The sequence below is a fragment of the Lynx canadensis genome, chromosome B1 (genome assembly GCF_007474595.2).
Source record: "Lynx canadensis isolate LIC74 chromosome B1, mLynCan4.pri.v2, whole genome shotgun sequence".
NCBI classification, from domain to species: Eukaryota; Metazoa; Chordata; class Mammalia; order Carnivora; family Felidae; genus Lynx; species Lynx canadensis.
The window spans coordinates 74,926,352-74,998,440 of record NC_044306.2 but is presented as its reverse complement, the minus strand read 5'-3'; the positions used below and the strand labels follow the sequence as shown (position 1 = coordinate 74,998,440).

The 72,089-nt window shown below is 43.7% G+C and overlaps 1 protein-coding gene across 2 annotated transcripts; it reads right to left on the bottom strand.

The window, feature by feature from the left end:
- Positions 1-26,472: 26,472 nt before the first annotated feature.
- Positions 26,473-71,334, bottom strand: TMEM154 (transmembrane protein 154). Of its 2 annotated transcripts, none has more exons than XM_032592889.1 (7): positions 71,171-71,334; positions 48,056-48,316; positions 47,926-47,964; positions 41,590-41,617; positions 40,256-40,341; positions 37,884-37,941; positions 26,473-28,884 (listed from the first exon to the last, which is right to left on the bottom strand). In XM_032592889.1, exons 1-7 carry the CDS (start codon positions 71,256-71,258, stop codon positions 28,869-28,871), a joined length of 576 nt encoding a protein of 191 aa, XP_032448780.1. In that variant the 5' UTR covers positions 71,259-71,334; the 3' UTR covers positions 26,473-28,868. The 2 variants fall into 2 exon arrangements, with proteins under 2 accessions (XP_032448780.1, XP_032448779.1); XM_032592888.1 differs by having other exon boundaries at positions 26,473-28,841.
- Between the last annotated feature and the right edge of the window lie 755 nt (positions 71,335-72,089).

Genomic DNA, 72,089 nt, shown 5'->3' with positions numbered 1-72,089 from the left:
AGGATAGAAGGAGGGGAGAGAAAGAATTATGTTCTTGTCCAATACTGACCAAAAAGATTTCCACCTTCCTCCGTGGGAATCGATGCATAATTAGAGTCAAATGCATCCACACTGTTAAGTTCTGCATCTGCAGACATCTTCAGATATGTCTATCTTCATCCTTTGTACCCTTGGCCAAGTTATTTATGCTCACACTTAATTTCTCTCTAGAAATAATACCACATGAGTCATTAAGAAATACGAATTCCTTCTCGCTCTGGCCTGAAATCAGGAACTCTCAGCCATAACTTGGAAAATTATGGGAAAAATGAGCTGCTCTGTTAGGAAAGACGTTATTAATAGAGGAGGAGAATCCTTCTGCTTTAGGTTAAGATGGCTGTCTCCTTGGATCTTACTAGAATCTTAAGTCAGTAGTCTGAGGCAAGAATAAGCAGTGGGTAAACATCTTCTTGTCTGGATGCAACCAAGCATAAAGGAAAATGATATATTGTCGTTCAGAAAATATTCTACTAACAATAAGGGCTATTAGAATTGCCTCATTTCTTCCAGTAATTCTTCTAATGTGATCTCTCTTAAGTAAAGCATTTTCAGTGTGCATTCTCCACCCAAAACCTAGTAGGTCAGTGTCTCTGGGGATGTGATGCAAGCAGCGTGTTGAAAAGGCTTCACAAGTTTTTTGTTGGGTCTACTCTAATCATTCTTAGCCACAAGAATGACTTCTCTCAATGGTTGATTTTTGTATTCTAATTTTTTAAATTGGAAGCACTCTTGTAATTTTTTGTAATGTTTTATTGATTTCACAGATGGCAAAATTAATTTCCCTAGTTAAAACATCACAACCCCCAGAAGATGATTTGAAGGGTAAAATTCAGGGGCGCCAGGGTGGCTCAGTCAGTTGAGCTTCCAACTTTGGCTCAGGTCATGACCTCATGGTTCATGAGTTCGAGCCCCACATCGGACCCTCTGCTGTCAGTGCAGAGCCCACTTCGGATCCTCTGTCCCCCTCTCTCTCTGCACCTCCCCCATTCGCTCTCTCTCTCTCTCTCTCTCTCTCTCTCTGTGTGTCTCTCTCTCAAAACTAGACAAATATTTTTTTTTAAATGATACTTTGGGGAAGGCAGACAGGATGAAGTTTGGGGACTTCACCAAGATGCAGTCTGAAGAAAGCACAGTCTGTGTGAGTTAAAAACTCTTACCATTTGCTGGCTTGAAGCAATGACTTAGTGTGAAGTCAGAAGCAGATAGGTGCCTTGGTGCCACCAAATACTGATGTGGCATATCACCAATATGGAGTCTGAAGTGTAGAGGCCCAGCACCTGGCAGACCCAGCAGGACCTCTGGCCTGTGTAGGTGTCCCTTTATATATAGGCTAATATACTGTAGTTTCCTATGTCTCTATAGTCATTTTACCCAAGAGCATTTTCTCTTGGGTAAAATGACACCCTTTCAAGATGGCAAAGCATGAAATCAGAAGGAATCACAATAGGTTAAATCTTCTCTGAGCTATGGTTTTCTATGCGCAGATGCCCGTCGTGAGTAGCTTGTAAAATCAACCGCTGTGACCATTCATGCATAGGCTCTGCTGATTTTACAAATACATAGTAACGCAGCCGCCTCTCCAAGGGCAGGCTCCAGCCTGACGTTTGCACAGCCAGCAGAAATAATTTCTTGCAGAAGATAGAATTTCATTGTTTAGCAATATTTCATCAAAGGAAGCTGCACCCTCAGCCCCACACGCTGTCTGTTTGGGAGGAGGTGGCTGCCCTCCCCCCTCTCCCCCCCCCCCACCTGCTTCCCTTCAAATTAATAGGCAGCCAGCAGGTAATCAATGCCTTTTACAGAGGATGGCAGGGAAAACTCCATAGGTCACTGTATTGAGAGTGTTTATCTGCGAGGCAGACACGAGGTTCTAAAAAATAACATGTGTTGCTTTTTCTTATCAAAGTAAATCATGTTCAACAGAGAAATGTGGAAAAATAAGAAAGCTTGAAAAAGAAAAGAAATCATTCTTAATCCAATCATTTGAAGATGACCTCTCTAATGCATTAGTATAGTTTGTAGCCTCTTGCGCAATTGACATTACAGGTATATTCAGCCTGTTGCCTGCCTTCCCACTTAAGATATGGTGCATGCCAGACGTTTCATGTTTCTTTTTTTGTGATTATAAATAACGTTTCAGTGAATCTCTTTGTGTGTAATTTTGAGTCTACTCTCTGATTATTTCCTTAAGGTAGTTTCCTAGAAATGGGATTTCTAGATCAAAAGATGTGAATGACTATTGTGGCATTTAAACAAAGATTTTTCTGGGTTAATCTGAAAACACATCACTGTGTTCACTGGTTGTGTAAGGTTGTTTCTGGGTAAGGGGAAAACACCCGCCACCAGCTTTTCTCATTCCAATGCTTTTTTGATGTTGTTCTGGTGGTAGGATTGATGCTTCCTCTACAGAGTAGATGATTGAATGATGGGAGCCCCATGCTATCCAGCTGCCTTTTGTCTCTTCAGATCTCATCTCCACCCTGTTCTGTCCCCTGCATGGCTGATCTTCATGAACTACATCAATGGGCTCCCTTGCTCTGTGCATTCCAGTTGCGTTCAACTGGTAAGAGACTCTGGCTGAAGACTGGGCAGGAGAAGAACAAAGAAGCTGACCTTCTCCTTGAGGAATTGCTGTGAGTTGGCCGCACCCTGGTTTTTTCTTCTTCTTTTCTACCTGCATTTTAAAAATTGTGGTAAAATACACATAACATTTACCATTTTAACCATTTTTAGGTATACAAATCAGCACACTTAAAATGTTGTACGACCATCCCTACTAATCCATTTCAAGAACTTTCTCATCATCCCAGACAGAAATTCCATACTCATTCAACAGTAACTATTACCCTTTCCCCTTAGCCCTTAGCAACCTCTATTCTACTTTCTGTGTCTATGAATTTGCCTATTCTAGGCACCCCTTAGAAGGGGAATCGTACAATATTTGTCCTCTTGTGTCTGGCTTGTATCACTTAGCAAAATGTGTCCAAGATTCATTCACATTGTAGCATGTGTCAGAATTTTATTTTTTTAAGACTGAATAATATTTCATTGCATAAACCTATTGTGTTTTGTTTATCCATTCATCTGCTGATGGACCTTTGGATTGTTTCCACTTTTTAGCTATTGTAAATAATGCTGCCCTGAACATTGACATACAATGGCTGCATCCTTTTTCAAGACAACAAATCCTGTCAGGTGGTCCTGTCCATATGGCCTCTGTTTGTTCCAATAACCACTCCCTTTCCTTGACTCTTTAGGCTTCGGGTTGTAGTGACTCCATACTGTTGCTAGTCTCCTTGTGGATTTCCCTACACCCTACCCATGTTTTTGTAATTCTCTTCTTTATTAATCTTTCTTCAAATACCCAGTATGAGCGTGCCATCTATTCCCTAGATTGTGACTTGACTCTGATTTGCTCTGAATATTTGCTATATACTGCCTCCACTATTGGTCTGAAACAATGGAGTACCTCTCAAAGAGGACCTGGGCATATGGCCGATGCATCACACCAGTAGATATTGACAAACATCTGGAAATGTAAAATAATACACATACCTAGGCCCCATGCCACTTCAACTGATTCAAAACATCTAGTGCTAGGACCTGGAAAATCTTCATCTTAAAAAAGTTTCCCCATGACTCTAAGGCTGTTGGTCCAAGCCTAACATGAACCCCTGGCACTGGGCTCTTGTTTGTAGTCCTGAACCAAGGTATTGTTCTAGATTTGCTTTAGGAATTTAGGTTGAGGGGCACCTGGGTGGCTCAGTTGGTTGAGCGTCCGACTTCGGCTCAGGTCATGATCTCACGGTTCGTGGGTTCGAGCCCCGAGTTGGGCTCTGTGCTGCTGACACCTTGGAGCCCGGAACCTGCTTCAGATCCTGTGTGTGTGTGTGTGTGTGTGTGTGTGTGTGTGTGTCTCTCTCTCTGCCCCTCCCCTGCTCATGCTCTCTCTCTGTCTCTCAAAAATAAATAAATGTAAAAATTAAAAAAATTAAATTAAATTAAAAAAAGAATTTAGATTGATATTTTGGGGGGCACCTGGCTGGCTCAGTCAGTGGAGCACATGACTCTCAATCTTCAGGTCATGAATTTGAGGCCCGACATTGGACATAGAGATTACTTTAAATTTATTTATTTATTTTTTTTTTTTTTAATTTTTAGTGTTTATTTTTGAGAGAGAGACCGAGGACAAGCAGGGCAGGGGCAGAGACAGAAAGGGAGACACAGAATCTGAAACAGGCTCCAGGCTCTGAGCTGTCAGCACAGAGCCCGACGGGGGGTTCAAACTCAGGAACGGTGAGATCATGACCTGAGTCGAAGTCAGATACTTAACTGACTGAGCCAAGCAGGTGCCCCTATTTATTTATTTATTTGTTTATAGAGGACACAAGCAGGGGGAGGGGCAGAGGGGGAGAGAGACAGTAGGCTCCACACCTGTGTGGAGCCTGATGCCAGGCTCGATCTCACAACCCTGAGATCATGACCTGAGCTGAAATCAAGAGTTGGCTGCTTAACCAACTGAGCTACCCAGGCATCCCTATACAGATTACTTTAAAAAAATAAATAAAGGTATTCCCTATGTAAAAAAAAAAAAGAAAAAGAAAAAGAAAAAGAAAAAGAAAAAAGAAAAGAAAAGAAAAAAAATGAAAAAAAAGAATTCAGGTCAACATTTTTTAGCTAATTAAAATAGGCAAAATATACTGAAATGAAGGTATCAGAAAATTAATCATGTTTTATTCACTCTCTGAGGTAACTTTGTTTCATATTGTGTTGCCTTCTAAATTGTCAAGTTTTTAGGAAGGAAGAACAGAGAATGATGTTCACCCCAGAGATTGTCCTCTAAGCTGCCAACATCTTGTCCGTTTTCCTCCAGGTGCTGTCTCATTGTGCACTCATCTCCTTATGTTCAAGATTCTATAGTAGTAGCAAAAGGCTAACACTGAGAAGCTGCTAGAATGCTACATTCATGTTTCTAAAAGTTGCTTAATTACCAATACTTTTTGTAGTAGTATCTTTTCTGAGGTATACAAGCTATATACAGCTGTCCTTCAGTGTAATATCAAAAGCCGCATTGGACCGGCTATGATTGCATTACCAGTCCCTCTTGGCAAACAGTGGTTCCAGATATTGGTGCTCAGAGATAAGTGGGGAGCTGAAAGGCAAGAAAACAGTCTTTATCTACCTCAATATTTTGCCAAAGACTACTATGAATTTGGAGTATTAAATAAGTTACTCTAATAGCTTTTCCTAATTACCTCATTTTTATTCTCAATCCTGGAAGGTGGTAGTTTGAAGCAATTCATTTAACTTCCCTAATCTTCAATTTCTTCATCGAAAAAAAAGAGAGAAAAAATATTTTCACCATACTAAAAAGCATTGAAAGTCACATCAAATTAAAGATCCTTTGGTTCATAAATTCCACATTACAGATAAGGAAATGAGTTACAGAGGACATTAGGGAACAACTCGAAGTCCAACCTACTACATGATAGTGAGATTAAGCTTCAAAATCCAGGCCTCCTGGTTCCTAGCTCAGTAGATAGGCCAAAACAAAGCCAGTCAGAAGGTTAGGAGAAATTTCACTGCAAAGAAACAAACAAAAACAAAAAAGAGAGAGAGAGACAAAGCACGTGGACAAGAGATGATGCCACTAACACTAGACTTCCCCATCACTAGCAAGACTGAGCAGGAGTGTGGTAACCACAGTCAATGCAACCAGTCAGCCTTGGTGCTTAAAAAAAAATTGCAAAAAATGTGAAATATCTCTAACCTTTAGTGAGCTGGACAGGAGCTAAGCACAAGGGAGGTGTTAAAAATGACGAAGAGGCCCTTGTCCAGTTCACTGTGGCATTCAGTTCAGGTCAGCCACTAGGAACAACCTGCGGCTGTGTGTTTTAACACGGGCCGCTCAGAGGCCAGATGGGGACACTTCACAAGACTAAAAAACATCCCTTCTGGGGCTGAGAAATTTGTTCAAACTTATCTACAAACCTCTTTTTCCCCTCTCGTCTTTAAGATTAGAAGTTGAATCACTAAGTTTTCTTCTTGCTCCTTCACAACAACAAAAATCAATAATCTTTATTTTCTTTTTCTTTCTTTTTTTTTTTAACATTTGTTTATTTTTTTTTTAATTTTTTTTTCAACGTTTATTTATTTTTGGGACAGAGAGAGACAGAGCATGAACGGGAGAGGGGCAGAGAGAGAGGGAGACACAGAATCGGAAACAGGCTCCAGGCTCCGAGCCATCAGCCCAGAGCCCGACGCGGGGCTCGAACTCACGGACCGCGAGATCGTGACCTGGCTGAAGTCGGACGCTTAACCGACTGCGCCACCCAGGCGCCCCTAACATTTGTTTATTTTTGAGAGACACAGAGAGGCAGAGTATGAGCAGGGGAGGGGCAGAGAGAGAGGGAGACACAGAATTCGAAGCAGGCTGCAGGCTCCAAGCTGTCAGCACAGAGCCCAACGCGAGCCCGAGCTCACAAACCGCGAGATCATGACCTGAGCCCAAGTTGGATGCTCAACCGACTGAGCCACCCAGGAGCCCCAATAATCTTTATTTTCTAAGTGTCTTGGTGGATTCTGCTGGAAGCTTTTCTGTAGTTGACTCAATTGCTTTCATAATAGCCCAGACTATGAACTGTTGGTAAGCTGAGCTTTTAATGTTTCATATTTCAACATAATTACATTTGGGATGATCTTATTTCTCTTTTGAAGAACTTGATCCTAAACCACTATCATAATCACTATAGCAAGTTGCTGCTTTGAATCAGAAATGGCTTTAAAAAAAAATAGATAACTTCATTTTCAGCACATAACATACAACTTGCGTTTACTTCAAAATCAGAAATAGGGTTCCGCTGGTGGGGCGGGGTGTGGCGGGTGGTTAGGGGAAGGGGGATTCTCTTTTTCATCAGGCAGTGGTTTAAGAAGGCATCCTGCAGATTGTCTCCAAAGCAAAAACCATCCTTCCATTTCTGCAGTGTATGCGGCCTCTGACCAGCACTGAAATGTCACTAAATTTGAAATCATGTTCTAACACACCACGCCCTAGCTTTGAGCTAACTGCCAGAGTCATTGGCACAGGCAGAATCAGAAGCTGGTGCCTGCAAAACCATAATGTTTTGGGCAGTAGGGACCAGAGAGTATAAAGCATGTAGGCTCGGGACAGCTTCCTGGAAGCCAGGTGTTAGCTTCTACTGCTGTGTCACTGTCAAGTTCATTTTCTAAGTGTTGCGGCTAATTGATTAACCCTGTGAGTCAGCTGTGGTCTCATCACCTTCATTTGCAATGAATGTGTGAAACAAAAAACAAATGTTTCTCATGCTCCTCAGTAAATTCAGTTCCTTTTTTCTTATTCACTGCTTTAATGGAATGTCTTTTTGATTGTAGCAACGAGGAAATAGCCAACAGAGCTAAGAATTCATCTCCGTTGACAAGTTACAGGAGGATGAAATGACTATTGTCATGAGCAGAAACTGCCCTCCTCCATTACAGAGAGGATATAATGGACGGTCCCTCCTTTTGCTCCTCAACCTGCAGACCTCAGGGTGTGTGATATCAGGATGTGGAGGTCCTGTTGAGATTAGAGGATAAGACCACAGCCACATGGGTAAAGAGGCGGGCGGGATTTTCCCCGTGGGAAGTGGGTGTGGTCATTCCCAGAGAAGGAGGCTGGATCTCAGCAGGGAGCCAGAAGTGGGAGGGAGCAAGGCAGGCAGACCAGAAGGGCCACCTCTTCTCCTCATAGCCTCCCCCTGCCCTTGGGCTGGATTTAGACATAATGTTCCAACCTCACCTCTGGGGAAGGGAATAAGATGGGCTCCATGGTAGAGGAAGCCCGGGAGCAAGGCGGGAGGGCACATCCTGAGTACCATTGGTACAGCATGCTGCCATCCACATTGCTGTAGAGGCTCGCTTTAACCATCCCAGCTCAGTCGTGGTATTGCTATGAGGAATTACAGGTGGAGCTGTGAGTCTTTGCCTGGATCAGCGTGTTACACGGGGGGACTTCAGTCTCAAGTGGGATAGCCCCAAATGGCAGGTGAACCTTGGGAAGCAGAAGGTAGCATGTGGCGGCTAGCCCCCCCCGCCCCGCTGTGCCTTTTCCTCGCTTGTTAACCTTAGGGCAGTTTGCACAGCGAATCCACATTGGACTCTCAAGCCAGACTTTGTGGGTTAATGTCTCAGTCCTATCACTTACCGGTTGTTGACTTTAGGCGAGTTAGCCCCTACGGGCCTCAATTTTATTGTCTGCCAAAGAGGGATAGTCACAAGTTGGTTGGAGAATTAAATGGAGTTCTTTTAGTAATACGCAAATGCTACATAAGTGTTCGCTTTCATTTTAAGATTAAGGATGCTGTTAGATTTCCTTATATCAGGATTCTTAGGATCATGGGTGAAATGGATATGTACCTGCACGAGGCAAAGAAGGCCGAGGTAACAGGAGGGATGGGAAGAAGATTAGAGAAAAGGATGATGTGGCCCCCACATGGCAAAGACTGTGACATAGTTACAAAGGATACCCTGAACTGTCACCTCCAGGGGAAATTGTCATGGTATGCTTGTTTCCGCCCTATGGGGAAAAGGTTAGGGGGTGAGCTTTTCAGCCTGGATTTAGGACTCCTTTGATGGTAACAAAAGGAGTGGATTCAAATAAATCAACTCCCGCCCCCACCATGAAACGAAAACTTCCTATGTTTTACAATACAGTGGCCTCAAGCACAAACTCTAAGGATATTTGGTGCAGCAACTCAGAAAGGAGCTGATGAAAACCCTTAGTCATACGGGGAGACTGTGTGGCTCTCGTCTGATGTCTTTTCGTGACATCTAAGGTCTGCTGGTCCCCCGCTGAATTAGTTTCCTAAGGCTGCCATGACAAATTACCACAAATCGAGTGGCACAAAACAAAAAAAATGTATTATCTCACAGTTCTGGAGTCTGGAAGTCCAAAATCAAGGAGTCGTCAGGGTTGATTCCTTCTGAAGGCAACAGTTAAGGTCCAGAATGAGCATGATGACCCCCCCCCCCCCCGTCTCCAGTGTGGATGGGAATTTCCACAGGGTCCAACTGGGAGAGCAGTAGGGTGTGTCCATGGCAGGGTTAGGGTTTGCAAGGAATAGTACGAGGGCTAGCGCTGCATTAAAAGACCATCCACATCTGTTTGTGCTACCCTTTCTACACCAAACTGCTAAGCCTCCATCAGAGAGTCGCCCGATCTCAGGGCACACAGAAAGGACAGAGAGCACAGCATAGGTCTTTTGCCCATGGAAACAGCCAATGCTCCTGAAGGCCGGCCCGAGGTGCCAGCGCCTGACACGGAAGATGGCCTGTCACTAGACAGAAACAAGAATGACATTCCAAGCCACTTTATTTTCAGATGAGCGAAAGCAAATCAACGGCCCTTCCTTTTCATCTGGCATGGTATTTTCTCCATGCAGCGGCACTTAGCAACGGCTTCGTCCCTCCTGATTAGTGCTGCCATTAGAGAAATGATTCCTCAGCACACTGAGTCATCTCGGATCCTGACAACTGTAACCATTCCAGATGGTGAGAACATCAACAACCATAATGGCCCTTGCAGTCAGTGTTTGCTGCGAATTGTTCTCGGAACCACAGGGGACAGACACCAGCTTGTAGCCTGGAGAGATTTACAAGGTGTGGCTGCAAAGGAACAGCATGGATTCCACAAGCCACATGTGGAAATCAGTCACTCTTCTTCAGAGTCACAACCTACGACCAGGGGCCAGATCACACCACCAGCCTTGAGAAGCAAAGAACAAAAAGCCTGGGGCGACCCAGTAAAATGCCGAGCAAGACTCGAGAAACAGGTGCTCGGTGTCTCCAGGACCCTGCTGTCAACACAGGCTCTTTGCTGGCTCCTTTCATACTGTCACCTAGACCGACACGCAGGCCTCGGAGGAAAAGACAGGTATCCAATATGCATGTCTTTCAGTGTGAAGAAAAAGAAGCCATCTGCAATCTCTCATGTAGACGGCAAAAAGTCCAACATCTTGGCATTTCGGGTTTTCAGGGAAAGAAATGCTAAGCTGGAGAAAAATAAAGGCGGTTTTTAGAATTTGTGCAAATGACTTCACAAAGCTGGTTGAGTTGAGCAGTTTCCCTCCTACACCTGAATGTCTGGTTTTGAAGGGCTACGGGAGCGTACTAAGCACAGCTGAATTTATTTTACCAATTTTCTAGCTTACGTTATAAAAAAAATAGTACCGGGCGAAGGCTCATCATCATTACGGCACGGTGAAGTGCTCAGTTCACAATTGGTTGTTTAAAGTTAATAGTAGATCAACTGAGCAACTACTAAAAAGATGATGCATTGGCTTAATTCTGCGTTGTTACAAAGCCCAGCAGCTGAGTTAATATATACATGGAGATGTTGGCAGACGGCTCCTTTTGGTAATAATATTCATTTTTATGAATGGCTCATTTATTTTTTATATGTTCCTCTTTAGCCCTGCCCTCATTTCTCCCCTCTGTTGCTGAGCCTGGCTCCCAGGACTCTGAAGGTAGAGGGGGAGGGATCGCTCTGAATCTTAATGGAGAGAAGGAACAGGCTGCTGCTTAGGACGGCTCCAAAGCAGTAAAAAATGAAGAGGAAAAAAATCAGGAAGCAAATCCGTGGCAGCAATTGGTTTCAGAAGTGCCAGTCGGCTGATTATTTACTGAGTCTACACCCTGCTCTCTTTGTAGGTGTGTTTGTTTCAAATCCAGGTGGTGACTCATCATTACGGTGAATCTCTCCCATCCGCTCACTTCCTGCAGGAGGAAACTGTAGATGTGCAAGGCATTTTATCTTTTTATCTAATCACCTGAAGAACAAGAGGAGCATACTTATTGGGGGGGGGGGGGCGGGGGCGGAGTACAGCCCTCAAAGGAAAATGCACTAGACCTTTGCCTTGGAAGTCATTGGAGCGTGGCAGAGAGGGGCTTACAAGCTACTCCAGCTTCTCTCTTGCAATTGCAGGTATGTTTACAGCAGGGCCCCAAAGGGTCTGATCATCACTGCCGAGCAGCTCCAGTATTTTCTCTGCCTACGAAGCTATCTGCTTTCCCCAGATTTCTGAATGTTTACTGGGAAGGAAGTCCTCCAGGCTGTCCTCCATTATCCCCAAGAGCAGTATCCCTCTTTGCTTGGCCCTCTCTCCACACAGCCCTTCCAAACGGGAAACGTGGGAAAGGAATGGCTAAGGAGACCTTTGGGGTCACAGCTGAGGGAGAGCTGAGACTCCCCAAAACATAAGAGAGGCAGTAGAGCCAAGTGGTCTGGAACTTCCACTGCAGAGTCAGACTGCCCTGGTCTGGGATCCTGGGTCTCCTGCTTACGAGATGGTGACCCTCAGCAAGTTACTTAACCTCTTTGGGCTTCCATTTCTGGAAACTGAATGCAATCATAATACCTCTCTCGTAGGTGTGTCGAGAGGTCTACATGAGATAGTACGAGTAAAGTACTTACAATGTTGCCCAGCACAAAGGAAGTTTTAGCCACTGTTGTAGGTATTTCAACTTCCTGTACTAAGCAGTCCCTAATTTAAACGCCAAAGGGTGCCCAATTGTACCCATCACCCTAAACAAGCAAAAGGAAGAGCTCATCAGGGGAAATTAAGCCTCTCCCTCTCAGATCTATAATGAAGGGAGCTGGCCTGTGAAAGTATTGTACATGGGTGCTGACGGAGCCACACGTGAGGTTTCCCACAGGTGGAAAACTGAGAAGACCTCCTCTTACAGGACTCAGAGTTACTCATGCCTCACTTGTATCGGTATCTGAGCGAGTCTTGCGGGTCTCATGTGGCACTGTGCAGAGGCTGCTAAAAATGCCCAGGAAGTCAAAGCAGACCTCACTGCCAGAGGTCTTATACTTTGAAACAGATAAGACATTCATTCATAGGGAACAGTAAGCTAATGGAAAAGGCAGCCTCCGATCAAGCTTCCCCAGTGTGTGTCGAGATGCAAGTGCTCAGCAACTCAGGGCAGAGAGAGGTCAGTGCCAACAGTCAGCCCTGGGAACCACGGTGCCTGTCCTTCAAACTTCTGCTCTTAGGGGGAATAGGGTTCTTGCTTATTCTTTTTCTTTCTCTTCCTCCTTCTCCATCTCCTTCTTCTTTGAGAGTTTATATTTGCAATATGTTTCAGAGGAAGATGCAGCCCACTGAGGCTGAATAAGAGCTCTTGGCAGATTTCTGTGTGGTCTACAGATCCCCTGCTTCGGAATGATCTGACATGCTCATCAGGACAACTGGTTCTTGGGCCAAACCCCCTTTGGCCTGGTGACTCGAGACTTCGAATTTTTAAGAAGCTGCCCAGAGAGATGCTTTTTGTGCATACTTGGTGTGACAGCTGTTGACTTGGAGATGATTTAATCTAGCTGCTTTGTTTTGCAGATGGGGAAACTGAGGCCCAGGGAAGTGAAGCATCTTTCCCAAAGTCACTCAGCTAGCTAGTGGCAGAAGCAGAACCCTGTAGGAGGGGAAATTCAAGAGCATTCTGACTACAGAGAGGTCTTCAGGCTCTCTGGATGTGAAACCTTCCCAGACAGGCAAATACTGAGTTCTATTTCCTCTCCAGCTGGCATATAGTTCTGGCCACAGCAATATGGGACTTATTACTATATTTTACAACAGACATAAATTCCGCATTTCCAAATAAAACTGGAACCTGGTATTTGCCCAAAGAAAATAAATTAATTTTAATGAGGATCTCACGTAGTGTTTACAGATTTTGAATGTTTCATTTGGTAATTTAATGCTATTTTACCTTGAGCATTGATATGGAATTGATGAAGTTTTTTTTTTAAAGATAGGAAAGAAGAAGCCATAAATATAACTATTTCCCAGCCTTTAAAATTCCACAAGAATTAATGACACAAAACTATGTAAAGTTGCAAAGACTAGGTGATGACAGAGTTGGGGAAATGACAGCAAAGGGGGAACAATATAGCTATAGAACAGATATATGTACCTTACCTCCAAGTCACAGTGCCTAAGAAAATGTCATTACGGCTCACGCATTTGTCACCATATTGAAAATAATTCAAGGCCAGAGTCTATGACTATTGTCTTCTTTGGAGTGTCCCACAACACTAAGCTCAGTCTTACGTAAACACGCAAAATATGCTGCCTGATAAATGGGAGAGGAAGGTGGGGAGAAGGTGAAAGAGTGAGAGGGGTATGTGAGGGTGGGAAAGGGAAACTGAAATCAAGACGTGGAGGAAGTCTGTGTCTGGTTACCCTGTTACAGAATTGGTGTGTTTATCAGGGGCACAGGGGTCACAGAGGAGAATGGCGTGGTCGGCAGGCAGGCCACAAGGAGCCCAAGGAAGCACAGATTCTCAGTAGGGCACGTGCGGAAAGCTCGCGTGATAGAATTTAATGCTAGGGCGTGTAAGATACCACCTATCCAGCTTTAACTCTCAGCAAACAAAGAGTAAAAGCATCTTAGGTGGCTAGCTGTCTGTTGTACTTTCATTCATTCCTGTTTTGTTTGTTCACTGATTGTTATTCTAAAAACATTTCTTTCTAATAATAACGAAAATGACGACTAGCGGTAATAAAGTGCCTGCTCTGGGCCATCACCCCATTACATAGATGAGGAGGTGAGGCTCAGAGAAGCTGGGTAATTTGCCCAAGGTCACACAGCTAGGATTCAAACCCAAGACTGTTCCATGCCAGCCTCGCCTTTGAATCACCGCAGTGTTGCACAAAGCGAGCCTTTCTGCAGGCATGTGTGTTCCTCTGGAGCTGCTCCAAACCCTCCCCACATTCTGTTCCACCACTGCATCCAGGGAATCTGGTTCTCGCCTCAGCTCCGCCCCCCACTTGCGGTGTGCCATCGGCCAAACCTCTTTGTTTCTACGGGTCTCTTCATCAGCAAAATGCAGGGATTGTGTTAAGTGATCACTGAAATTCCTTGCACCTCTAAAATTCCGTGTACCTGTGACTGGACGCTCATTCCTCTCAGGTAGGGGAGCATTTGTGAAACTGCCCATTTCTCTCATGACCTCGAGTATCTCATCTAGGCTGTCGCTTCTTGTGGTGGAATCAGCTGTTGCCCATCCGATAGACGTTATTCTTAATAGACCCCTTGACCTTCTTCAAGGTAGCAATGCACCCATCTAAAGGACTACATTTTCCAGCTTTGCTTAAAGCTGGATGCACCGCATTTCCAGTGTTTTTGGCCAATGAGATGTAAGTGGATCGGGCTTTCAGGGGAGCGCCTCTCACCTTCCGTCTTTTTCCTTCCTGCCAGAAGGATGGGCTTGATGACCAGAGCTCCAGCAGTCATCTGGGGCCAAAGGCAGCTCTGAGGATAGAACCCACATGCTAAGAAGAGTGGCACAGAAAGATAGAGACCATGGTCTCGGATGACCATGGAGCCACCATACCAGCCCTGGGTGTCCTACCTCCAAATTTCTTTTAGGTGAGACAACGATAAATCCTCTTGGATTTTCTGCTACATGCAGGCAACTAATTCTCACTAATATGCCCTCACACTCGTCACTCTTCCTTTCTCTAGCTGTAATATTTCCCGTAAATTGTAGTGTGAAAGTCGCTGCGGCCTGCTGGACAAACTAATGACCTGCTGGCACCTCCAAATCAATTTGCACAACGCTAGATTCCTAATCTGAAAACCGTAACCTAAAAAAAAAAACCGGTTTCTCTTGTGTTCCCTGCTGCAGCAAATGGCCACACCACGCTTCCTGCCACTAGGGCTCAAGGCCCGGTGTTCATTTTCATTTCTCTTATTCAGTCAGTTGCCGAATCCCGTGTCTGCTCCCTTCGTTGATTTCACGTTCTAAGGGCACACTAGCGCAAGAGACGATTGGCGCTGGGGGTACAAGAATAAGGCAAACAGACGGTTATCGGTTCTCACGATGCTTGCTCTCGAGGGCAGGGGATTATCTGTTCTCGTGAAGCTTATAGCCAAGACAGGGATTAGTTGTACCATCACGCAAACAACTGTGAAACTGCAATGGCAGCACGGGCTACGAAGAAAAGGTACTGAGAACACACAATGGGGGGCCAGGGAAGGCTCTGGCTTGGCTGAAGACTGAAGGATGGGTGGGCCTGATTTGAGCAGGGAGGGGCATGAGGTGACAGAGGAAAGAGCGCGTGAGAAAGTCTGAGGAAGGAAGGGGCAGGGTACTCTCCGGGGGTTGAAAGGAGGCTGTTGGCTAAAGCACTAGGAGCCATGAGGGATCCAGGAGGCAAAGGTGGCTTTCAGACAAATATTAAGGACTTTGAGCTTCATTTGAAAAACAAAGGGGAGGCATTTGAAGGCTTTTAAGTGGCTGAGGGAGGGTGGGCAGTGACCTGGCCTCCCTGTGTCCTTCCCGTTTCTTTTCTCCTCTTTCCTGGATTTTCTCTGCTGCTCCACTCATTTCCCGTTGTTTCTCTCCCTGAAACTCACCCTCCACATGTGAGGATCATTCTTCCAAATCCCAGTGCTGAGCGTTTTGCTCTCATTCCTGCTAAATGAAATCCAACTTCCCAAGGCAGAGTTCAAGGCCCCAGCTTCCAGGTGCCTGCTTCCTCGTGTGCAGCTCGCTCTCCCTCACACGCCCTGCGTGCTGCAGCCACACTGTATTGTCATGCGCTCCCCGACTCTGTGCCTTTCCTCGTGCTCTTCTCTAGGAACTGAAATGCCATTTTCTCCAATGACCATTTGTCACAACCCTCTGCCCTTTAAGACTTTGCTCCAGCTCAACTTTCTCCCTCAGGATTTTTGCCTGCTGTCCCCAACCCAGTCATCCTTCCTCCTCTGTGTCTCTGAGCCCTGTATCTGCTCCTCCCCGGGAACTTGTCACTCTGCATCTGGGCACAAGCCTTATCTCCCAAAACAGGTTGATGGGAGGATACTGGCTGCTTCTTTTCTGTACCCAGTAGGTCCCACCGTGCCCCACTTAGAGCAAGGGGCTCAGCAAGTGTCAACTGAAGGAACGAATGAATGATACTCAAATATGTGGGCAAAATGTCATTCAGGGTCACCCCTCACACAATCCCTTTGTAGTCAATGAAAATGGCGCGTCTGCACGGTGAGCCTGGGAACATGCAGACCGCTTTTTTTTTTTTTTTTAATTTTTTTTTTAACGTTTTATTTATTTTTGAGACAGGGAGAGACAGAGCATGAACAGGGGAGGGTCAGAGAGAGGGAGACACAGAATCCGAAACAGGCTCCAGGCTCTGCAGACCGTTTTTAAAAACAGACCAGCTGGGGGCGCCTGGGTGGCTCAGTCGGTTAGGCCTCCGACTTCAGCTCAGGTCATGATCTCGCGGTCTGTGAGTTCGAGCCCGCGTCGGGCTCTGGGCTGACAGCTTCGAGCCTGGAGCCTGCTTCCGATTCTGTGTCTCCCTCTCTCTCTGCCCCTCCCCCGTTCATGCTCTGTGTCTCTGTCCCAAAAAAATAAACGTTAAAAAAAAATAAAAAATAAAATAAAATAAAAACAGACCAGCTGGGTTCAAATCCCAGTTCTACCACATACTACCTGTGCGCCATGAGCAAGTTACCCCATCTCTGTAAAATGGGGGTAATAGTGTACTTACTTGGGGGCATTAAGTGGGTTCATTCACATGGCGCATGTCTAAAAGTATCTGTCGCAGAGTGAGTACTCACTAAAAGCCTTCGTCATCATGCTGTCATTCCCAGTTGGAATGACTCTCACTAGGTGACAGTGCCTTCTGTGATCCAATGACCTACAAAATGGTGTCTGGGGCCAGACTCCTGGGCAGCGTGATTTCCCACAAGCTGTTCCACAGGAGAGCCTCCCAACAGCTCTGCATCTTAACAAAATGAGCCTGGCAGGCCCTTCATCTCGTTCCACAGACTTTCAGTTTATGCCGTTTCGGCCTCTGGACTGTGATCTCCTTAAGGGCAGAGACGACAATAGTAAGAGCCAGCACTCCACCATCCGTACCACGCACCGGGCACTCTCTGTTCAGAGTGTTCACATGGATCCTCTCATGCGTTTTTTCAAAAAAGTCTTACGAGGCAAGTAGGGCCCAGAGAGGTTCGGTAACCTGTCCAGAAGCGTGGAGCCGGCATTTAAACCCAGCCAGTCCGGCTCCAGAGGCTCTGGGCTTCCCCACGCTATCTCACCTCTCCTCTACATCTTTATTACCGGGCGCAGAGGAGGCTCTCAAGAAATTTTTGCTGAACGAATGGATCCCAGTGGCATCTTCAGGGAAGCCTTCTAGTGTTTTTTCTCTCTCCAGGATTTCTGGCTGGGTCCCTCTCCCATGGACCCCTCTAAACCCACCCACAGCAGCTGCTAAGGAGTCCTGCTCTCCTCAGGAAAGCATGCCCTCTTGGGCTTGAGGCAGTGGCCTTGTGTGACCCCCACCAGGGTTCCCTCTCAGCCTTCTGCTCTCATTCCCTTTCTTAGAAAGAGTTGCTGGAGACTCCACATCACTCCTAAGAATGGAAATTTTCATGCTAGGCTGGGGGAATTAAGAATGATTTTCTGTGTGTGGGGGGGAGTGGATTTTAACTGGACTGTATTCCCACTACTTTTTTTTAACTCTATAAAAAGTGTATGTATTAACTGGAGAAACTGTGGCAACTACAGAGGTAAACAAGGGAGAGAATTTTAAATGGAGGATATTTTTGCTCTTTATTCAAAATATTCTTTAATATTTAAAGATCCTTGGGGCGCCTGGGTGGCGCAGTCGGTTAAGCGTCCGACTTCAGCCAGGTCACGATCTCACGGTCCGTGGGTTCGAGCCCCGCATCAGGCTCTGGGCTGATGGCTCAGAGCCTGGAGCCTGTTTCCGATTCTGTGTCTCCCTCTCTCTCTGCCCCTCCCCCGTTCATGCTCTGTCTCGCTCTGTCCCAAAAATAAATAAAAAACGTTTAAAAAAAAAATATTTAAAGATCCTTACAGTAAAAAAATAAAAATGAAAAGAACCCAAGTGATTAGACATTATGCGTTAGGGAGAGAGAAAACCTTTCTAATTCTGACTTGTTCTCATTCAGCGTCTCAAGACCTTGACAACTGCTTTAATACCTTCTGCTCCTGTCCTAAAATGGTGACGTGATCCATAAGGTAAAGGCAGAGTTTCAAAAACTGCCCTGATTCTCCCATAGTCCCTGAAGAGAAATGGCAAAGTGTGTCCACGTTCAGCCCAGGATACAGGAAGGCACGCAGAAGAAAAACTATACATTCCACCCTGGCAAGGCTTTGAGGGCTTCTTACCAACCCTCCCGCAGAACCCTTTCTTCTTTTCCACAAAAAGTGGTCCTGGTCATATACACCTAAATATACTCATGCAGCTTTGCAACTGAGTTTCAAAAGACATTCCTTTGCTGGAAGAATATTGGATTTTTCTATGAGTTCTTAATATTTCTGCCTCCACTAACGAGAACTTACCCACTCTCATTTTTGTAACATAAATTACAAAGGTGATACAAATTTATGGATCTAAATGTAGAACATTTAGAAAATACCAAAAAATGTGCAAAGAAGGAAAAGAAAAGCATCAGTAGATCCACCTTCCTGAGAACCTGGCCCACTCTGGAGTTGTGGCTCTGAACGTGGATAGGTAAGTGGAACGGGAGAGAAGAACACGTGTAGGGGGATATCTGTGTCCTTGGCTGGTCCCAAATGCCCTGCGTGTGGTCATGGCATTCTGATCCCCTTTAGAAACTGCTTCCTCATAAACTCTCTTCCCCACAACCAACCAACCAACCAACCAACCAATGTGTACCACACACACACACACACACACACACACACACATGAATACTGTGGTAGTACAAGGACATGTCAACCCCAGTCAGTCCCAATACCATTTTCACAGGGTTAGGCATAAAACCCAGCCGGTCTAATCTAATTCCTTCCGGGGGACGTTTCCTAACTGGGGGAGAGAAAGAGATTCCCTTCTGCTCTGGTGGTAAAGACGGAAAGATGAGCTCCCTGGAGCCACTAGCTACAATAGCTGTAGCCCCGTGGAGAAGGTTGTTTCAGACAATGAACGGAAGACAAGAATACTGAAGAACCTTTCATCGCGTTTGAGTCCCTGGTGTGGCTGTTCCTCGCTGTAGCTGAACCTGCGTCAGGTTCTCTCTGAGAGCAGCGACTTCCTGCTTTGCCCAATTTGGTTACCGGAGCCTGTACGTTTCTTTTGGTCTGAGGTATTTTGAGTTGGAAAATTCCTCACGGAATCAAGAGTCTTGTTTAAACAAACACACCTACGTTACACGTAAGGAGAAAAAATTAGGGAGGTGCATTCATTTAGGATAAATTTTAAAAATCCATGCAGAAGAAAGTGTCGGGCCTTGCCCTGCCGCGCCTCGTGTGGCCTGCTCTGGATCTGACCAGAGATGAAGGTGGCATAGCCCTTCTCAGACAATCCAGCTAGCTGTCACCACTCTCAGAGCTCTCATAGGGGTTAGGGGATGTGTCCCAATACTGTGGGAGCATGAATCCTAGCCTAGCCTTCTTATTCACGCCGTTTCTCTGGAACTGGGTTTCTCAACTTAACAGGGAGGTGAGCCGACTCTACCGTAGACAAGGTATTATTGTCTAGTGTCCTTTCTGCCCTTCTACCATTAAGCCAGGCGGGCCACCATTCCCTGTGCATCCAGTGGCCACTGAAGGAAGACTCTGGATAGCTCAGCTCCATTGTCAAAATCACCCAGACCCCACCTCGCCTCACTCCCAACCCTTTCTAGTCTGCTTCTAACTCCTGCTTCAGATTTGTGTCCCAGATGTTGACTCCTATCCTGCCCCTTTGTTTTTCACAACTAGTCTTGGTTTCACCTGTTGAGCCAGAGAACTCCCCAAGAACTTTTCCTCCCATTTTGCCTACCCCCTCCTTCAGCCCACTTTGTTCCCCTTGTTTGTGCTCCAGCCCCACTCAGAACACAAATCTTAACATTAATTCATTTGGCTGCCTCCCCAGATATATCTCTCCCTCCCAGGTCCCTGAAGGCAGAGGGTTGGGGAGTATAAGCAAAGAGGAAGGATGGAGGTCTGTCTGGAACGGAACAGAAAGGTCCTTCTGGGTTACAAACAGGAAGGCACATTCACATGAGGTAAAAAGGCATTAGTCACCACATGTAACAAGATGGAGGAGTTTCTTTACAGATTCATGGAGCTGAGAAATAAATGGGTCCCATAGTTTACTCTCTTGCCCCATTAGGTGACTTGGTTGGCTTTGTCTACACTGAGTGCTGGCTGGGAAACGTTTCAAGGAGGATTTACAGCACCTCTTATTTTGTTCATCTGTCTCCCTATCCAGGGAAGAAACAATCCACATCTTTGTTGTGTCATTACCTAAAATAGATCATTTAACCTTTTTATTAATACAACTTGTGTTTCTTTTCCCCATGGACATTCTAGAGAGCAAAGAAGAAGAGCCCAGCGCTGAGCCAAAAGAGCATCTTGAGAGGGTTTCGGTGACCTGCTGGCCCCTCCTTGTGTTCCTTCCCCTCCAAATGGGGTCCACCTTTTCTCCTCCACCTCCACTTGCTTGTTGGTTCAACTATGATTGTTCTCTGCCACCTTCCAGATTGGATTCAAGATAGCTGGAGATAAAAAGCACATATAATAGGACAATTTCAAATAAAGATAAAAAATGATAACAGAATCTATCAGTTGGAAGGTGAACTTGGGTAGAAACTGGAAACTTGGGTAGAAAATGGTAACGGGCAATAAGCAAACCTCTATTTGGGTCCTGTTTTCACTGGTGATAAATACTGATTTGGTACGAGTAAGGGTAGTGCAGTGACTCTTAGCTCAGTGGCTGATTGGTTTTTCCATGATTATTGAGCATTTACTAGTGCCACGCACTGTTCAGGATACAGAGATGCCTAACATTTTTTAATCCCTATCCTCAAGGTGCTCACAATCTAATCTGGTCCCGTTATAACTGTACGTACTGTAAACACTCATAAGTTTCTCTGTGTCTGATCCACCCACTCTTCTAGGCTCTTCTATGTTATGTGTCATGCCTCATGTCGTTGATGAAACCTGTCCAAAATTATTGGACCAGGGATGTACGTCCAAGCCAAAGATGGCCATCAGGCACTGGACTCAAGGGAAATCAAATATTCCTAGGGACACTTGGTGTGAGATTGACTGTTATGTTTCTTCTGTATTACATGAAGCCATGCAAATTTTGGCAGATCGCGTTTTCCAAAATGCCTGTAACATATCTCCTATCCCACTCGCTCTTGACACTTCTCCCATTGAATGGGGGAGTTTATGTTCTCTCCCCCTTGAACTTTGCGACTGCTTCAAGTGACAGAGTATGGCAGAAGTGATGATATGTGACTTCTAAGTCTAGCTTCTAAAAATGCCACGTACTTCCACTTTGTTCTCTTGGGATATTGCTCTTGAAATCCAGCTACCACGCTGTGTGGCAGCCATGGAGAAGCCCATGTAGTAGGAACCAAGGCCCCTGGCCCACACGCCTGGCTGGGTTCCGAATCAAACAGCTGGGTACCAACTTGCCAGCCATGTGAGTGAGCCGTTTGAAAGCAGATCCCCCAGCCCCAATCCAGTTGCCCAGATGATGCTGGGCAGAGATAGGCTGTTGCCCATGAACCCCACCCAAATTGCAGACTCACGAGCAAAATAAATGATGGTTGCTGGTTTTAAGCCACTAAGTTTCATTCGTTATTTCTTTATTCAGTGACCAAATTCTTACCAGAACCTAGGTCCAGAAACTAAGTTTTTTACCTTATCACCCCTATTCCAAACCCTGACTTTTTTTCTCAGCATGATATACCATTTCTACTGGTCCTGGGGTCCTTCCTTCACTGCCCTCCTGAAGCTTCTGTTACTTCTGGTCTGAATCTGCCCACCTTCAGGCCTCCTTGACAATGACTGACACCTTCTTAAACACCCTCCTATTGCTTATTACTGGGAAGGCAGTTTAGTGTAGACGTTTAGATCATGTGCTTTGGAGTTAGGAAGACATGAGACAAATTCATAAGTTCCCTAATCTTATTGTAAAAGTATATTGTGAAAAGGGCGCCTGGGTGGCTCAGTAGGTTAAGCATCCAACTGTTGATTTCGGCCAGATCATGATCTTACAGTTCGTGAGATGGAACCCCACATTGGGCTCTGTGCTGGCAGTATGGAGCCTGCTTGGGATTCTCTCGTCCTCTCTCTCTGCCCCTCCTCAACTCGCATGCACGTGTGTGTGTGTGCACGTGCACATGGGCGCTCTCTCTCTCCCTCTCAAAATCAGTAAACGTTTTTTTTTAAGTATATGGCGAGGATTAAAACAAGACAATATATGGTAAGTACTTAGCACCTTATGGCCAGTGTTGCTACCTCATCAGATACCCAATATTCTTTCACTGCTTTGAGAAGGAGACCCTCATTGTTGGGAATGATGATGTACCAACCCTGAGACCCTACCTGTACCAACCCTACAGTTTCCTGCTGCCTTGCAGATAGGTTGGCTAATGAGATGTAGGCCGAGTTGTTTCAATGGGCTGGCAGGAAAGCTCTTTAGAGGGGCTTGCCCTGTGCTGGTTCCCTTTCTGTCCTTATTGTGGACACCACGCTGGGGCATGTGTACCGAACGGCACCCCTGAGGATGGGAGCTTTGCACTAATGGAGGGGGGGAGGGTTAGAAGGAATCCAGGGCCCAGATGCCCATGGAGTTACCATACCAGCTTACCTCTGTATTCTTCCATGCGTGACCAAAAAAGATCTTGCTTGAAATAATTTCATTTTGTGTGTCTAGTATTAGAAGCTGAACTTAATTCCCAACTGATACACACAGTAAGTTCCAGTTAGTATTATTGTTCTCTCTTCATATCCCTTCCCTGAGACCGTGGGGCTGTCTGCTCTTTGGGTCCAAGCCATCTCGAGGTTGATCTGCCCCATCACGTCAGTCACGTAGTCACTCTGGTTAACATAGGCAGGACGTATACCCTGCAGCAGACTCTAGGGGTGTATCGATGCCGTAATTGACCAGGTTTTACGTTAGTTGGGGCCTTGAAGGGGAATCTTTCTGCTCATTGTTTGTCAATGTACCGACTGGTTTGTGTGCAGGAATGCATCCTTTTTCACGGATGTCTTCATATTATTTATGTGTTATGAACTTGTCTGTCAGCCTTGTTCCAACTATTATAATGTCAAGGTATAGAAAATGAAATTAGAACTAAAGACATGAACAAAAGCGAGTAATTAGGAAAAAGAGAAGGCTTTAGCTCTAAGATTTTTCTTAATTTCTTAATTATTATTTTATTTTAGAGAGAGAGAGAGTAAGGGAGAGGGACAGAGGGAGAGAGAGAGAGAGAGAGAGAGAGAGAATACCAAGCAGGCCCTGCACTGTCAGTTTAGAGCCTGACCTGGGGCTCGAACTTATGAACAGTGACATCATGACCTAAACTGAAACCAAGAGCTGGATGCTTAACCAACTGAGACACTCAAGCGCCCCTATGATTTTTCTATTTTTACTAGAAATACTTTTAAAAATTACATTCCACAGACAACTGAAATTTCGTTTCTCAATTTAAAAATATTTTGTAAAGAAAAAAGAAAAGAATGTGTTACAACATCTTTTAGGTATGCAGAAAACCCAGTTAATTTTTAGGGTAGACAATTTTGTATAAAGCAGGTTGAATTCTAGAAGAACTTTAAAATTGGTATTGCATCATTTATTTAAAGAGGTGTGTGGATCGGAGCACCTGGGCGACTCAGTTGGTTAAGCCTCCGACTTTGGCTCGGGTCATGGTCTCACAGTTCCTGAGTTCAAGCCCCGCGTCAGGCTCTGTGCTGATAGCTCAGAGCCTAGAACCTGCTTCAGATTCTGCGTCTCCCTCTCTCTCTCTGCCCCTCCCCTGCTAACACTCTGTCTCTCTCTTTCTCTCTCTCAAAAATAAAGAAACATTTAAAAAACTAAAAAAAAAAAAGGTATACGGATCAAAAGAGATAATTATACAAGGTAACAATCCTTCTTTTCCATAGTCACAAGTAAAATTAAAAGAGCTTTCCTTTAAAAAGATGTATAATTCACTCCTTTACTCTTAGTCAACAACATTTTAGTAAACAAACACCTTACTTTCAAATAAGCATTTATCTTAAGTGTTTATATACATTAATCACATAGAAACTAATGTCAAAGATACTCTTTACTCCTCTCTTATAGTGCTTTATTTTTCAGTTAAATTCAAAAATGCTTTTCCATCTAACACTGCTGAATGAGCACTTTAGCTTACCAGTGTGTATGTACTTATTTATTTTTGTAAAAATCATATAGCTGAGCATAATTTATACATATGTAATGGATATCTGACATTTCTAAAGCCATAAGCTATAAAGGAAAAATATTATTACATATATTATTCTCAGCATACAAGGCAGGAGAAAAGAACCTAAAACCTGTAATCAGTCTTAAAACTTTAGTAGTTTTGCAAATCAGTTCTAATCAATAGTGATGGGACCATTTCTTACTTGAGACTTATAAGATAGAAATTATACAATGAAGCCAAGTGATAAATAAACATCTGATGATCTTACTGACCTTCTGAGGAAAGACTTTATATTACTTGAAAAATGAGAGTCTGATACAGCATTTTTTACATTGTTTTCACTTAACTTTAAAAACAAGATGCATACAAGTGAAATTATTAATGATATACCAGATTATTTTTTCACTCATTGGAAAACTATAACCTCTGCTCTTTCTGAAGGCTAGCATTTATTAAACATGCAGAGTTTTCCCATGTTCTTGATGTTAATTATAACGTCAGGGTTTCACCAAAGTCAGAGTAATATAGTGATTACTCTCCACTGATCTTTATACCGGAGAAAGTGTTGCTTACAATTTGTAGTTTCTATGTATCATTCATTTTGTTCTTTCCATGCAGACCAAAGAAGTTAAAATGTGAAGAATATCTTTCATGTAAAAGGCCCAATTACTCATGTATAAAGTACCAAAAGCCAGTGATGATAATGTGATGGGATGTGAGGAATATGACTTCCCGAGCTCTCTACACCTGAAGTCCAACTGGAAAACATCTATTCACCTTTGGTTGTTTTCAATGGTTCAGTGTTGTATTTCTAAACTTGTATGGCACTGAAATGAAAGTCTCAATGTTATTGGATGTACTTTGGCTTAGAAATTTAACTTCTTAAGATATCACTTCAAAAAGAGCATAGAGCATCTACTGAATTGATTTTCAAAGGTTTTATTTTATATAATTGTATGGATTGCTATCTCACGAATATTACATGCCATTTAGAAGAGGTAATGGGACAAAAAAACAAAACAAACCAAGAAACCCCACCGAGTATCTACAAATAGCTACTCCCAAAAGGACTAAGAGGAAAATAAAATTTTGGTGCCAGACAGGACAATACCAAGGCAATGTCAAAGAGCTGCTCAAACGAGCAAAGTAATTTAGGCAATTCATTGTTTGGATTATGCAATTATTAATAAAAAATTTGACTAATTCCATTCCACACTATTATACAGTGACTTTTCTTATTATTGTAAGACTGAAGAAATGTAACCTATGGGTAGAGCTACTCTGGCCTGCCTGCTGTGTATACTGAGTGGAACCCCAGGATTCATCCTGAGTATCTTCTGACGGTGAAAAAGTAGCATGTGTAAATTTAATCCAGCATAAAACTCAATGTTTTCCCCACAATGAGAATTTCAGCAGTGTCTTCCCAGTATGAAACTGTGGCTTAGCACTCTACTACCTTCAGAATTTGTATTAATTCTGACAGAAACTGAAACTAAAGCCTATATTTTATGTTTACTTATCATAGGGGCCTTCTTCCAGAGATGTTGCAAATTGATAGTTTAAACAGTCAAAATTTAAAAATAGACAAAAGCATTTTTTAAAACATTTTACATTGCGAGAGGCATTTGTCACTCCCTGGATATGACTTTTGATCCATGCTGTATGCCTGTTTTTAGATAACAGTGAGCTTCCCAGAAAGAGGAGTCATATCACTGAGTTAAGAGTAACAGACAGAGGGGCGCCTGGGTGGCTCAGTTGGTTGAGTGTCCGACTCTTCGGCTCAAGTCATGATCTCACGGGTTTGTGGGTTCGAGCCCAGCATCGGGCTCTGTGCTGACTGTGCGGAGCCTGCTTGAGATTGTCTCTCTCTTCTCTCTACCATTCACTCACTCACACTGTCTCTTTCTCTCTCAAAATAAAATAAACTTTAAAAAAAAAAAAGAGAGAGAGAGTGTGTAACAGATTGATAGAGGCACCTGAGTGGCTCAGTCAGTTAAGTGTCTATTAAGTGCCTGACTCTTGATCTCAGCTTAGGTCATGATCTCATGGTTCCTGAGATGGAACCCCGCATCAGGTTTCCCACCCAGAATCGGCCTGGGGATCCTCTCTCTCCGTCTCTCTGCTCCTCCCCCATTCGCATGCACACGCTCTCTCTCTTTCTCTCTCTCTCAAAATAAATAAATAAGCTTAAAAAAGAAGAGTAACACCTCAATAATCTTGTATGTTTATTAAAACAAGTTCTCTGAGGAGTTTAACTAGGCAATATTGTTAACCTAGTTTGCTTAAAGTGTACAAAAATATGCAGTGAAAGTTACATATCTTTAAAATATTCTGAAGTCAGATTTTGTTCTGATTGGCTACCCAATTAGGGCAAATTAACGTGATTTTTACCAACAATAGTCTGAAACATAAAAATTAAGTTTGGGTTTAAAAGCAGTTATTGAAATTATCATAAATATATGATATCTATTGATTGAACAGTAATAAAAAGATACAGGATGCTAGGATTGACCCTTCACTGCTTTGGTTCATAGACCTTGCTAGAATAAACTACCTTCTAAAAAAAATTCCTTGTAGACTGTGCAATTATAGAGGTTAGGACATTTTGCAGACATAAATTCAATGACATGTTACTGAAGCTTGCTTCTTCTGAAATTTAAAGTTATTTTAAATGCTGAATGAGAATATTTTAACTGTATTAAAATATTCATAAAACATTGCTTAATCAAAATGAGATTTCAAGACCCCTTATCATTCTCTGAACTTTTAGGTGCACTGGTTGATAGACTTGGATAGAGTTTATAGGCGTAAGTATTCAGCAAAAATCTTAGATACCTAGAGAGAGAAAGAAGCAATCTAAGACTCTTCAAAGAGTCAAAACGTGGAGAAGAAACAAAGTAACAAAATAGGCAGAAATAATAATTCAGAAAATGGCAATTTTGGCATAAATATCTGAGAGTCACTGTCGACCACAAATTGAATATGAATATGCAAAACAGACGTGAAAACAAAAATGCCTTATTAGGATGTGCTAACGAGGATATGACAGATAAATCTGTTGACATTATATACCACAAAGACTGTCTTTTGCCACAGTTCCGTGAAGTCCCAGGATAACACAGTAGCAGTGGTTAAACACAACCAGATATTTCTCTTTCATCGTATGGAAAGATTTCCCTGGCTTAGAGCTCTGCCTTTAAAATGATGGGCATAGTTCAGAAGGTGAGTACCAGTCCCAGGGATTCCGAGAAGGGGGAGAGGGGTAGTTTTGTTATGTATTAAGGCAGCCTTTCGAACCCAAGACCCCAAATTCAGCAGCAAATGTGTGGTGAACCTCATCTCCCCTCAGTTTACATGTGGAAAGTAAAATAAATAAAGTGTTCACTCTTTTATTTCTTTCCTGGAATACAATATCAGGTATTGCGAAAGACCCGAGGACTCCCAGTTTGCTAGATTGCTTTAAAGGTCACAATTAGACAATCAAGGATTCAGTGAGGATTGATTTTCCGTGAATGGGAATGATAAGCAGGCCCTTCTGCATCTGGCGCCGTTGCTTCTTGTACAAGAATGTCAACAAACCCCGTGTAGAATGTCACCTCTGCTGGACTGATAGCGGCCTCCTGGAAAGCTGTGTCCAGGGAGACACGAGGCTTGTGCCAGCCTGACAGGAAGGTACAGTGGGTGATGCCTGCCACGGGCACAGGTATCTGCCTGTTCCTATCCTGCTTGTTGCAAACGACCTTAAAGATCTCAAAAATACAAAGCGTTGGCAGATGACCCCCTGTGCCCATGTTCTCTTCACACAAAGGCAAAGAGGTGTGGTGAGAGCAAGAATGAGCTTTGGAGAAATGTGACCACGCTGGTGATCTTAGCCGAGAGGGAGATCATCTCGCTCCTTCGCTGCAGATTCCTGTTCCTCCGAGAAGTGCCCAAGGGGCCTGTCTGGCCAACTCAGAGTCCGCAGGTCACCAGACAACATCTCCTCAGGACGGTGGACTCTCACTCTGTCTTCCTGGCAGGTAGACGCGCTTCCCAACCCCCGGGGATGATGTATAGAGTGAAGCACGCGCTTTGTTCGCTGTCTTTTCCATGACGTAACTGGCCTTGAGGAAAGTTCCTGCTGAAGGCAGAGGACCTATCAGAGGACTTGACTAATCAGAGGAAATTATCCAAAGCTAATTAGGTAACAAGGTGACCCAGAAGGAGGCCGTATGTAAAACAGCTTCCTGATTTAAACTCCAAGGAATGAAGCAGAAAGGGAACAAGGACCTGGAGAGTGTGGCCGCAGTGAGTACAGGCAGCTAGGAGTTGGTGGAGAGGAGGGAACAGGCGCTGAGGAGAGGTGAACGCGTCCCGTGGCTACTCCACCCTCAGAAGCCACGGTGGATGGCAGCCAAGCCTCTGCCCGGCGCTTCTCAATCGTGCATTCTTCCAAGTACAGGTGATGCCATCGTTAGGGAGAGTGGGCGTTGGGAGGCACAGCAAAAGGTTCTTGTGTCTATGTTGATTTGAAATTAATTAAATTTGCATCCTCTTCATCCTCCGTTGGCAGGCTCAGCAGGCTCCCTCCAGGGCTGCTCCTTGGAAAACATTAGCACCATTCAGTTTCAGGATTCATTGTCACTGTAAAAAAAAAAAGAGAGAGAGAGAGAGAGAGAGAGAACAACAGTGTATTTCCAAGAAGCTACCAAGAGCTGGTCACTCCACTGTGGAGGTGACTCAAGAGAACATGAACAGTCAGGAAGCCAACAGTGTCCAGCTTACAGTTTCTGAAACAAAGGTTGGTTTGGATTTTATACTTGATCCCTGAGGAGGAAATCCATGAAAGCCAAGAAATAATCCCTAGCTCTTGCTCTAATATCCCTCCCTCGTGCTGATGTGGAGAGAACCAGATGGAGTTGGGGGTCCCTCCCCCCACCTTTAATTAAAACGAATCCCATTCTCTATGAATAGATGCCAAATTGCCTTTTTTTTTTCCTTTTTTAAAAAAATTTCCATGCATTGTTTTTTTCAGGAGTTGGTGGTCCTGGCGTGTTTTCAAAAGCCCATTTTGTTCGTATCCACAAAGGATCCGGAGGTGCTTTCTCCGTGTCATTTAGAATTCAACCATTAGGCATCTTGGGGTGTGAATAGACATAAATTACGGACATGGTATTCGGACATGACTGTGCTGGCTGGCTAATTTGTGCTTTTGTCTCTAACTTGGCTATCTCGGCCACATAGCTGGCTCTGCAGCTTTTCCCCAGTGAGACCATACCTCCACCCACGTCTCCTGGAGAGCAGGCCACTCTCCCTCTCCTCCTGCTTCTTTTTTCAGTTTTCTGTCCCATCACTCAAATTCCAGAACATCCCTACTTGAAGTGACCTTTGTGTCCAAGGAAGTGCCCGAATGATAATAATCAACAGAACATCGTATCTCCTTAGCTCACAGACATGGGTAGTCTGCAACAGACTGTATTCTTCTTACTCCTACTTCAGGGCTCTCCCGCTCAGGGAAACAGCATGTGTTTCCAAAAAGACTTTGAAGCAGTTTGGTAGACGGACAGGTAGCCAGATAAATAGATCTATCCACAAAAGGGGAGGGGAAACGTAGTGTGTATGGTTATATGTTTGTATTTGTGTTCAGAAGACCGGGGGAAGATGCTGTGATAAGGGCGGACAACCGGTACGAAAGGAGGAGGAGGGCAATTGTGAACAAAAGGACAACTTCTGTAGCAAAATTTACTTACAATGGGAAGCTGATGGAAAATTAAGAAAGTTTTTAGCTGAAGAGCAGATTTAACATCGCCTTCATTTAAGTTACCCTGTACCACTCTTAAACTGGGCAAGGAGGTTCCGTTTCTTGGAAACTGGGTGGTAGCAGAATATTATTTCTAAGATCCAGAAGTTCATCTCTATAGAACATAGGTCTCTGAATTGCGGGTTTTCCTTCTGTGGCCTTATCTGGAAACTTCAGCTCCCCTAAGCACAGTATAACACAAAGCCTCACTCGTAGTGGGCACGAGCCCTCTTTTGTCCACAACGCTGATCTGCGTCCAGCTGTTACAACTGATGTGATTTTTTAAAATTTTTATAAAACCATTCCGTAGCCTCTGTTGGAAAACTAAATACAAATAAGCAAAGCAAAAATACTAACAATCTTACTACAGTCAACATTTTGGTGTTCATTCTTCCAAACTTTCTTCCCTTGATAATGACATACATTCTTTTTGTACAAAAGTAGGATCCTATTACGTATATTGTGCTATCGACTGCTTTGCTCACTCTCATTCACCTGGAGACCTCAGTCCTTGCTAATAAATACACAATATCTTTTTAGTGGCTATAGAGGATCTCATTGCCTCATGAGATGAAAAAGCATTTTTAAACTACACACCCTTATTGTTAAACATGTAGACCCTTTCCAATAGTCTTTATTTAGCCTAAAAAATGCTACATCTTTGCACACTTCCATTTGTTACCTTCGGGTAAATGGCTAGAAGGGGAATTACCAGGTTAAAATGTGTCCTCTTTTAAAGCTTGAAGAGCCCATTTTCAAATTACCCCCTTCCCTAGATATTTTGTACAATTCACCTTCTCCCCACACTTTCTTTAGGGAAATATCTTTTCCCCCACATCCTTCCCCATACTGGATATTATTATTTTCATTTTTTATTGATCCAATAGGTGAAAATAGTATATTTACTTTTTTATAATTTCTGAGAAAAACAAACATTTTTTAAAGCTCTCTTGGTAATTTCCATTCCTTCTTTTGCAAAATTGCTTATTGATAATTTTTACTCATATTTAAAATGGGACTATTATCTTTTTATTGGTTTGTGTTTTAAGAATCATAATTTTTATTTATTATACGTGTATTGGAAATACCTTACCCCAGTTCTTATTTTCCTTCTCATTCTATTTATTGTGTTTTTCGAAGTACAGAAATTTAGAGTTTTTAATGTTTTAGAGTTTTTAATGTTTTAATTTAGAGTTAAAACTATGCTTTTCTGATATGGTTTCTGACTTGTGTGTCATGCTTTCAAACTAGTTCCCAACTCAGAGTTATAATAAAATTCCTCTATATTTTCCCTGGACTTTTTTCTTTTTTTAACATTTAAACTTATTTGGAGTCTATTTTAATCTAAAGTGTAAGGCAGAGTTCTAAATTTTAATTAAAAAAATTTTTTTTGATGTTTATTTTTGAGAGAAAGAGAGAGAGAGAGAGAGAGAGAGCATGAGTGGGAGAGGGGCAGAGAGAGAGGGAGACACAGAATCCCAAGCAGGCTCCAGGCTCTAAGCTGTCAGCACAGAGCCCAACGCGGGGCTCGAACCCACAAACTGGGAGATCATGACCTGGGCCGAAGTCAGATGCTTAACCAGTTGAGCCACCCAGGCACCCGTAAATTTAAATTTTTACATTATTGAGTCTTTCATTCAGGAACACAGTACATCTCTATTTTTAAAAATCTTTTATGTCCCTCAAAACATTTTTGAACAATTTCTTTTCATATTACGCCATTCATTTTTTGGTTACGTTTATGCCTTGGTATTTCACACCTCGTGTTGCTCTTTTATGGTAGTACTAATGCTCATGTGCACTAACAGTGGCTCTTTTAGCACAGTAGATAAGAACACAGGGTCAGATGGCCAGAGCTTGAACCAGGGCTCAGCCACTTCCTTGCTATGTGACCTTGGATAAGTTGACCTTTCTCAGCCGAAGTTTCCTATTCTCATCCGCAAAACATGCATAATAATACCATGTACCTTCTAGGGTTGTTGTAAAGGATAGGTGAGCAAATACAAGGCCCTATGCTGCAGGCCTGACGTGCAAACCCATGAACGTATGTCATCCTTATTTTGCAGATTCTAAGCTAGCGAATGTCCATCAGTGAACTACAAGCTTGAACATTGCTTCCAATATCCAAAGGCTTTCAGAAACCATCTTCCAAAACAAACTTTCCATTTCTGAGAACGCCCTTAAATGCGGTTTGTTTAGAACACTCTACAAGCATTCTGAAGGCTTCACATGTGACGCTGTGCACCTCCTGCTTCAGCTTCAAGCACCAAAGAGCACAGAAGCTCACACGTGGCACTTGGCGCTCAGCTCTGTGGACAGTGAGCAGCGTGACAGGGTCTGCCACACAAGACGGTCCCAACGTGGATACAAGTTGCCTCAGCTATGGGACCTCAGGTCATTCCTAGTGTTGCAAATCCCACGTGCGAGTTTTTACTGGCCGTGATGCGGTGGCCATCAGGCCTGTGGGCAAGTCAGCAGCCTGGGATCTGGCCCGCTACCTGAGCCCAGAGCCATTCTCTCGCTCACGTTCTTCCCTCTATTTAGTTAGACGCGTTCCCTGCTGTCTTTGGGGCTATTTATCATCTCTGTGAAATGATCAAATGAGCCCAGACGTTGTTAACTCTGGCAAATCCTAGAGTTCTGTTAAAAATACCTTGGCAAACTGCCACACGACTGCAACAAATAAAGTAAGTAATCCTGCTTCCAACCTCTGTTGCCTGCCTCAGTGTTAATTCCTACAGTTTTAGTGTCTTGTCTATGACAGTGGCATTAGTGAGGAATTTTTCTCAGAGTGTTATACAGATATTTTCAGAATGTGAGACAGCTTTCCTAAAGGCCTTTATAGTAACAGGCCTACAAACCATAAAAACAAATTGAATTGATGAAAAAGCATCGATTTGTTATTTTTAAGAAAGCATTTAATTGGAATGCTAGCAGTTAAATGAGGACAGATACAGCTCTTAACACCTTGTTTCCTAACTGCCCCCTTGGTTGCAGGTAGGATCAGATAAGCCATCTTTGTTCTCCTGACCGGTTTATCTTCTAACAATCCCTCTTTATGACCACAGCTAATGTTGCTTAGCTCTGAAGATGGTAATAAACCTACGTTAAACCTTTCTCACATGATGATGCTCCCTAACTTGGTTTTGGGGAAGTGCAGAGCTCAGGATAGCACAAAGTCACATAACAATTAGATCGTGCTCCCTTCCTTTTCATCGGTATAACGTCCCTTCTCCTTCTCGAAAGAGGCCTGGCCCTGGGGGGAATTATAGAGGTCACACATCTGGCTAACATCACAGGCAGGCCTAAAATTCATCCAAGACACATAGATCATGCCCACAGTAGACATAATCTGGGCCACTATTCAAGCAGGCTGTGTTTTATTAAATTTAGTACATCTCTCACTCACCACATGAGCATGCACGCGCGCACACACACACACACACACACACCTGCATTTTAACAATGTTATTTGAGATTATCATCCTGCAGGATTATAAATGGTTACTTTGTACCCCTCATATGTTACTTTGTATCCCTCATAATACAGAGCTCAGATTTGAGGGAAACCAGTTGGCACTTAATATACTTCCTAAATACTTGTTGAGTTTTAAAAGACTTTTGAGAGACTAAGAAAGGAAAAGAGGAAAGAAACTCACAAAGAAAATAACTAGAGGTAGCCAGAGATTTACTTGAGCAAAGAGGTCAAAAGAGTTCACTAAAACCACTGTTTTCTTGCAGTTAATGATCTTTTCAATGAATATATGGGACGATGGATGCATCATCTACCAAATACTTTCGTGTATCAGCCTCATGGTGGCTGCCTTTCTTGCTGCTGTGTGTTCCTTCTTTTTTTTTTTTTTAATCTCTAATTTATCTTTTAGTTTGTGGAATATCTCTTATTTTAACTAATTAATAAAAGAGAATTAAAATGTAGTTTTAAAAGAAATATTGCATTTCATAAACTTGCTATGTAAATTGGACAAATCACTTAACATCTCTGAGTTCCAGGCTTACTCGTACAGATTATTTCATTTTTAACTGGTCGAACTGGCATGATATAGACAATGCCAGGCCCTGTCTGGCATTAGGTGTTCATATTAAGCGTTCAGTAAATATATTTTGTAAAATTATATCAGCAATCATACTTTTCTAAGAAAAAAAAAGAGAGAAAGGTGAAGAGAAGAGAGGAAACAGGAAGAAATTCACAAAATTCTTTATTAAACTAAACTGGATTTTCCTGAGAAATATTGAAGTGATCCATTTTTATGTCATTGAGCTCAGACATGAATCATAAGATAAACAATAGAATTATTACAAAACCAGAACAGGGATGCTGTTATTCACCCTCTAACTAGTTAATTTCCTAGGTGATAGTACCTAGGCATCTGGCATATATAAAATGCTATACAAATGTCTTATTGTTTTTGTTATTCATGAGCTTTCAAAATTATAAATCTACTTGAATGAAACCAAATCGATTTTTTCCCTAGTCGTTCCCCACTCAATATAAACTCATCACTGTGGCTAACTGGCATAAAGGAAAGAAGATGGACACTTGGCTGTTATTTGCAGTTCCTTTTCTGTGGTTATTCACCTAAGCTTACAGAGACAGAACACCGTGCTTGCAGGAAATTGTCTAAGTATAAAGGCCTCAGGAAGAAGGGACAGGCTGGCTACACCTTAAGCACTATGATGAAAGGGATTCTCCCCTTCTTGTTCCCACTATCTAGCTCCATTCAGGAAGGTTCTGTGAGGGTGGGGGTAGACAATAAGGGAGTGCGTTCTTTACAGAGAATTTAAACAATAATAAAACCAACTCAATAGATCTGCTTTTTGTTGTCACCATGTGCTGGCAAAGATGAACCGTGTCAGTGATGAAATTCTCTTCAACTCTAGGGCAGACCTCTCCCACAGCTTTGCCACACCCCTTGGACACGACTTCCACTAACACTCTTCCCACTACCTCTTACACTGCCTAGCACAGAACCAATACGAATTAGGAGGAAAATGCTAAGGAAATAACAATAAGGAAATAAGAATATAAAACTCTCTCTCCTCCACAATTCCTTTGTTGTCTTTTCTTATGGGTTTTTTAAAGATACAAAAACCATAGTATAAACTTCCCATAGTGCTCGGTATGTCTCTGGCATTTATTAAAATCTGTGCTAGATTTTAGGTTCCACAGCATAAAAGAAAATGTCCATTCAACGAGGACAGGGCAAAGTAATGAACAATGGCTTGCCAATGGGATACATGGGGAAAGTTCTGAAAGGCCGGAGATTATGGACCCTAACAAGAAAAGTCTTTGTATCCAATGTGGTGCATTAAGTGTAGGATGGTGACCAGATCGACTCCTTTTTCCAGAAGTACATGGACTTTATGCCTAAGAGGTTTTGCATCAGGGTGTCTTTCTAGCATCAACAGGGATTGAGCCCTTTAAATAGAGTCTAGAAGTCTTAGTTTAGCAAGAGGATGGAGAAGTGTGTTTTCTACTAAGTTCAATCTTCAGTGACTGTTACATACTTTCCGAAGCATTGCAGTCACTTGTACACTGCTTAAATGGTAGAGGAAGGATGAGTCACAGAGCTAAAAGCCAATGGGGAACTTTGGGGGTAATGATGTATCAAAGTAGGTTAACTGATTGTGACAAATGTACCATTGTGGTGTGGGATGCCAACAGCCGGGGAGGCTGTGCATGTGTGGGGGTATTAGAACTCTCTGTACTTTCTGCTCAGTTTTGCTGTAAACCTAAAACTGCTCTAAAATATACAGTCTTAAAAAAAAAAAAAATGCCCCAAACAGTACTGTGGGTGGGCCTGGGCCTTTGGACACAAGCTCACTGGCCCAAAAGGCAGTCAATTTATGTATATCAATGTTAAGTTAATAATAAGAATACCAATACTTATTGAGAGCTTATTTTGTGACAGACTTTGTTCTGAGTGCTTTGTACCTTTCTGACTTTTCAGTGACTAAAAATTAGATTTGCTTTACAATATTTTACTACTCTTTGCAGCAGTCAGAAAGTATCTGTGGCACCAAAGCCTTGGGACTTGCCATTGCTGGTTCTTAATGCTGGTGCTGGCTTCACTGAGAGGGAATGACGTAAGCCCGGACGGCTGTCCTGTGAATTAAAGCCGAACAGTTCTGGACCAACAAAGGAATGTAGACATTCCCCTCAAAAACAATAGTTTAGCATAAAGCAGCTCTCCAAATGGGTTAAGGCTTTTTGTCTTACAGGCAGAAATGACCTAGAGCTTATTTCAAAGACCAACCTTTCAATATTTCAAAAATGTGATTTCTAAGATGCTTTCCCAACCATATAGTTCTCAACATTAAGTTTATTCTATGTTGCCAATAATTCCAAAAACCAAGAGGCAGATGTATAAAAACCACCGGTGTTCCATGCCACTTGTGGGTGCCCATCAGAAATACAGTCATAAGATATTTATAGGGTTTTGGTGGTGATCTGAGCCATGTGCTGAACATACACATGACTCATTTTTAGGTAAGATTAAAATGCAGAGAAAATATTCTTTTGTAATTGCCTTTGTGATGCTCCCGCTAGCATTTTTTTCCCTTTCATCTACTTGTTAATATCTGGTACCTCATTTACATGGGATAGAATTTTTTCTGAACCAGTGATGAATTTTTAACATGCAAAAACTTGGACTGGTAACGCTGACTGAAATCTTCAATAAGAAACGGACTTCCGAATCAGAGCCGAGGTTTACCTCACTAAGACTGCAGAGGTGTGATGTGTGAGATGTAGGGTGACGACCTTTCAGATAAGGTTTAAGGGAAGGAGCAGAAAAAGGGGCTAGAAGACAAACATCTGACTGCCCCGATCACCATCTACTATCAGTCTTTTCCTGCAAGGCTCCAGCCTCAGGGACTGCCCGTGACAAATGTCTGCACTCTGGAAGCATTTAAGATGACAGGCACAAGACCTCTGGTTAACATGGAGGGAGAGAAGACGGGTGGTATTTACCCTGCTCTGAAAGATTATTCTATCTACTCCAACAGAAGCGTAAAGTCTCAGTCACAGGCTCAGTCAAGTTCTCTACTCGCTGATCACCTCTGAGTCACCCCTACCAACAATTTGGTGCCCCCAAATCACAGCGCTGCTGTGTGGAACAAGTCCCCACGTTGCTGAATCATCAATCCTTTCTCCTGCGACACTTCCCACGTCCTGACCAAACAGTCCTCTGATCAAAAACACCCCAGGCGTGGTCATTTCTAGCCTCACAATAGGTAGCAAAATTTAAACAAGACTCTGGTGTGCTGACCACTAAAATTTTCTATCAAGCAGAGCCACCTAGTGGTAGAATGGAATATGTTTTTAAAATTCTCATTTAATTTCTCTCCTATGACAATCCAATCCAGGTGGGGTTTTGTTTTGTTCTGTTTTGTTTTTTATATGTTCATTTTGCTCACTCATATTTACAGTTATCCAGTAAGGCTGTCACTTCCATCTGTTTTCCTTACCAAACATCTATTTATCCAAGGTAAACAAACCTATAGTTTGTTACAGTTGGAAAGTTTTGTGGCTAAAACAGAAGCCGACTCAACAGTATCTCTTCAGAAGGACAAAGAAAATGCCAGTATTCATTTACTTCAAAAGATAGAGTCACTAGGATATTTACTTTGTAACTTTCTATTTGTATCTTTCTATTTACTTTGTACCTTTGTACCTTTCTTTTCTCCACACTACACACCTATATACCCGTGTAAATTGTCACATAAAATTTACAAGAGCAGAGAAGGTAAATGAAAATGCTCTACCCTGGTCTCCAATACCCTCCCCCCCACACATATAATCAATGGTAGAAATTAGAAGTACCTTGGGTTGTGGTTTGATTCCTTTTCTTCCTTTAAAGTTGGTAAACATTCACAATCAGCTAGGACAGAATAAAAGCAAACTCGTTGTTAATCACCAAAATTCTATTTTCTACCCACAAAACTCATGCATTTGAGCGCCACATTTCCCAGCTCTGTGTGGTTGCTTGTACAGAAATGGCCTCACTAGGGAGTTCCAGAGGTTAAAAGATTAATGATGGCAAGGCTCTTGAAATGGAAAAAAGCATTAGTAGCACAGATACAAGACTTCAACATGCCTCTGGCCCTGTTGGAAAGGGCACAATTCATCACTGCTTGGTTATTCAGTCCCCAAAGAACCTCACTGTTGCTCCAAAAGCTAGAATCTGCATGTTTCAGGTTAGACACTGGAATAAAATAGCTTTACCGGAGGTCCTGATGAGCCTGTAGAATGATTTCAGTCAGGATGCATGATCAAAAGGCAGCCAGTGAATTGAGGAACGACTAACCTTCTTAAAGTCGTCAGAGTTCTCTCCTATCATGTCACAGTTATTTGTAAGGAAAAACAAAATCCATCGACTTCATCGCCTATGTGTCAAAATAACTCTCTGCTGTAGTTACGAAATAGATATGCCTTTTTCTGGGTTTCTGGTTTTGTGAGTGTAATGGGATCCTGATGTATGACTGCTATCTCAGGCACAAAAGGAAAGATGTCAAATTATTAAGAGACGTTGTCTTTGGGTGGTATAATTTTTTTCTTCTTTCTACTTTTATTTTTGCATTTGCCAAATTATTATGTATGCGTATTTTATAAACTAAAAACAACAAAATGAAACTGCCTTAACGATTATTATAGTGACCTGCCCCTGTCCCCAAATGCTTTACAGAGCCTTCCTTGCCTCAATCTTGGGCTACGAAAAACTGTTCCATTCAAAATTATACAAGTTCATCGAATGGTTCTAATCTTTGGGAAAGCTTATGTTGATAAGCCTCTGGTATAATAGTTCTAATAACAGGTCTCTGGATTTGGGGCTTCACTATTGTTGAATCTGACAGACCCCGGGGTATTTTTTAAAGTTGAATGTTAACAATACAAATGATATGATAATATAAATAGTGGATTTTATGAAGATAATCTGAGCATTAAAAATCAGTTATTGATTTTTTATAGGAATTTTCAAAGGGAAAAAACAACTACCATCTTTTTTACTTTTTACTTATTCCTTTATTGACACGCAATTTTTTTTAATGTTTATTTATTTTTGAGAGAGACAGAGTGCGAGCAGGGGGAGGGGCAAGGGGAAGGAGGCACAGAATCTGAAACAGGTTCCAGGCTCTGAGCTGTCAGCACAGAGCCCAACTCGGGGCTTGAACTCACAAACTGTGAGATCATGATCCGAGTGAAGTCAGACGCTCAACCGACTGAGCTACCCAGGTGCCCTGCTACCACCTTTTTTAAACCCACATATTGATTTAATGAAAAGTAAGGAACACATACAGCAATTACTTCCAGATATCAATTAGGAAGTAAGTTACAGGAGGATGTTTATATTACTATCTTTATTAGTGCTGTTCAATAGAACTTTCTTTGGCAATGGAAATGTTCTAGATTTGTGTGTATAATACAGTAGTTATGCATCCCAAGTGGCTACTGAGCATTCACAATGTGGCTAGTGTGACTGAAAATTTTTAACTTTATTTAATTTTTTAAATTTTAATTTAAATAGCCACATATGGCTGGTGTCTCTTGCATATGGCAGTGAACAGCACTGATCTATGTAAATTATATGTGGCAAAATTTTACATCCATATACAGATTAAAATCATAGATCTCTAAATTCTATGGTAGACAAGGTAATGCCAGATGCTAGCTTTTTCCAGATAATTTGGACCCAGAGAGCTCCTTGTTTGAAAAAGAAAACATCTTCTTCTTGAAAAAGTCTGTTTGAAAAGATTGTACAAAAATAAAAACAAATGGCACCACGTGGTGCAGTAATTAACCTGAGTCTTTTCTTTTTTTAATGTTTATTTACTTATTTTGAGAGAGAGAGAGAACACAAGCAGGGGAGGGCAGGGAAAGAGAGAGGAAGAGAGAGAATCCCAAGCAGGCTCACTGCTACAAGCACAGAGCCTGCTGTAGGGCTTGATCCCATAAACTGTGAGATCACGAGCTGAGCTGAAATCAAGAGTTGGACGCTTAACCCACTGATCCACCAGGCACCCCTTAAACTGAGTCTTCAAGGATAGTCAGACCTAAGTTGATTACCCGAATGCTCCAGATCTAACGCGGATTGGGCTCACACCATCACATTCCAACAATTACGGGACATTTATAAAACCGTTGCAACCTTCACATGCCAGAGAGGACAGGAAAAGCAACTTTAGGTTACCACGTACCATTTCTATTCATGTTGTTCATCCACTTGTCAAGCTCTTCCATTTCAATTTCCATAACAGAGGGTGTGTCTTCCTCAAAAATGGGGCTGGAGAGAGAACAGAAACAAAAAGGAGTGTGGTGTGCCGAGTCTCATTTTGGGAAAGCCCAGAATGTTGACTGCGGGAAAGGTGAACTTGACCTGGTATGTGGCACTCCACGGCAGATTGGGGCTTTGCCCTACTCACCAAATTCTGAGAGGCGGAAAGGCTCGAACTACAATAAGCCTTCATCTATCACTGATCCAATGATGGAAGGCGCACGGCCCAGCTCTTGGGCTGCAAGGGAGCCCAGGAGACTCTGACTGCTTCCCTAAATTAGGTACCAAGTTGAGCTGCCAGGCTTCTACCATGAGGCTCCTCTGGGGAGTTGCCCTATTTAGCATGGTAGCCTTGCTTAATTTCACTTCCCTTTCCTTGAGGTTTCTGATCTGTGCCCCAGGTCAAGAGGCCACTGTGGACAGGCTGCTTTCATCACCCCTCCTTTCAATTCCCAGGCTTTTCTGACATGGAGAAATGGAGTCGTTGCTTTCAGAAACCCACTGCCCTCACTTCCCAGGATTCAGAGCACACGGTTACGGAAAAGAAGCCCCTGGGTAACGCAAATGGGGTTGGGGAGGAGACCACCAGCTCAGAACCACAGCTAGGGTGCGAAAGGAAGGTACGTAGAGGAGCCTGGGTGTGAGAGGAGGGCGTATGGAGGAAACCAGCAAAGTGTCTAAACAAGCAAGGTTGCTAGGGGGAAGGCTGGAGGAGGTGGTGACACCGCCCCAGAACACTCTTCTGGTGGCATCTTGTTCTCTTTCTGCCCACTCCTCCCTCCATCCTTCCTTCCTCTCCCCTTCCATTCCCCTTCTCCCTCCCGCCCTCACTGTGATTCTGCAGCATGAACTTTATGCCTCTACCAGGACTCCCCTTTCCTACCAGGGAATGTTATCTTTCCTGGTGATAAAATTTTTAATCAGAATAAATGAACCAACGTCCTTGAAATACACCCAGGGTCAGAATATTTAAACTACAATGCATTTGGAACTGGTAGCATTCAAAGACTATTTTTTTTTTTTTTCTGGAGAGGACCCTGTTCTTCACCCAGATCTCCCACTGAACTGAGGTTGGGAGACAGGTGCATCCCCTTCCCCCTTGGGCTGCTAAGGGCCCTCTCCTGGGGCCCAGGACAAAAGGGGACCCTCAAGGGTGTCAGAATAAAAACTCCTAAAAAGGCAGATGGCTCTCTAATCTACTCCTCTCCCGGATATCTTCGTCTACACTGAGCTGGGTGGGAGGCAGCAGGAACTTACACTTTGATGTTCTCACTTCCCAGTTCATCTAAAGAGAATAGATATAAAGGTCATGTTAGCTTTCATTGTCTAGAACAACTTTTTAGTTCAACAACAGCTGAAATCTCCTTTCCAAAGACAGGAGACAACTTTAAGTAAATTGCATTTTAGGGAGCAATAACTCTTAAGTCAAACACGCACCATATTGAAATGAGGTCCTAATTTACCACATGAAATCTGTTTTTTTTTTTTAAAGATATGATGGTTCCCTGAGAGTGTTGACCTCAAATCAGATGTTTCTCCCTTTTCATTTTTTTTTAAATCCATCTGAAGAAGAAAACAGTGGCAATGGGAAGCAAGGGAGAGTCAGACAAGAGGGACTGTTCGTTGGCCCCTTCCTTACTCCAACACGTCCCAGTTCAACACACTGCTGTTGTATCTTTGTGTGACACACCAAGCCCAGCGCTGTGACTGTCCCTTTGTCCCAGAGCAGGTTGTGGGGTACTCATCAGGGCTCCCTTTGGAACTCTGCTCTCACCCCTGCTGCTTGCATGGCTGGACCCCTCACACCCTTCTGGTCTTAGCTTATACTCTCTCCTCAGGGAGCACCCTCCCTCCCTCCTATCTCTGAAGTAGGGTCCACCTTTCCAGTTGCCCCCCAGCTCAGCACCTTGCTTGCTTCCTCATAGAATTTGCCATGTTTGTCATTGGTCAATCCATCTGCTTAATTTTGTTGGTCGCTCCCACAGTTTCAGAAGGACAGAGATCGTGCCTGTCTTGTTGTCCTGCTATCCCCCCACCTCCCATCCAGCTAGCCCGGTACCTGGCAAACACCCAGTAAATATGTATTGAATAAATGAGTAGGCCTTAATCTGGATGGTCTAACATGGGTTAAATTCATACCCAATGTTTTGGACTTAACTATACCATAAAAACAAAGCTTTGAGCAAACTTGCTTTTTGTTGCTGTGGTTGAGGTGAGAACCAGGTAACAGTTTGTCAAATGCCCATCAGGTTCCAGATGAACGTGTGGCAAGAATCAGAGCCCAATGGCCCAGCTCAAGCTCTGTTTTGTTTGGCAGGGGAAGCGATGCATCCAGAGAAACGAGGCGATGATGTCAAGTGAGTGGAGAGCATAGACCCACAGCACCTTTTATGACGTGAAAACCATTGAGAAGCAAACCACTTTGTAGAGGCCCACCAAATAGTCGACTGGTCCTGATCCTTGGCAACTGGAGGTCTCTTTTTGCCTGGCCTGCAGAAATGTAGGTCCCCATCGAGCAAACACAACCAGCAAGAACCTGGAACTGAGCTCCTGGCAGCTGGGAGCCACTATAATTTCCTGTGGGTTGGCAAGCTTTCATGGCATCGCTGATCCAGGAAAGCTGGGCACAGATGGAAGTTTCGAGCCACCACTGCTTACCTTCTAGGGCCTATGGGTTATATCTTTCTGCCCCCTGCTAGGAACCTGATGCTTCCTGCAGGTGTCTGACTCCTCAGGCACTTAGACTGGGGAAAGGGGAGTATGTTCATTTATATTTTATATATGTATATCTTTCATCTAAAACTGACTTGCTATTTCCTTAAAGGATTTTACTATAAATAAAGCCCATACACAACTGAGTCTTCCCTACAGGTGACCCATAAAGATCCCCCTGTTTTGTCACTCCCTCTCTTTCCTTCCCCCTCTTTCCCTGCTTAGTAAACCACCCCCAACTAATTTCTCAGAGAGCTAGTGGCCCCACAGCCCCACCGTAGAGGGCATGGATTTATCTTTATAATTTGAGCGCCTGCAGGCTTTGTGGTGAGCAAAAGCTAACCCTGCCTGCAGACGATGGAAAAGTTTAAAAACCCATTACAAAAGTACTCCAGATGCACCAAATGGGAAGCTCCTGTAATCAGTATTCAAACAGAGCAAAGAGCCTTCTGCGGCCTCGTCTCCCCTGCTCCGAGACCATTACCCCTGCCCCAGCCACCATGGCAACAGAAAAACATCTGGGAGAGCACACCAGAGCAGAGCATTAAACCAGGAGGGAGACCAATTACGTGTCCTCAGCAATCAGGTCCTGCCCACTCCACTCCACCTGGCCTACATCTCTTTATTAATAGCCATCTACTCCCTTTGCCACCGGAGGGCAAATGTACCTCTTACACAGCCCCCCACCTGCACTCGATTCCATTTTCCCTCCTACAGTCCTTCCATTTCACACCCTCCTACCCACTTCGTCCTCGGCCCGCGGTTCCCAGCTACACCCACTCAGCCTGCCAATGCCCCCCCTGCCAGCTATCCTCCTCTGTGTACCTCAGATGGTGGCATCGCTGGGGCGAGGGGATGAGGGCAGGAGCCCCCCAGGAAAGTGGCTTATTTATCTTTTTTCCATGCCGAACACTGAGCAAGAGACAGACTCTTTCTGGAGATGTACTGAGCAGACCCAGGCGTCATGTAGCCACAGTCTATTTAAAGTGATGGTTTCCTGCCAGCTGTTTTCCCTGCAGCTCTCTCAGACACAGCACATCAGAACACTTAATAAATGTTAAATAATAACAACTGCAAATTTAATGCCTGCAGGTCTGGGAAGAATGGTAATAGAGCATCACGTTACTACATAGCATTTCCCTTTTTCTGGACTCGAAATGGACAGGCCCAAAGAGAAAAAGTAATTTCCAATAGGAAGAAATGTTCTTTCTTTCTTTTTTTTTTTTAATATTTTTTTAATTTTTATCTATTCTGAGAGAGAGAGAGGGAGAGAGAGCAAGCAAGAGAGTGGGGGAAGGGCAAGGAGAGAAGGGAGAGAGAATCCCAAGCAGGCTCCGAACCGACAGCACAGAGCCCTACATGGGGCTCGAATCCACAAACTGCGAGTTCATGACCTGAGCAGAAATCACGAGTCAGAGGCTTAACTGATTGAGCCCCGAGAAGTGTTCTTTCTAAATGTGTTGGGAAGGCGCCCCCCGGTGGTCAAACTGGTGCAGAAGCGCATACCAGGCTCTATTCAGGTGGGGGAAATACCAATGTGTCTAACTTTCTGAGAGCACATCATCCATGCCCTTCCACAAAACATTGTTTTGGATACTTTCCAAGAAAACTTTTGGTCTGACCCAGTATGACAGTTCTATTTTTCCTGGAAAAAAATACTTATTTTTTTTTTTTTAACGTTTATTTATTTTTGAGATAGAGAGACAGAGCATGAATGGGGGAGGGGCAGAGAGAGGGAGACACAGAATCCAAAACAGGCTCCAGGCTCTGAGCTGTCAGCACAGAGCCTGACACGGGGCTCGAACCCACGGACCGCCAGATCATGACCTGAGCCGAAGTCGGCCGCCCAACTGACTGAGCCACCCAGGCGCCCCGGAAAAAAATATTTAAATAACATTTTGTTAATTTAAATATTCTCCTTTTATTGATTTGCATTATAATGTGGTGTTATGTGAATAGGGGGACTTCAGTGGACAGAAGTTGTTAACCTTTCAGCATTTAGTTTGTTTGAGGAGACATCCATCTGTTAAGCAGTTAACCTTCTGTATCTATACCAAAGGAGTGACTAGTAAAAGAAAATATTTAAATAAATTTCTCTCTATCAGAACTTGTGATTAGCAATTGTTTGGACGTTTCAAGATATCTGTGTTGTGTTCTCTCTCTCTCTCTCTCTCTTTTTTAAGTTTATTTATTTATTTTGAGAAAGAGACAGCACGAATCAGGGAGGGGCAGAGGGAGAAGAAGAGAGAGAACCCCAAGCAGCCTCCCCACTGTCAGTGCAGAGCCTGATGTGGGGCTCAAATTCACAAAAACATGAGATCATAACCTGAGCTGAAACCAAGAGTCAGATGTGTGACCTACTGAGCCACCCAGATGCCCTTCTGTTGTGTTCTCTGCCAGCTCGATTATTTCCTCCGACTCAGGGAATGTCGCACGGACCTATTGGCCAGTTCTAGACTGGGCCCTTGTCTGGATTAAGCACAGAGACGGCAGTCGTGTGATTTAAATTTCAATTGAGGCTGAAGTGAGGCATATTTAAACCAAAAAGAAGGTGCCAATTGGTATTAAGAATAAGTTGCAAATTTGTTTTTATCTCTGAGAATAGCCGTTCTTTAAAAAAAGTTCTAACATTGTTTTATTAACTCATTCATTCAACAAACGTTTATTGAGCAGCTAATATATGTGTTGGGCTAGGCACTAGGTTAGGTAAAAGGGGTAATCATACTAATAGGTTAACACAATATGCCGGCTACTCTTCCTACTAAGTGATTTACATACATGAACCCATTTCATTCTCATACCGTCTCTGTCAGCTAGGTGTTGGATTTGCCCATGTCACAAATGAGGAAGCTGAATCAGAGAAGTCAGAGGGCTAAGAAAAAAGCCAACAGGGCAGCGTGGTTCCAGAGTCCATACTCTAACCTTGATGTCATACTACTAAACAAGATAAATAAGACAAGTTCTTGATTCTCTTGGACCTTAAAGAGAACATAACCTCGTAAGAGAGACAAAAAATAAAAATTAACCAAAAAAAGACAAATCAGCAACTCATGCCAGTGTAAACACTGTGCACAGTAAGTGTGAACACAGTCTGTAAGAGCACAGAAGAGGTGTGATTAATTTTGCCTGGGGAGTGATTACTCAAGGCTTCATAAAAGAACTGGGCATTGAAGAATAGGGTGGCAATTTGCCAAGCAGACAAGAAGGAAATCTCACACAGAGGAACAGTGTCAACCAGGCACGTTAATGTCATAAAAGTGTAAGCCACACTCCGGGAACAGCCAACAGTTCATGTACCCACTGCGGGGTACGTGAGCCATGTCTGAGATCGAGGCCCGTTCTTGATCATGAATGGCTTTTGAACTTTGAGGTTCTCACAATGAAGTTTAATCAAAAAGCCCTTTCTGGGGCGCCTGGGTGGCTCAGTTGGTTGAGCGTCCGACGTCAGCTCAGGTCACGATCTCACAGTTCATGAGTTCGAGCCCCGCGTCGGGCTCTGGACTGATGGCTCAGAGCCTGGAGCCTGCTTCCGATCCTGTGTCTCCCTCTCTCTCTGCCCCTCCCCCATTCATGCTCTGTCTCTCTCTGTCTCAAAAATAAATAAACATTAAAAAAAAAAAAAACAAAAAGCCCTTTCTGTATTTAGAGCCTAGGAGCACGAACATTTGACTGGACACCCGGCATCCTCCCTCCAAACCCTATGACCCCATTAGGTAAGACTGGCTGAGGGACTATGGTTTAGGCAGGAAATTCTTACTTTCCATGAGGTCAAAACAATGGGGTCCAGACATCTCTGTTTGCTTTATCTTTTTCTTTAGCTTACAAAGGAGCTCCCATGTGACCACTGTTACTAGGTCACCCTGAAATTTCAAGCAGTGGAGAAAACAGGTGTATTTCCTACTCCTTTGGAATCTCTTACATTGGCTCTTGCCAAGAAAGGTAATGCACATCAGGGCTTCTTCCCTAGCTCACATTTACCATACCTGCTGGCATAATGGACAATGACCATTTATAGCTCCTGCCGTGATCTCAAAGCCTCTTCTGGTGTGAGGACAGTGAGCAAGACCCACAGGCCAAGAGCTTGATCTCAAAGCCAGAGGTGCCCCATTAGTGAGTGTGAGGGATAGAGAGCGAGTTTTGTGTGCACATATCAATATGGAGCTTATCAGGGATGGTCTCATCCCTTGAGTGATTTTTGGAAGAACTAAAGGCTTCAACTTAAAAATCTAATTGGAGTCCTTTTTACCAGCACAAGCCAGAAGTAGTCAAGTCTGCTTTGGACTTAGAACTACCGTGACACCTAGTATGTGTTGCTCCGAGAATTGGCACTGAATACCCCTTGCGTGTATCTCTGACCTAAGGAATTCTCCATCAGATCGCTTTCAGATTGATGACGGTAATCTTGAGCCAATTAGGAATTTCATACAAAAGTTGTCATAGCTTTAATGAGAATAAGAATGATGCTTTACTCAGGTCTTTACACAATCAAATTGGGATGTGGCATGGAGGAGAAAACAGTATCTTGGCCGGAAATCTGTATGAGAGAATCCTCTTCTTGAGCCCAAGGTCTCAGCCTCCGCATCCTCAACCCCAACCTGACCCACTGCTTTGCCAGCTCGATTATTTCCTCCGACTCAGGGAATGTCGCACGGACCTATTGGCCAGTTCTAGACTGGACCCTTGTCTGGATTAAGCACAGAGACGGCAGTCGTGTGATTTAAATTTCAATTGAGGCTGAAGCCGCTCTCTGTTTGAAAAAGAAGGGAGTGTTCACCACTTACTATTTTTATGTGGTCCTTGTCGCTTCGCTTTAAAACCTCTCCGTTCCTTTTCCTCCCCCAGCCCCAACTCCCAACAGGCATTAATTAGGATCATACTCACATGTCTGTAAGGCATTCTGAGATCCTTGGCTAGAAGGCTCTGTGTAAAAGCAGAAAGTGTTTTTGCCTTATTGATTGTTCATTAACACATGAAGCAATTGTCTGGAAATGGGAACACACAGAACATTTACCTTGTTTAGTTCTTTTCCTTTTATAGCGCGTTACAAGGATTACCAGTATTACAAATAGGAGGGCCAATAAAATCAGCGGGATCAACACCATTAATATAAACTCCTGCTGATCTGCATCCTCCTCAATGTAGGTAAAATTTGTATTTGTTATTAATGTTGCTGTGGTCACTGCAGCCAACGTCGTCTGAATGGTAGAGTCTCCATCGAGGCTTTCCACTTCCAGGGGCCTATCTGCTGACTGTTCCGGTTCCTCAACATCCCCTGAGGGAACACACACAAAATTGAGATTGCCATGGAGACAAAGCTAGTATGTTATGTTTTCAATGATTTTTACATTTACCCTACATGCATCCAGTGGTAAACTTGATCTACTGCATTTGGTCATCCGGTTCATTGTGACAGAGTATTGATTTAACATAAATGGAGTTCAAGCTGGGAGTATATTGGACATGGAATCGGACGGAGCCCAGAGATAAACCTCCCACTGATACAGGCAGTTGGGCCTTAACCAGATACTTTGGACACACTTACGAAAAGGGCATTGAGAAGCTTCGTCACGTCAAGGGTGATATTCCAGAACATCTTCTAGAGGACACCATGCTATTTCCATAACATTTCTGGATAAATCCAAATTCATGTTTCCTGGAAGTTAACTACTTGCCACACAGCACTCAGGTATAAAGCAATGCATGCTGTCCTAGTTTTTCATAAAAGGTTGCCTATCAGTGCAGAAGAATTCGTGGAAACTGGGGAGACTGATTAGACATCAGCCTCAGTCTCACATGCTGCAGAGAATGGAGACTCTGAGATTATCGGACACAAGTCTTCCTGAATTCTAAATAAAAACACAACATGTATTTCATTTGTAAAGGGAAATTCTCAAGGGGGAAGCTCCCTTAGAGACTAGGGAACCAATATTTAAATGTATTTAATAGAAAGCATCTTCCCCTAGAATAGAAAGAGCTTCCCCTATTAAGAAGCTATAAACAAGTTTATTCTCTTTGAATTTCAGATTGTGTTTAAAACCATCCTGGGGCTCATCACAGGACAGGGAAGGACTATTAGCCTGATGCTCATCTGAGAAATCTTTCCTCACCCGGCTATGTAGTGACCACAGTAAGGCAACCAAAGGTTTCCATGTTACTATGGCATAATGTTGCCTATCATTCAAATGGGGCCCACTGCGGGTAAGAGCATGAATTTAGGCTATAGAAAACTTATCAAGTAAGATGACTTATATGAACATTCTAAGTGAAAGGTGCTATGCAAACAGAAAAGTCAGCTGCTTTAAGCCATCCTCTGTTACTGTAGGTTAGGCCACCACCGCACTGAGTAACAGAGCCAATTCCACACCTTATCCATTCGCATGACTGAATGACCATGAATTCCTCTGATTTATTTTATTTAAAAATATGTGTGATCACAGTCTAATTTTTTGTTGGACTATGTACACGAACATTTCCGTATCCCCCAAGACCAGGGAATCCACTTGATAATCGCATTGGTAAATGCCCCCCAAAAACATCAGAGTCAGTTACAAACTACAGAGTATAACTAGCTGATGTTCCTCACGTGTTTATGCCAAAAACAGGATTTTATTTTTTATTATTTTTTTAAGTTTATTTACTTATTTTGAGAGGGACAGAGACAGTACAAGTCGGGGGGAGGCAGAGAGAGAAAAGGAGACGGAGACAGAGAGGAAGAGGGAGAGAGAGAGAGAGAGAGAGAGAGAGAGAATCCCAAGCAGGCTCTGCTCTGTGAGCACAGAGCCTGATGTGAGGCTTGAACCCATGAAACTGTGAGATTATGACCTGAGCTGCAACCAAGGGTCAGATGTTTAACCAACTGAGCCACCCAGGAGCCCCCAAAAGGAGGATTTTAAAAAATATTTACTATGTATTGACCCAGTCTGGGTTAAGTCTTTGAAATATTTATGTCTTTGAAATAAGGTAGTAAGTTAATAATATTAACACATATGCTAAAAGCTTTGATGCATCATATATCACCCTAATCCAGGAAAAGATATTTGTCCAGTAGGACAATCTCCTCATTAAAGTCATCCAGCTCGCAGAACTATTGAGACCAAATAGCATCATTCACTGATGATCCAGCCAGTAACGACTAGACATATTTGGGGGGTTGGCAAGGGAGGGGCCCACACTCAGGTGCAGTAGAAATACTGACCCCCCTATTCTCTGAGGCCAGTGCTTACAGACCTTCCTCGAATACCCAGACTTCTTTTTTATTTCTTTTGCTTACTTCTAGACCTGCTGAGGCTGCCACCACTATTTCAGGCTAACCTTTATAGAGAATTTACTAAGCCAAATCCCGTGCTCTGCCTTTTACCCAGATTATCTCATTTTGTCCTCACCATTTTTTCAGATAGAAACTGGGCAAAGAGGTTACACAGCGTGCCCATGGTCACAGAGCTATCGTGGAGGAGGATGTGAACCCAAGGTGGCCGATCATTGAAACTGAGCCTTGAAATTCACACGATGTTTTCCCTCCGATAAGACAGGGATACAATGATTACAAGGCACGAGGTGGTGAACCAGAGAGGGAACCCCTGTTCTCGCCGATTCGCCTGGAAGGAAGCAGTTTCCTGGCACAAAGGGGAAGAGAGAGGGATGGGTCCCAGAAACCTGGGCTTTGTGGGGCTCCTTCTAAGCAATTCAGCCCAGATGCACAGCAGGACGTGTTCAACACCTCTCCAAGGAAGGATTTGAGTCACCATTTGACCTGTGGCCCCAGAAGAAGAGAAAATAGGAAAGGAAATAAGGTGGCAGGAATAATAAGAGTGTTTAGATAATCAGGAATGAGAAAGAGAAATGGAAAGAAACACACCAGATGGTCCTGGGTCATGTACACTTATTTTTTAGCACAAGGGACAGTGCTGGTCACAGCTGGCCCCTAGTGACATTTTGGAGTGAAAGGGGGTGAAGTTTCTCTCCCCAACATCCCTCTCATATACACCCTAACATACGTTTTGCACGTTAAACATCACTCTCTCAGAATCTCTAGCGGCTATTTAAATAAATGAGAATCAAGGGGTCTCTTTCCCTCTCTGTTTTATTTTTCTTTACCCTACAAGACTTCATCTCCAGATACTTCCATTACAACGTTCCTTACAGCCCTCCCCACCCCATCCAACACCACAACAGCCACAAATAATAAAGAACACTGGCTGGCATTTATCATATGCTTAGCATGTGCCAGGATCTAGGATAAACACACAACCTAATTTCCTCCCCCCAACAACTTCCTTGCTCACATTTTACAAATGGAGAAACTGAGTCCTGAATGTCTTGCCCTGGGGGACAACCCTGTCCTTTATAAGTTCTGCGACATAGGGTTTTGTAGCTGCATTCCCTACAGCGTAGGTGCCAAATGATAGCGAAGCTTCTAGTCATAGCTTATCCCTTCATAGTAGTGAGAATTTGAAAAAATTATTTACCCCTGTGGCGTGATGTCCTAATGTGTACAACTAAGGGGGGACCCCCAACGCCCCATCTATTTCCACGTTGCTATGTTGCTTCTGGGATATTTACTTTGTTTTTTTAATTAGAATTTTCTGAACTGGTACTAGACACATGATACTAAGCTCAGAAAGGAAGTTTCTCTACCACCACTTCCCCCGCTCACTCAAGGTACCTCCCCAGCGGTAACCCACTCTGCTGCCTTCCAGAAAAACTCAATGCACGTGTAAGTATCATTTCCTGTTTTCTTTTTTTTTTTTTTTTTTAAACACAAAGGGTGGCAAAATGTATATACTGCTCTGACCCTTGCTTTTCTCACTTAAAATTTGATCTTAAGGGGCACCTGGGTGGCTCAGTCAGTTAAGTATCTGACTCTTGGTTTCAGCTCAGGTCATGATCCCATGGTTTCATGAGTTCAAGCCAGGCGTCCTGCTGACAGTGCGGAGCCTGCTTGGGATTCTCTCTCTCTCCCTCTCTCTGCCTCTCCCCCACTTGCGCTGTGTCTGTGTCTCTCAAATATGAATAAATAAAAAAAATTTTTTTAATTGATCTTAAGGGCATCCGGGTGGCTCAGTTGGTTGAGCACCTGACTCTTGGTCTCAGCTCAGGTTAGGATCTCATGGTTTGAGTTCCAGCCCCACACTGGGCTCTGCACTGACAGCACAGAGCCTGCTTGGGGTTCTCTCTCTCTCTGCCTCTTTCAAACTAAATAAATAAACTTAAAAAATGTGACCTTCAAGATTATTTCATGTCTATATACAGACAGTTGTCTTTCCCCCTATTATTTGGATGTATCATAACCTGTTCCTATTGACAGAGATTTAAGTTGTTTCTTTTGCATTTTCAATGATGTTACAATAAACACCCCTGCATCCTTTGGTTTGTACCTGTGCACATATGGTCTTTGCATTTTCAATGATGTTACAATAAACACCCCTGCATCCTTTGGTTTGTACCTGTGCACATATGGTCTATATTTTGTCTTAAGTGTGGTGAGAGCAGGAACAAGGGTGTTGGGTGCAGGGGGAGAGAGGACAGCACCAAATTGCTCTTGGTGGCCTTCTCCAAGATAGCTCCAGCCCGGGCCTCACACCATGAGGACCAGCAGAAACTAAGTCAGAAAAGTGCGGGGCGTGCAGGGTGTCTTTGATGGGAAAGGGGGGAAGTCGAAAAACGGTGGGGATTAGCCCCAGCAGCATTAGATGCCATCAAAAGGGGAGCTGGAAAACCAAGGTGAGCCATAGAATCAACTCAGGAACCAAGAGTGGCTCACCAAGGGAACAGAGGTGAGAGTGAGGTGAAAGGAGAGGCGGACAAAACCAAGGTGGGAACCGCAGAGGAGCCAGTGGTCACAAAAGCAGGCAGTGAAGAGGGCTACTTAGGGGACTGTTCCGTAGAGCATTACGGAGGTTCCTTCTGCGGCCTGTGGGGTGACAGCAACTCTTTCCCCCGTGGACACGGCACCCCCTAAAGCTACTCTGCCTCCAACGTATCTATGGACCCCGGCCTTTTCTTTTTCCTTCTTTCTTTTTTTTTAGAGACGGTGATTTTTTTTTTAAGTTTATTTATTTATTTTGAGAGAGAGTGGCAGGAGGGGCAGAGAGAGAGAGGGAGAGAGAGAATCCCAAGCAGGCTCTGCTCTGTCAGTGCAGAGCCCCATGCGGAACTCAATCCCATGACCATGAGATCATGACCGGAGCCAAAGTCAGATGCTTAACAGACTGAGACACCCATGTGCCCTAAACCCCAGCTTTTTCTGAGCAACACTTGCTAAGGCCCACAATAGTCAATGGTAACTTCCTGTAGGAACCACCTTATGCTTCTTGGGTAAAAGCAACATTTTACAACCTAAGGAGTCTAGTGCTCCTATGGGAGAACCCAGAACTCTCTATCAGGAAGTGAGCCCAGAACGTGTGTGGGGCAGAATGTGCAGGGCCGTGTCTTCTGTCGTGTGTGGACTTTGTGGACGTCTCCATGGCATCGGGGCGGGCAGGATGTGGATTCAGAACGGCAGGGCCTGGGAAGGCCCCTCGCTGCTTCGACCCTCTCTTAAAAGCCAGGGAAGGGGCGCCTGGGTGGCGCAGTCGGTTAAGCGTCCGACTTCAGCCCGGTCACGATCTCGCGGTCCGTGAGTTCGAGCCCCGCGTCAGGCTCTGGGCTGATGGCTCAGAGCCTGGAGCCTGTTTCCGATTCTGTGTCTCCCTCTCTCTCTGCCCTTCCCCGTTCATGCTCTGTCTCTCTCTGTCCCAAAAATAAATTTAAAAAAGAAAAAAAAAAGCCAGGGAAGGAGGCCCTGTCCTACTTATCCCATAGTGTTCCTGTGAAGAGCAAAGAAAATCACAACCATGAAAATGCCAAGTAACCCACAGGGCACCACGCACACGCGCCCGGTGTTGGTAGATTTGCTACTCGCTTAGTGCTCCGTTCTCGTTCCCCCATCTCCAGACTTACCGGTTTCTCGGCCGTCCCCCTGGGGACTAATCTGCCTGCTCTGACGTCTTCATATTATTGCTATGTCTTCCCACCTAAGTCTGGACATATTTCAGGGTAAGTGATGTATGGCCTGAGGGTAAAACTGAAAACGCTACAGAAATAGGCTCAGGCATGACAGTGAACAGGGAGAGGCACGAGCCAGCGAAAAGCCCCACTGCAACACCTCACGTTGCTTTTAATCCTCCAATCCTAAAAGCACCAGATAATCAACCGCACAGTTACAGAGTCACTGACAAATGACTGCTGACGATGGCCATGCAAACACATCTGGGACGCATATTCCACAAACCTGGCAAGGACCCTGGGGGGAATCTTTGTGCGTGGGAAACTGGGAGAAAAGGCTCCAGGTGAACCCGGCAGCAAGAGCAGCTGAGTGGGCGCGTCGGCCCTTATCACTGCTCCAAACACCGTCACTAAGTGGAAATGACTCTGCTTCTCCGTGAAGCAAACTAGCTGACTTCTCTTTTCTGGAAAGTGGAACAAATACGCAACCACGCTCCAGTTTTTTTGTTTTTGTTTTTGTTTTAAGTTAAAGATAAAAAGGCATTACATACCAGCTGAGAGAATGCCACACTGATGTTCCAACGTAAAATAAAACAATGTTGAGAGAATGGCATTAAACTCAGGATACCACGGAGTCTGTTGGGCTTCAATCAGAGGCCCCCTTCTTTCATTTGTTATGTAGACTCCATGCACGAATTGTGTCAACGATTTCGTAATTCAGATAACGAAACAAACGGAAACACAAGTCAGGTGTCAGGCATTCAAACTCTGCCCTGCTCTGTGGAGAAACGGGAGTATCTGAATTTCAAGATACTTAAGACACCAAACTCAAGAAGTCCGCCTGCTTCTCATTCACCTGGACCTCTGCACACAGCAAAGAGCCAGTCAGTGTTGGATGAGATAAAACCAAACCGGGGGTTCTCAGCCTTGGCTGCATGTTAGAATCACCTGTGGACCTTCTAACGCTCCTGATGCCCAAACCTTTCCACCTCACTGTATCTGGGGTGAATGCAGGCCTCAGGATTTTTTTTTTTTTACAGTTCTCCAGGTGACTCCAGTGTGCAGCCGGGATTGAGAACCACTGCTGAAGACCCTCCCCATTTCTGGTCTTGCCCTGGGCCACCCAGCACTCCCCACTGCTGTTCTCTGTGCTTCTCGTTGGCGAACTGGAGAAGAAAGAGGTCAGGCAGTGGGATACCAAAGTCTTGTCTAGCAGCTACCGACTCTGTCGCCAGAACGGAATAGCTTAACAGTCACCACTGAAGCCTTGAGCCCCCTTAAACCACAGGTCCTCATACTTTAGCTTCAGAATCACCTGGAGGGTTTCTCAAACACAGAATGCTGACCACCGCTCCCAGAATTTCTGCTTTAGTAGGTCTGGGATGGAGCTAAAACGTTTCATTTCTAACAAAATGCGGTGGCTGCTGGCCTGGAGGCCATGCTTTGAGAGCCATTGGTCTAAGTTGTGTTTAGTTATTAGTGACGCCTCTTGTCCACAACATTTCCCATGCACCCACATCAGCTGGTGGGTTTTAAGCTCTGTCCAAATCAGTGAGGGTATCTATAGCGGCTGTGCCTTGGCATGTTTTAAAAGCTCCCCGAGTGATTTCAGTAAGTAAGTATGCCAGGCTGAGAGTTACTGAGTTAAATTGTAATTCAATTGACTTTATTTTAATTTGTTGTTACTAAGCTTTAAAGGTGATTGGAGGGGTGCCTGGGTGGCTCAGTCGGTTAAGCGTCCGACTTCAGCTCAGGTCATGATCTCATGGCTCATGAGTTCAAGCCCTGCGTCGGGCTCTGTGCTGACAGCTCGGAGCCTGGAGCCTGCTTCGGATTCTGTTTCCGTTTCTCTCTGCCCCTCCCTCACTCACAATCTGTGTGTGTCTCTCTCAAAAATAAATATTAAAAAAAAAAAAAAAGATGAGCGGAGACCCTATACAGAAAGAAGCGTCTGAGAGCAAAATTAATTGGTATAGGCACCCATCAGATGGTCTATCTCTTCGGTGCTGGTGTCTGTTTACAAATCAGTTGTTCAGCATCTGTGGAATCGGACTGCGATGGGCCAGGGAACAAATGGGAACCAATGACGTACCAGGCTCACCCGACTGCAACCTGTCTGTGGGAGGGTGATTGTGTTGGATGCAGGGAGACACCAGGGCCAAGTGGATGGACGATGCTCCTTGGTGTTGGGCCACTGGGATATCAGCCTGCATGGACCACAGGTGGGTTTCTGAAGTGTTCTGCCTTTCTCCCATTTGCTTGGATTCAAAACAGTACTAACCTATTGTTTATCATCTGAGAGTACTTCATTCAGGTACTTTTTTTTTTTTTAATGTTTCTTTATTTTTGAGGGAGAGAGAGAGCGAGCAGGGGAGAGGCAGAGGGGTTGGGGGGACAGAGGATCTGAAGAGAGCTCTGCGTGGACAGCAGAGAGAGAGCCCAATGAGAGGCTCGAACTCACAAACCGTGAGATCGTGACCTGAGCCAAAGCCAGACGCTTAACCAACTGAGCCCCCAGGCGCCCCCACATGCTTGTTTATTGTCTGATGCCTCCACAGTTTGGTGTCTTTTGTATCCCTAGCACCTGTAACCCTGTCTGCCATCAGGTAAAAGTTGTTTAGGAAATGTAAATAGGCCATGTTAGTCTGAGAGAAAATGCGGGGACATCTCTTACCTTTTTATCAAGAATATAATGTCCTCCTGCCTCTATCCACCCTCTTCCAGGAATACACACTGTACATTCTTAGTACAAAGAGAAACACGGATCTAAGGTGGTCTTCTTAAAAAGTTATCTAAATTTCAAAGAAAGCACTGGAAAATGAGAGGAACTGTTGAATGCAAAGTTAAAAATACTGAATGATAAAATTTCATGTTCCTAGTTTTTGTTTTGTTTGGGTGGGGGGATTCTAGTGTTTCCCATGGTTTCCCACATGTAAAGTCTGGGTGACCTAATTCTCTCTGGGGAGAGGACTAGGGAAATGGAGAGATTGTGGTTGTCACTGTAAGCTCTGTTGTACTATTTGACCGTTTTGAGTAAGTGGAAATACTCACCTAATGTATTTTCCTGACATATTTACCTGAAGAAGATATGGTCAGAGTTAACTATGGTTGAACAGATGCAAGACAGCGCTGAAGGATGAGGGCGGGTTTTAACTATCAAAGGGCAGTTCAGAGGCACCGGGGTGGCTCAGTCGGTTGCCTGTCTGTCTTTGGCTCGATCGTGATCTTGCAGTTCATGGGTTCAAGCCCCACATCAGGCTCTGCACTGATAATGCAGAGCCTGCCTGGGATTTTCGCTCTCCCTCTCTCTCTCTGCCCCTCCCCCACTCATGCTTGCATGCTCTAAATAAACAAATAAACTGTAAAAAAAAAAAAAAAAGAAAGAAAGAAAAAAGTAAAGGCAGTTCACATACAGCAATGCCTGCATTTTGTACACCCTTTCTCATCAACCATATGCTGAAAGAAGGTTAACAAATGTTTCTTTGGCTTATTTTGAGGAGGGTCATCTGGTAAAATGCTTGCACGCGGTGGTCTGCTCTGGGAATTTATTCGCGAAGCTTGGTTGTATTTTTTACCTCATTGCCTCCAGAAGCACACCTGCAGCTGCAGTTTATTATCAGATTTTATTTTTCTTTTTTTGTAATTTACTATCAGATTAAAACATGCCCACAAAGGGGGCCCACCATGCTCGGATGCCTTTTTTGTTTGTTTGTTTCAAACTTTTTATTTTGGTGTCTTTTCAAAAGAAAGCTTGCTCATATTTAACCGGACTTGCCCAGACCCTGAGGCTGTCTCAGTTGGGAGTTACTCACCTGGGGAAGCTGCATTTCTGACCATCTGACTACCTTTTTGCACGCTGGAGACCTGTTCTGCCTTGTGGTTCCTGGCAGTTTAAAGGAATGTATGTATTTTCTTTAATGTTTATTTATTTTTGAGAGAGGGAGAGAAAACCACAGAGGAGGAACAGAGAGAGGAAAAGAGAGAGAGTCCCAAGCAGGTTCTGCGCTGTCAGCACAGAACCTGCTGCAGGGCTTGAGCTCACAAACCGTGAGATCATGACCTGAGCTGAAATGAAGAAACAAATGGGGAAAAAAACAAATGGAAACAAAAAGGATTTTCTTGAAATGATAGCTATTATCATTACTAATCTGAATATTTTCTACTTTTATTAGATTTCTATCTCTCTTTCGAATAGCCGGTTTCAAAATTACAATTCGAGAGAGTTAGTGGGAGTCAAATGTTCCTGGCCATGCCCTTGTCCTCTCTCTGGCCTGCTATCAGCCCCCTCCGAGTAGGGAGGGGAGACAAGGCGGGCTCCTGCACAGTGCACACGGGCCCGCTGTCTGGGCGATGCACCCCTTGCTCAGATCAGCATGGGCTCAGTGTCGCCAGAGAGAGTACCTGAAAGACAGGGCCAAGCCCAAAAACAAATGGTAGATGTATGTTTGTGGACATATAGGAGACAAGGAGGACAGGAGCGAAGGGAAAGGAGATGTGGGCTAGTATCTCAGGGGCTGATGGGTCTTCACCAGGAGCAGCCTGAGAAAGGGGAGAAACTGGTGTAACCAGTATGAGGGAGCAGACAGCAAGAGATTGTTCTATTGTTTGACGGATTCTTACAGGAGGCCGAAGAAGGAGGCAATTTCCTCAGGTCTCCGAAGTGGTGTCTGAGTGGAACAAATCGTGGATGGGACTTTCTGAGTCCAGGTGTCTGAGGCTGGTGTCTGAGGCCAGCCTGCTTCTGGTCCTATTTTACCTTGAAAGGGATTCTATCCTGCCCCTCCCTCCTGGACAACCTAACAGGCCTCAAGCACTGAAAATTCAGTGCTGCTGCTTGAGCTCGGGGTGCAATTCAGTTCCACTCTCTTGCCAGCCTCTTTTCTGCATTTGTTTTGTTTTGTTTTAAAATTTTTTAATGTTTATTTTCGAGACAGACAGAACGTGAGTGGGGGAGGGCCAGACAGAGAGGGAGACACAGAATCTGAAGCAGTTTCCAGACTCTGAGCTGTCAGCACAGAGCCTGTCGAGGGGCTCAAACTCACGGTTCGTGACTTCATGACCTGAGCCGAAATTGGCGTTCAACCGACTCAGCCACCGAGGCGCCCCTTCTGCATTTGTTAATATATCCCACGATTTTTTTTTTCCTTCTAGTTTTTAATGTGATGGGTTGCATGAGTAGATTCTCTAAAGGTGATCCACTCTCGGATTCCTGGTTCTATGTAATCATTAGGGTGTTGTGTTTTGCTTTGTTTTCAACATGGTTCCTTTACTTTTATTTGAATAACTGATCTAGGACTCAGCCTAATTTTTTTCTAATATTTATTAACTGGCTACGTAACCAAAGGTCTGTGGTGTCATTGACAGACCAATGTAGGGATGGTCTTTGCTTGACAAAAGATAGTCATAGGGTTGCTAGATGAAGTACAGGACCCCCACTTGAATTTGAATATCAGATAAACAACAAATAATTTGTTTAGTACAAATGTGTCCCATGCAATATTTGTGTGGCCTATATTTACACTGAATTGCATGAGATGTACTTACACTAAAAAAAAAAAAAGTGTTTATTTGAAATTTACATTTATGGCACAAAAACAGACACACAGACCAATGGAATAGAATAGAAACCCCAGAACTAGACCCACAAACGTATGGCCAACTCATCTTTGACAAAGCAGGAAAGAACATCCAATGGAAAAAAGACAGCCTCTTTAACAAATGGTGCTGGGAGAACTGGACAGCAATATGCAGAAGGTTGAAACTAGACCACTTTCTCACACCATTTACAAAAATAAACTCAAAATGGATAAAGGACCTAAATGTGAGACAGGAAACCATCAGAACCTTAGAGGAGAAAGCAGGAAAAGACCTCTCTGACCTCAGCCGTAGCAATCTCTTACTCGACACATCCCCAAAGGCAAGGGAAGTAAAAGCAAAAGTGAATTACTGGGACCTTATGAAGATAAAAAGCTTCTGCACAGCAAAGGAAACAACCAACAAAACTAAAAGGCAACCAACGGAATGGGAAAAGATATTTGCAAATGACATATCGGACAAAGGGCTAGTATCTAAAATCTATAAAGAGCTCACCAAACTCCACACCCGAAAAACAAATAACCCAGTGAAGAAATGGGCAGAAAACATGAATAGACACTTCTCTAAAGAAGACATCCAGATGGCCAACAGGCACATGAAAAGATGTTCAGCGTCGCTCCTTATCAGGGAAATACAAATCAAAACCACACTCAGGTATCACCTCACGCCAGTCAGAGTGGCCAAAATGAACAAATCAGGAGGCTATAGATGCTGGAGAGGATGTGGAGAAACGGGAACCCTCTTGCACTGTTGGTGGGAATGCAAATTGGTGCAGCCGCTCTGGAAAGCAGTGTGGAGGTTCCTCAGAAAATTAAAAATAGACCTACCCTATGACCCAGCAATAGCACTGCTAGGAATTTATCCAAGGGATACAGGAGTACTGATGCATAGGGGCACTTGTACCCCAATGTTCATAGCAGCACTCTCAACAATAGCCAAATTATGGAAAGAGCCTAAATGTCCATCAACTGATGAATGGAGAAAGAAATTGTGGTATATATACACAATGGAATACTATGTGGCAATGAGAAAAAATGAAATATGGCCTTTTGTAGCAACGTGGATGGAACTGGAGAGTGTGATGCTAAGTGAAATAAGCCATACAGAGAAAGACAGATACCATATGGTTTCACTCTTATGTGGATCCTGAGAAACTTAACAGGAACCCATGGGGGAGGGGAAGGAAAAAAAAAAAAGAGGTTAGAGTGGGAGAGAGCCAAAGCATAAGAGACTGTTAAAAACTGAGAACAAACTGAGGGTTGATGGGGGGTGGGAGGGAGGGGAGGGTGGGTGATGGGTATTGAGGAGGGCACCTTTTGGGATGAGCACTGGGTGTTGTATGGAAACCAATTTGTCAATAAATTTCATATATATAAAAAAAAAACAAATAAACAAGTGAAATGAAAATGAAAAAAAAAAAAGAAAATGTGAAATAAAGAAAATAATAATAAAACTAAAAAAAAAAAAAAAGAAATTTACATTTAACTGAGTGTCCTATATTTTTGTTTGCTAAATATAGTAGTCTTAATCATGAATAAATAAACAAGCATAATGTTCAGAAAAGAATAAATGTATTTTTAATTAAGAAATATTTTTGGGGCGCCTGGGTGGCACAGTCGGTTAAGCATCTGACTTCAGCTCAGGTCACGATCTCGCGGTCCGTGAGTTCAAGCCCCACGTCAGGCTCTGGGCTGATGGCTCAGAGCCTGGAGCCTGTTTCCAATTCTGTGTCTCCCTCTCTCTCTGCCCCTCCCCCGTTCATGCTCTGTCTCTCTCTGTCCCAAAAATAAATAAACGTTGAAAAAAAAAATTAAAAAAAAAAAAAAGAAATATTTTTGTCGGTGGAAGAAAAAAAACCAGATGCCAGGAAACCCTCCTAACTACTGGACTCTTATTTCTGAAAATCACAATGGGGTGGGGAAGTAGGAAATAATAAAGATGGTTTTAGTTCATGTACAGCAAAAAAAACATAGAAAAAAATTCAAATTCCTAAAACAGACTAGATTTATTGGTTTTATTTCAAGGTAAAGGAACCCAACACCACCAACTAGACTCTGCCCTGATAGGGAACTTTCCTTTCACCATATTTAATTAAGGAGGAAATGTTCTGTGCTGTCCTCATCCCCCGAGGCAGATGTTTCTATTTATTTTATGTTACAGAAATTTTATTTCTTTTTTGAGTTTTCAAATCCTCTTTTACTGGCTTGAAATGTATTATCCATGGAACTTATATTCCTTTTGTTTTCCTTTCAAAAGCCTCCCCCAAAGGCTTGTAACTACCTGGTCTTTCTGCAAATCGTCAGGCTGCTCGATACCTATTTTCTGGGTCTAAACTCCATCCCTATTTTTTTTAAAATGTTTTTATTTCTTTTTGAAAGAGAGACAGAAAGAGTGAGAGAGACAGGGCGTGAGCAGGGGAGGGGTAGAGAGAGGGAGACACGGAACCTGAAGCAGGCTCCAGGCTCTGAACTGTTCGCACAGAGCCCCACGCGAGGCTGGAACTCACGGACCATGAGATCATGACCTGAGGTGAAGTCGGATGCTCAACCGACTAAGCCACCCAGGCGCCCCCCCCATCCCTATTTTGAGAGGAAGACAGATAAGAATACTTTCTCAATACTACTCAATAGATGTGGTTACATAGTATTCTCTCCAGGAAGGGAAGCAGTAATTGTTGCCTGTTTTGGTCTGAGAAGACAGAAGTAAACTACTTATACATGAAAAGATATGGGATAGTTAATATTTTGGAATAAAAAAAAAAAAGTGGGGTAAGTAAAAAATCATATTTATCCAGGTATTACCATAGTTTCATTTTATTATTTAAATGATTATGACTTTGTCATGAATATATGTAAATCTGGATAAATTTTATGTCATTCATTCCCCAGTCAGTCAGTAGTGTGCCTATTATGTACCAGGCACCATTCTAGGTCCTGGGATATAAAGGTGAATGAGACCAGGTCTATGCTTCCCAGGGAAGACACTGGTAAGTAGGGACAATGGCACATAAATCAATACCTATAATACAGTTTAACAAAAGCCATGATTGTATACAGAATACCATGAGACTATGGGAGAGGAAGGTATTTGTTCATCTGGGGGTGGAAGACTCAGGAAATCTTCACAGAGGAGAAGGTCATTAAATTGAATCTCAGGAGTTTATCAGGCAAAGGTGTCAGGGAAAGGCATCACAGTTGACGCACGTGGGAAGGCTCAGTGACCCAACAGTGTTGGCACATTCAAGCAGTTGCACCATCAGGCGTGTGGTGGGGAGTGTCAAGGGTTAAGCAAGAAAGGAACTCAGGACAACTCATAAGGGGCCTTGTAATAATGGCAACGGATTTGGAATCTACTCAAAGGAAATGAAATCTCACTGAAGGGGTAGATACAGGAAGAAATGATCGCTTTTTGTTATAGAGCTATTGCTCTGGAGGCCATGTGAAATGGGGTGGAAGAGGAGACTAAACACAAGAGACAGGTTAAGAAGTTAATGAACTAGAATAGGCGAGAGCTAACAAGGGCTTAAACTAGCAGGGAGCTGAGAAGGAGTTCCGTTCTGGACATGCTGAGCCTAAGGCCCATGTGACATTGTCCAAGAAAAACTGAGGACGAGAATGCAGGTATAAAGCTGGGCAGATAGGCCTAGTGGGAGGTTGTTTTGTTTTGTTTTGTTTTGTTTTGAATCATCAGCCAAGAAGTAAAGTGAAAGCCATGAACATGGATACCATGGCCCAGGAATGATATAAGGAATAAGAAATAAAAGATAGACATGCTATGAAATGAGCAGGTGGAAGAGAAAGACTCCTAAACAAAAACTGGAAAGGAGCATTCAATGTGCTAGGAGATCAAGGAGAAAAAGGCATTGCAAAACCCAAGGAAGAGGAGAATTTCAATCATTGGTTAATTATGTTAAGTGATACGGAGGAAAACGTGCAATAGGGACAGAAATGGGTCCCTTGGGGTTAGCTCTTAGAAGACACTGATGACCCAGGTAGAGCAATTGGAATGCTGTGTTTGACACAGCAGCCAGATTGCAGTGGGTCCAGATGAAGGTGTGTTGACTTCTTTCAAAGAGACTGGGAATTATGGAAAGGGACGATGGCAGAAAGCTCAAGGAAAACTCAGAGGCACTCTCATTATTTTTCATTATAAAAGTATACCTACCTGAAAGAATAGAGAATACTGTAACAGATAACTGGGTACCCACCACTAATTATCTCACAATTTTCTATATCGACTAGAGGACCGATTGGCAAACTTTTCTTTAAAGAGCAGAGAATGAATGTTTTAGATCTTGTGGCCCACAAAGCAAAATACAGGCTATTATATAAGTTTTTGTTTAACCATTTAAATATATGAAAACCATTCCTAGCTTATGGGTCAGAAAAAAACGGGACGCTTGCTGAGTTTGGCCCATGGGTTTTCATTTGCTGACCCCAGGACTACCATGTTTTTCTGAAAGAAACACAACATCATAGATACAGTTGAAGCCCTCCTTGTACTCCTCCCTGATCTCATTCCCCTCCCTCCCTTTCCAACGGTAATTGCTTTCCTAAAGTTAACGTGTATCAGTCCCAACTTTTAAAATATGCCTATGTCCCTAAGCAATATAAGCATAATTTGGAGTGTTTTTATGTACTTATTTACTTTTGTGGGAGAAAGCATGCATGAGCACGCATGTGTGTGCAGGGGAAGGGCAGAGGGAGAGAATCTTAAGCAGGCTCCAAGCCCAGTGCAAAGCCTCGTGCAGGGCTTGATCCTACAACCGCGAGATCATGACCTGAGCCGAAATCAGGAGTCGAATGCTCAGCTGACTGAGCCACTCAGGCACCCCTGGAGTGTTTTTAAAACTTTAAGTAAATGTAATCATTCTGTGCAAAATAATCTTCAATTGGCTTTTTTGGCTAACATTACAGTTGAGATTAATTCATCTTCATACATTTGGCTTTAGTTCATTAATTTCACCAACTATATGACACCTCATTTTGGGACTATATTAAGTTTCACATATTCTTCTGTTCATGAACACTTAAGTTGTTTCTATTTTCTCCATCTTTACAAACAGTGCTACAGTCAGTGTTCTTGGCCATGACGTTTTGCCACACATTTGTTTTTGAGCTGGTATATATACCTGAGATTAAATTGTTGAGGTTGTAGGCTACAAACATTTTTAGCTGACTAAATATTTCCAAATTGTCCTCTAGACTGGTTGTGTAGAAAAATTTCCTTTTCCGGTATTTTGGTATGGTTGGTAACCCGAAAATTTTTCCCAATATGCCACACCTAGAAATACTGAATGAAATATCAGAAGCAACTTTTTAAATGTATAAAGAAACCTCAAAAAAGCAAGGAAATCCTCAGGGTCCAGAAAATGTTTCAAAAAACAAAAAAGAAAAAAGAAAAGGAAAGGAAAAAAAAGATGATATCGGAAATTTAAATTCGGAGACGAATATGGGGACCTATGGGGATTTCCTAGAACAAAGGTTTGGGGCCATAGGGATATGAGAGGTTATATAATTCTTTCAGGGGACTTCTGTCCATCTCTTGGCTCAAAACTTAAGGCTGGGGTGCCTAGGCGTCTGGGTTAAGCATCTCACTCTTGGTTTCGGCTCAGGTCATAATCTTACAGTTTGTGAGATCAAGCCCTGCATCAGGCTCTATGCTGACATCACAGAGCCTGTTTGGCCTTCTCTGCCTCTCTCACATTCTCTCTCTCTCTCTCTCTCCCGAAATAAATAAACTTAAAAAAAAAAAAGTTAAAGCTGAAACACCAGGCCATGGTTTTAAAAAAAAGGATGGGGCGCCTAGGTGGCTCAGTTAGTTAAGTGACTGACTCTTGAGTCGGGTTCAGGTCAGGATCTCATGGTTCATGTGTTTGAGCCCCACATCAGGCTCTGCGCTGACAGTGAGGAGCCTGCTTGGGATTCTCTCTCTCTCTCTCTCTCTCTCTCTCTCTCTCTCTCTGTCTCTCCCCCACTTTCATGCTCTCTTTATCTCTTTCAAAATTAAATAAACTTAAGGAAAAGAAAAGAAGGGAAGGAGCAGTGATTAGCACAAAGTTTTAAGTCAAAGACCAGTGTTCCACAGCCAGGCTGACCTCACCCTCATCCTGACACTGTGGACCTGGCCCCTCTTCTGATTTCAATTTGATTTTGTCTGCTTCTTTCTCGTTGGCAATAGCTTTGGCATCTTTGGTCACCTGTTTCTGGCGTCAGCTTGCCTCCACAGCAGACTCTGGTTTGTTGGCCGGCGCCTTTAATGATGTTTGGGCACCTCCTCTTGTAACTCTTGGAGTCTGACCCCTGAGGCCTGCTTAGCCTCCCCCTCTCCACACCAATGCTGGGGGTTAAGCCTGAGGTCTAACCTCTGACTCTCCTCAAGCCTAGCACATCCCTGCCTCCATTTCTTCCAAACACTATTCTGTGGTGACAGGACTAGGTTGTATTGGTAAAGTATTTACAATACGTTGGTGATGGAATAAAAAAAAAGTTGGATTTCTGTTAAGTGGGGTGAGTCTTCCTCTGTGTGCCAGACTGTATCTTCAGTGCCCCCAAGATTTCTCTTTTTTTTTTTAGTTTTTTTAATGTTTATTTATTTTTGACAGAGAGAGAGAGAGACAGGGCATGAGCAGGGGAGGGGCAGAGAGAGAGGGAGGCACAGAATCCGAAGCAGGCTCCGAGCTGTCAGCACAGAGCCCAACGCGGGGCTCGAACTCACAAACCGCGAGATCATGACCTGAGCCCAAGTCAGACGCTCAAGTGACTGAGCCACCCAGGTGCCTCATGCCCTCAGGATTTCTATCGTGAATGGGAATCAACTGAGATGAACAACAGGCTTAGGTCTGTATAAACTTCAGATCAAACTATTAGGTAATACTATGTTTAAAACAAAGACATAGAAGGAATAAATAACACAAGAAAAAATAAAAGCAGGGGCGCCTGGGTGGCTCAGTCAGTTAAGGGTCCGACTTCAGCTCAGGTCATGATCTCACAGTTTGTGAGTTCGAGCCCTCAGTCGGGCTCTGTGCTGACAGCTCAGAGCCTGGAGCCTGCTTCAGATTCTGTGTCTCTCTCTCTGCCTCTCCCCCACTCATGCTCTGTCTCTCTCTCCCACAAAAATAAACATTAACAAAATTTTTTTAAGGAAAAATAAAGGCAAGACATATTTTTTTCTGGAAACAAAAAATTTTTTTCTAGAATAAAAAATATAACTGAAATTAAAAGCCCAATGAATGGGTTAAGCAGCAGGATGGACTGGGTGATTGCACTAACCCTCCCACCGGTGGTGCAGAGTTCCTGTTTCTCCACATCTTTGCCAACATTTGAGGATGGTGCAAACTGTACACAGGTAGGCAAATTGCAGGTTATATTGTTTCTTTGCAGAATTGGGCCCATCCCAGCCAAAATCCAGCCCTCTTCTGGTTTCTTAGATCAGGCTTTTGGACACAGAGGGACTTTAAGCCTCAATCAATCCCTTTCTGCCTGGTTTTTTTTTTTGTTTTTTTTTGTTTTTTTTTGTTTTTTTTTTGGTCCCTGAAGGCTGCTTGGTCCTTGGGGTCAGTTCTCAGTAGCGCTCTCCCACAGCGATTGACCCTGGTTCCCACACCCCGAAGCCTCTTACCCAATGACTTCATCATTCCACTTTTCCGGCTTCTGGTCTTAACTATGCTAATCCCCTGATTCTCTGTTGCTCACTCTGCACCTTGCAGCCTTTCCTTCCCCCTCTAAAGGCCAAAGTTCAACCCAACTCCTTCCATCCCTTTTCCTGTAGACCAGTCTCCGACCCAACCAGATACAGCTCCTTTATTAATATGCAGTAACATTAGACTCCAACTAAGAATGCATCTACAGTTAGAAGGATACCAGAGATATATTTTTCTAAACCTGAAACTAGCCACATATCCTGGCAGAACCTAAAAATCCAGAGGTATCACAACATATGTTAGAGCATGGATTCCTGAGACTGAATCTTACTTTACTATTTAACTGTGTGACCTGAGGCAAGTCACTTAACCTCTCAGTGACTCCATTTTCTCATACGTAAAAGAGGGACATATGTTTAAGGTTGTTAGGAAAATCAAATGAGTTAGTATAAATAATTTAGAACAGCGCCTGGTATACAATGAATACTATATGTGTTTGCTATCATCATTATTGCTACTTGAAATTGGAACTGTCCCAGGCAATAGCAGATGCCAGTCACATTCGTTGAAATGAGATCAGTTTGAAAAGTGCAACTCCACTTATGTAACTAGTATTTTATTTAATTCTTTCTTCCCAAGGTTTAGCTAATGTTCTCCTGAAACAGCATAGAAAATCTCCCAGTCGTCCGTGTCAAACCCAGTGTTTAACCCTGGCCACCAAAACAGTTACAGCCTCCTTGTTCTCTGTGTCATGCCCTTAGCCCTCCTTTCTACAAACCATTATGCCCAAAGCAGATAATAAATCCCATGTTTTTGGTGTCTGGGAAGTTGCTTTTAGCTTTCTGATACTGTCAAGCTGACATCGACAGGGCACAGGGCAAGAAACCAGGTGGAAATGACTCCCTCACTCATTGGACACAATGTTGCCTTGACATTGAGTCTGCATTTTCTTAGCATCCAACCCTGGCCAAGATACTTAAATCCACAGCTTTTCTTCTACTAGGCTCATCTGTTTGGTCAAAATCCCAGAAAAGCTGTTTTCTCATTTCTCTCCTGGTGATTTCTAAGCAGATTATTTCACTTGGGATAATAATCAAGTCTGCATCAGGCTCTCTCTATAGAGAGAAAAGACACTGACTCAGAGGTATTGACACAGGTCCAGGTAACTGCAGGTATGAGATTATGTTGCCTGTTTGTGGTTGGCTTGATTTGAGCTGTATCCTGGAATATGTTTGCAAGGAAGAGAGTCAGGCTGTTCAGTAGATTGGATTCTAGTACCAAACATCTCCAAGATACTTTCTGAAGAATCCAAGGAAATACAAGTGTGACGCCTATAAACCAACTCACATCCTGAAGTCTTAGGCCCCATGGGCTCACAATGATATGCATTCGTTAATTTAAAAATATATAATCAGTCTTTGTAAGAGACTTCCCCTTGACTTTGATTATACAGCTTTTTGCAGGTGGGCATTTTTGCATTTTCTGACTTTGGAAATCCAGACAGGGCCCAGTAAGTGTCTTGGATGATTATCCAGATAAACCCTGCACTTGGCTGAAATGCAGCTTTTCACCTCTGACTTCCCTGACATTCTAACGATACTTGTTTTCAGGAGCTCATCAGCTTTTAGTGATCAGCCTCAAATCCATTGTATTGCTCGAACAGGGTTCGAGGAAGTCAAAGATGAGCTACAGAGGATTTTCCCTGGAAGAGCTCACAGGCCGGTGGGAGATACGGACATATACACAATTAGGATTTAATGTGATTAGCTATGTTTATAGAAGTTTAGTTTTATGTGGGCATAATACAGGTAAAGGCAGAACGCCAGGCAAGGGGCAGTGAAAGGAGACATCAAGGAAGCATTAACTCTCAGTCTGGGTCTTTAGGAGTTCATTAAGTAGAAAAAAGAGAACTTGTCATTCACTTTTAGCATGAGCCACACAGGCCTGGGGCACATGCTCCATTCGGTGTGACTGTGGCTGGGCAGTGGGAGGGCACGTGGGAGGAGATGCCATGGAAAGGAGGTTGAAGTGAGAGTCTAAGGGGCATCAGTGAGGAGCAACCAAAGGTCTTCATGTGGAAGAGCCACTGATCAGATGTGGGTTTTAGAAAGAAAACTTTTACTGGGTCTTCAGATGATCCTTTTGCGTCTCCCACATGGCAGACGCTTGGACTCAGAAATGTCAAGAAAATACTCAGGCAAGCTTAAATATTACTCTCAGCGCATCTTTGAGGCACGGGTGGTACCTCTAAGACTCACAACAGGTGGCAGTGGGATGGCTGGGCTCTGCCTCCTGGGGTGTGAAGGGACGCCCCGTGGGGACAGGAGTCTGGCCCAGAGGGCTCTCCACCCGGGCAGAGGAGAGAACCGGGGAGCCTCAGTCAGAAGAGCTGCGGGGCAATGAAGCTTGGCCTTCCGACCTCCCCTGTGCCACCAAATGCAACTTGAGCTGTGTCACCTTGGTGCTCGCTCCCAGCCCCCAAACCGTGCCTAAGATAACACATTGTCTCCCCCACCCCCGCACTCCCCCGGCTCATCTTAAACACTACCTCCCATTTTAACCAAACATCTTTCTGGTTGGAATGGTTTGCCTTTCACTTTTCATTTGCCACCTCGGATGCCTGGCAAAACTACATGGAGAGCACCCAGGGCAAGCGAAATTGGTGGGATGGTGTGGTGGGGTGTTGACTGTGAATCTCCAGGAAATTGCCACATCTGCTAGGTCAGGGCCTGATGCCCCCCCCCCCGCCCCCATCCTATTTAAAGAATTGTAGCTTGAGAACTTCCTTTTGCTTGAAATACTGCTATATGCTAGAAGCAGGTAGTATCCCTTGACATAAACTATTGGCAATGAGTTTATTTACCCGAGGGCAAGTCAACAAAACTGTAAGAGGCAATTGAGGCTGATCGTGCTTTTGTTGTAGCAACTGTCAAGGGTATAAATCAATTGCTGCTCTTAGCTCAAAATACTGAGATTTAACATTTTGTCTTTTCCGATACCTTTGATTGGCTACAATCACATCACTTTTCAAAATAAAGTTTCATGGTACGCCTGGATGGCTCAGTCGGTTAAGCGTCCGACTTCGGCACAGGTCGTGATCTCACGTTTCATGAGTTTGAGCCCGACATCGGGCTCTGTGCTGACAGCTCAGAGCCTGGAGCCTGCTTCAGATTCTGTGTTTCCTTCTCTCTCTGCCCTTCCCCCCCTCATGCTCTGCCTCTCTCTCTCTCTCTCTCTCTCTCACACACACACACACACACACTCTGATTTTAAAATGATTTAATCTAAAGATTTAAAGAGATTAAATTAAAAAAAAAACAATAAAGTTTCAGTAGTAACAATCAATGCAAAGAAAATATCCCCCAACGTAACAAGATCAAAGAAAAACAGATGAAAGACTTCTCTTGATAAGTTGGAATGGATGCCTGGTAACTCCTCAGATAATTTTGTTTACTTTTTTTTTTTAACTTACTGTTTTTCTTTGGTATAATTTCTAGCCGTATATTTCCATACCCAAGTTTTTCACAAGAGGTTTTAGGACTAGCAGATTTCTCAGCCCACCTTATTAAAAGTAAATTCATTATTTCTCTGTTTCAGCTGACTGAAATGTTCTTTTGCACGAACTGCCAACAAGTTTATGGTTTTCTTAATATGCCCGTTAGAGCTGGTAAATTACAGGGACCCCACGTGAGTGAACTGGGGCAGGATTGGCCAGCTGCGGGGAAAGCCAGCCAAGCCCCCCCATCCCCACCCCCCCAAACTACAATTCTGATTTTCTCTCCTTCTTTCACAGAAAGGACTAGATTTTCTGGGTGTTCCCCTCCCCGGCAGAGTTCTGTAGCCCGGGGCACTAAACAAGCCTCGTAATCCTCCTTTCCCGGGGTGGAAAGCCAGGAGGTAGCTTACCCAGAGCCTGGCTGGTGGGAAGGAGCGCGATCACCAGGGCAAAGACGAGGGCAGCCCCGGAAGCCTTCCTGTCAGCTCGCCCCGGCATGATGCTGTGCTGGGCTGCGCTGGGCTTCAGCCTCCCTGAAACCTGAACATTTCCTGTTTCCTGCTTGTTTGGGTTGGTGCTGACTTGAAGGAGAGGTGTTTGCCTGTTTTTTAGGAAGTGATGTAATTCTGCAGGAGCCTGTCAGACCAGCAAGGATTGCAAAAGAGAAGTTGCTCTGCAAGCACTGATTCAGTCAGTAACACCTCTCAAGCCCTTTTCAGTCCCGGCCCTGCCAACGGGCCCCCATCTTTTGTAATTGTCTCTTAGAAAACAGTGTCGATTGCTCAGATGGCTTTTGGGATCTTGGACTGAGGGTCCTGGACCACAGGCATTCTCCATTTGTGATTTTACTCAATCCCCAGGTGAGAATCTGGGGCTGCCCAGAGTTTAGAGCAGCAGTATTCAGTAGAACTTTCTGAGATGCTGGAAATGCCCCAAATCTGCACTGTCCAGTGCAGTAGCCATTAGCTACATAGGCTATTGGGCACTTGAGATGAGACCAGTGCAAAATGAATTTGTAGTTTTCTTTTCATTAATTTAAATTAAAATAACTCGTGTAGCTGCTGTGTTGGACAGCTCAGGCCCAGAGAGCGGACGTACCTGTACCATCAGAAAATGACCGGGCCACCTCTCTGCAGCCAAGCACATCACCATTGCGGGGGCCCTGAGTGCCGCCTCACTCCTAGGAAGAGAAAGGACAATGCTATCCACATGCCTGGATGTGCTCTGCTTCCCTAGAGAGAAATGATTTTTACCGTTTGTTTTTATTTTTATATTTTTTTCTTTATAAAGCCTTCATTTTTTTTAGAGCAGTTTGAGGTTCACAGCATA

Bases quoted from the DNA above. Each gene is read 5' to 3' on its own strand.
- TMEM154 (XM_032592888.1), bottom strand. From the start codon at position 71,258: ATGCCGGGGCGAGCTGACAGGAAGGCTTCCGGGGCTGCCCTCGTCTTT. The intron at 47,965-48,055 runs GTAAATGTTCTG...GCTTTTACACAG, and splicing joins AAGGAAAAGAACTAAACAAG to AGCCTTCTAGCCAAGGATCT. The intron at 40,342-41,589 runs GTAAGTTCCTGC...TTCTCTCTCCAG, and splicing joins GGAAGTGAGAACATCAAAGT to CCCCATTTTTGAGGAAGACA.